At 35.3% G+C, this 63,359-nt stretch overlaps 5 protein-coding genes across 5 annotated transcripts; 1 reads left to right on the top strand and 4 right to left on the bottom strand.

Moving 5' to 3' along the window:
• Positions 1 to 4,228: 4,228 nt before the first annotated feature.
• On the bottom strand, positions 4,229 to 5,900 carry LOC130726820 (nifU-like protein 3, chloroplastic). The gene is made up of 4 exons (XM_057578125.1): positions 5,713 to 5,900; positions 5,462 to 5,582; positions 4,776 to 5,074; positions 4,229 to 4,557 (listed from the first exon to the last, which is right to left on the bottom strand). The coding sequence occupies exons 1-4, from the start codon at positions 5,794 to 5,796 to the stop codon at positions 4,366 to 4,368; spliced, it is 696 nt and encodes a 231-aa protein (XP_057434108.1). The 5' UTR covers positions 5,797 to 5,900; the 3' UTR covers positions 4,229 to 4,365.
• Positions 5,901 to 26,504: 20,604 nt separating this feature from the next.
• Positions 26,505 to 29,918, top strand: LOC130723407 (uncharacterized). Its single transcript, XM_057574448.1, has 3 exons — positions 26,505 to 26,916; positions 28,084 to 28,328; positions 29,102 to 29,918. The coding sequence occupies exons 2-3, from the start codon at positions 28,086 to 28,088 to the stop codon at positions 29,732 to 29,734; spliced, it is 876 nt and encodes a 291-aa protein (XP_057430431.1). The 5' UTR covers positions 26,505 to 26,916; positions 28,084 to 28,085; the 3' UTR covers positions 29,735 to 29,918.
• Positions 29,919 to 30,060: 142 nt separating this feature from the next.
• On the bottom strand, positions 30,061 to 33,811 carry LOC130725596 (protein SICKLE-like). The gene is given in 4 exon segments (XM_057576813.1): positions 30,061 to 30,603; positions 31,649 to 31,871; positions 33,280 to 33,428; positions 33,430 to 33,811. Coding segments are annotated over 4 exon segments (663 nt in total). The 5' UTR covers positions 33,498 to 33,811; the 3' UTR covers positions 30,061 to 30,380.
• A 126-nt stretch (positions 33,812 to 33,937) lies between these two features.
• Positions 33,938 to 41,217, bottom strand: LOC130723406 (putative glucose-6-phosphate 1-epimerase). The gene is made up of 9 exons (XM_057574446.1): positions 40,849 to 41,217; positions 40,616 to 40,690; positions 39,910 to 39,966; positions 38,815 to 38,975; positions 38,530 to 38,670; positions 36,888 to 36,990; positions 36,399 to 36,498; positions 35,611 to 35,860; positions 33,938 to 34,338 (listed from the first exon to the last, which is right to left on the bottom strand). The coding sequence occupies exons 1-8, from the start codon at positions 40,960 to 40,962 to the stop codon at positions 35,643 to 35,645; spliced, it is 969 nt and encodes a 322-aa protein (XP_057430429.1). The 5' UTR covers positions 40,963 to 41,217; the 3' UTR covers positions 33,938 to 34,338; positions 35,611 to 35,642.
• Positions 41,218 to 42,392: 1,175 nt separating this feature from the next.
• LOC130723404 (villin-4-like) lies at positions 42,393 to 60,131 on the bottom strand. The gene is made up of 24 exons (XM_057574443.1): positions 59,760 to 60,131; positions 58,015 to 58,125; positions 57,746 to 57,845; positions 51,679 to 51,747; positions 51,296 to 51,532; positions 50,986 to 51,163; positions 50,769 to 50,901; positions 49,815 to 49,977; positions 49,566 to 49,713; positions 49,317 to 49,417; positions 48,601 to 48,756; positions 47,938 to 48,006; positions 47,770 to 47,838; positions 47,525 to 47,662; positions 47,268 to 47,396; positions 46,467 to 46,614; positions 46,340 to 46,350; positions 45,162 to 45,302; positions 44,833 to 44,958; positions 44,682 to 44,747; positions 43,543 to 43,876; positions 43,227 to 43,429; positions 42,926 to 43,090; positions 42,393 to 42,816 (listed from the first exon to the last, which is right to left on the bottom strand). Exons 2-23 carry the CDS (start codon positions 58,068 to 58,070, stop codon positions 42,977 to 42,979), a joined length of 2,889 nt encoding a protein of 962 aa, XP_057430426.1. The 5' UTR covers positions 58,071 to 58,125; positions 59,760 to 60,131; the 3' UTR covers positions 42,393 to 42,816; positions 42,926 to 42,976.
• Between the last annotated feature and the right edge of the window lie 3,228 nt (positions 60,132 to 63,359).

Below are 63,359 nucleotides of genomic sequence, written 5' to 3'. Positions count from 1 at the left end.
TAAACCACCGGGTAGGAGGGTACACAACCCCTTAAGATTAGATGTGCAGCCATGCTTATATTGCCCATATTAAGGCTTGATCGGATTTTGAATACCCAAGCTAATTAAGGAGTAGATTTCTTCGCCAGAGGGAGATTGCCTTCAACCCGATCACACTGAAGAATACAAATCAGCTCAAGGTCATCTAAGAGATCAAGTATATAGATGCTAAATTGTCACTTTTTATTATTTAATGAACTAAGCATAAACAAAGTTTACTAATAACTTTTTACTATATAAAATATTATATACTTCTTCTTTTTTTTTGGTCGAAGATTGGAGTTTCATTGATAACAAAGGGCCAGGCCCTGATACAATAGATTGGGGTACTAATGACCCACTGGAGCCACAAATCCATCCATTCCGGGCTAGACTAACAAAAGAAACAATAAATCAAAGCTAGCTGGAGGTGGTTGTGCTACTAAAAAGGATACAGAATGCAAAGGCTAAGGCAGAATTAAAGATTGCATTAAATCCTCCTATCTACCCAGTTTGTTTATCTACCACTAACAAACACGGAGGGGTAGAGCTCAAACTGGATAAAGGCTTAACCAATTCCTGTTCTGTGGGCATTGCTCCGGTCTTCCTGAAGGCATCTTTGAACACTAGGAGGAGGGAGGTAGCACCAGTTTGGGAAAAGATTGTAAGAGCGCTGGAGAGCTGCAACTTCATGGGCTGTTTTGTTGCATGATCTGGGAGTCCAATTGAAGGAGCAAACTTGGAAGTTACTTTGAATCATTTTAATGTCTTCTAAGATGGATGAGATCTCTCCTTTGTTGATAAGTCCTTTGCAGGCTTTGATTAATTCCTGGGAGTCTGATTCAAAGATGACAAATTTCCAACCAAGGTTTGAGACTAAGATCATGGCCTCTCTAAGTGCATGCGCCTCGGCAATAATGGGGGAGGGTGCTCTAATAAGTCTTGCATGTCCAGCAAGGAGAGTGGCTTGGTTATCTCTGACTATGACTGTTGTTGAGGCAAAGCTTGCTCCCCTTACCCAGCTGGCATCCGTGTTTGCCTTGACAAACTCTCCCCTCAGTGGTCTCCAGTTGGTAGGAGTCTCTGCTCTGTTGTTGCTTTGGGGTTATTGTGTGATCCTGTCCGTGAGTAGGGTGGTGGAGTCCTGGGTCAATGACTTGAGTCTAATTAGAGCTAGGGTTGGGTTTGGGGGGATCCTTGGAAAACTACCTCATTTCTTCCTTTCCAAATTGCCCAAAGAGTATTTGCGAGAAGACATAGACTCTCATCTGGGTTGGGTGCGTTTTGTTTCAGGGAGGTCAAGCTTTGGTAGAACCACAAGTCAAAACGGGAGACATTGGTAGGATGAAAAGCCCATTGGAGTGGTGACCCAAACCAGATTGGACGGGTCCAGGGGCAAAGGAGGAAGGTGTGCTCCACTGTTTCATCATCGAGGTTACAAACTGGGCAAGTAGCTGATCTTGTTATTCTTTTCTTGAGGAGGTTTGCTTGGAGGGGGAGAGCATTGTGGACAGCTTTCCAAAGGAACATGCGAATTTTTGAGGGTATAGCCAGCTTCCAAATAAATTGCCATATATCAGGTGGGGTGGTGATGGATGGGCCTGCTAGTGAGGGGCTTTCTCGCGCTTCAAGCTTTGCAATGTGGTACCCGGATTTGATGGAGTAGAGACCATCATTTGTGTGTGGCCAAGTGAACTTATCTCCACCTCGAGTGAGTCTGATAGGTGTTTGGAAAACCTTGATTGCCTCGGCTGGGGGGAGAACTTGTCTGATTTTCATGGGGACCCAACCTGTTCCTTCCTGAATAAGGTAACTTACCTTTAGGGTGGTTCCATTGTTAAAGGCTTGGAGAGTTTCCCCTGTCCACAACCAAGAATCCTCCCACAGATTGATGTTGTTGCCATCTCCAACAGCCCATCTACCATTCCTCTTTATGAAGTCTCTACCTTTCAAGATGCTAGTCCAGACCCACGAACAACCCCTCTTCCCTTGGGCATCAAAGAGAGAGCTATTGGGAAAGTAGAGTGCCTTGAAGATCCTGGCCCAGAGGCTGTTGGGGTGGGCCTGCATTCGCCACGCCTGGAAACATGGGCCAGGTTTTGCAAGTAGAAGTCCCGGAATCCCAATCCTCCTTTCTTCTTGCTTTCAGAGATTTTTGACCAACTACGCCAATGAATGCCCCTGTTTTTCTCTCTTCCCCTCCACCAAAAGTGAGCCGTGGCAGAATTGAGCGAATTGCAGAAGCTTTTGGGGAAGAGGACAATTGCCATAGTGTAGGTAGGGATTAATTGGATAACTGCTTTGATGAGTACTTCCTTCCCAGCTTGATTCAGGAGACACTCCTTCCATCCCTCCATTTTTGCAAGAACCTTTTCCTTTATCCAGTTGAGAGAGTGGATTTTTGATCTGCCCCAAGTTGCTGGAATACCTAAATATTTACCTGCATCTTCCCACACCTGCATATTAAAAATGTTAGAAAGTTGGGCTCGGGTATGGGTAGGCATTGTTTTGCTGCATATAAGCCCGAATTTAGAGGTATTAATTCTTTGTCCGGAGGCAGAGGAGAAGAGGTTGAGGATGTGGATGAGGGTATAGGCCTCCTGCGGGTTGGAATTGGAGAAGAGGAGGGCGTCATCAGCAAAGAAGAGGTGGGTTAAGGGAGGGCCAGTGGGTGCAATTTTTAGGCCAGTAAGTTGTCCATCTTCCATTGCTTTGCAGATCATGTTGGAGAGAACATCCATGGCAAGTACAAACAGATAGGGTGAGAGGGGATCTCCTTGGCGGAGCCCTCTTTCCGGGACAAGTTTGTGGCTAATAAAACCATTCACCTTATATCTGTAGGTGGTTAATTAAAAATAAAATCCCCTCTATTCCCATCCAAACCCCCTGTCCCCCATCCTCAAACAAACCCTAAAATATGGGCCAATTAGCCGAACAAAATGCCATAATACACCATGTGGGCCTTTCTATCATTTTTTTTTTGATAAGCCTTTCTATCATGGTGATAGACAGAGCCTTTTACCATGAAATCTATAGCCCATATTCATTTGAACTCTTCCATATTACAAAGGTTTTTTTTTTTTTTTCACTGAGCTGTAAATGAATGAGACCTACTACATTTTGGCTGCTAAGAGTTCATAAGTTATTTTTAGAAACTAATCTTGTTTGTATAATACTCGTATGGACCTTCTGTTCAGTAAAACTCATCACATTACTTGCATGACCATACGAATAGGTAATATTTCACTTGTATACCATTTTGGAAAATCTTTTTGTGTGAAACTTATACAAATTGGTGAAGAATAGATAGTGACTAGCACTACAAAAAGCTTGTAAACGCTTGAAGAGAAAGGTATTTTGAGGTAGTATTATGCTTCAAATGGCAGCAATTTGTGCTTTCTAATTTCTGGCTTACACAGATTTTAGGCACAACCAAGGAACAGAGTCAACAAGGTATCAGTAATGCAACAAAGAAAATAACATCATGCATGTTCATCCAGCACTGACTTCTCATTTTCATTAATTTGAGTTTAGTATCTGTTACACAAGTAACACAACTGTTACACAACAGAATGTAAATTCCTTTGCCTACGAAAACTTTGAAGGACAATGACATACGCATCTCAAACATGCAAATTTGAAAGAATAAAAGAAATCCTAAGACCTCATGCAATCAAATTAACACCTTTTCAAATTCTTAATGATTGTTCCAACCATCCTGACCTGATGTCAATTAAATCAAAGTAAGCTGTACCTACAGTCATCATTTGCCTTCTCGGCCTGCCTCTTATCTCTTGTTTTATCTCTTGTATCTTGAAGATTTGTTCAGGCATTTTTTTCTTGTTTTTCTGTGGATATACCAAACTTATCATACTCACAAGAAAGAAGCCTGAAAATCTAAGTTTCTGGCAATAGACCCTATAACAGGTAGATGGGCATCCCATAATTTATACCGCAGCCATAAGGCCAATGCAGAAAACACTTCCCCATGACACAGTTAAATGCATGTTTGGCTTAACTTAAGTTTCAGGAGTAACCTCTCTTTAAAATCTAAACATAGACTCCCATAAGGCCAATGCAGAAAACAAGCTATTTTACCACAAATAGGCAAATCCAAACATTGACTACTGAGATGATATAAGGAATTGTAAGTACATCATGGCATCTGATAGAGTGTAATCTTCTGAAGTAAAGGAAGCAGCCAAACATGAAATTCAATATTACTGTGTAATTGGCTCTTAATTTCATTTCTCGACAATACTTTACATGTTTTTTCTATTGAGTAGTTCCATTTCATCCTGTAACATATTAAAAGTCAAAATATAAAAGAGCTTTTATATTACATGATCAGTCTATTAGCTGCACAGCCGCAATAGAAGGTATCTTGTCTCTCAGCTTCTGTGTTAAGGCAACACGAACTGTCGTAACCCCAGCTGCTGGTCCACCTAACCGAACTTTGACAACATAATCATTGATCTGAACAAGCTCTAATATTCCTCCCCCAGTGCCAGCAAGGTAAGGTCTAATTTCAGAAAGAACCTGAAAAATAAACAATGTTATAAGATTTAGGGTCTATATGAAGCAACATCAAGCTATCTCTAGTAACATGAATTCTCAAGCTTATGGATTCATGTCTGTCTTTGTTTTGGAGATAATATCTACAAATATAAAATCCGAAAGGCCATGATGATACATAATAAATAATAATTAAACTATGGAAATGCTGGAAAATGGAAATGATGCATTAAGGTACATACATTTTCAACATTTTCTTCGGTTAGCTCAAGACCGGTCTCGGTGTCTAGTACCTGCTCCACTTCCATGATTTCTGGAATCTTATCCCGGAGGCGAAGTTCGATTCCCATCTTTAGTGTCATAGCTGAGCTAGGACATGACCCACATGCTCCTTGTAGCTTGAGGACAACAACAAGCCCATCTATCTCATGCAATGCGACATTCCCTCCATCAGCCATCAAACCAGGCCTTACCTCATCCAAAACCTTCTCCACATTCTCTTCTGTCAGAGGCAGGACACAGGTTGGAGAAACAACAAATCCTGCAACAATATTGAAATGTTACGAATGCGAGTGCTGCATTCAACTAATTTCTCACATCCTTTGCAAATTCCAAGCTATTTTGATATACAATTGGAAATATAGTGAAGACTGAAGAGTATATCATTATGAAATAGTATTGCTCAGTGCTCACACTCTCTAACTACACTTTCTTTTATCTTTTGCAAATTAAACATTCATTTCAATAATTCACACTAATCGACACACAAGATTTGCACAAAACATGCAATATTGCAAATTTCAGGAAAACATTGATGTGTTACTAGTACTTTTTTTCATCCAAGAAAGGATGAGACATGATGTTAGAGTGGTAATTAGCAATCAATAAAATTAAATTCAAATTGATGAATTTGACAATTCAGTAGCACCTGCTTTGCTTCGTGGAGCATGACTAGAGATAAGCCCAAAAATTTGCTTTATGTTGATGTGGTGACCTCTGAGAAAACAGCTCTCCTTTGATGAAAATCCTCTGGTACTTGATGCTAGGTTCTAGAAAAACAAGAGCAAAAACTTGAGAAATTCAACAAAATTTAATTTTACACTTGCCCATTACCAAATTAAAGGATCATAATATGAAGAGAAAAAAATTAAACAACAGAACATTAATGTAGAGAAGTACCTTATGAGATGGATAAAGCATTGCAATTCTTCTTGTTCCATTGAGGCTTTGAGTTGTTGGAGCTGAGATTGCACCACCCAACATCTGAGTGTAAGTGGGAAAACCAGTTCCAGAAACTTAAATTTTGGCTAAGTACAAAATATTTTCTCATTTTTTGTTTCTGGATGAAGTTCAGTTCTGATATATTGCAAGTGTTACTTGATTGGCTGACATTGATTATAGTATGATGATAAAGAATATAAAAATAGAGTTCCCAAGTTTGTGGCCAGTACTGAAACACACAAGCCACAAAGGAAACCATGTGAAAATTGGATTTGTTGTGGAAGAGATTTGGGCCCAGAGACAAAATAGAAATCAATATGAACCAGTTGTAAGCCCAACAAATGCACTTTTTGGGCCAAATGTATAAATTGCATGGTGTTGAGAAAAATGTGATGTGTTTGGGAAAGCAAAGATTTGCAAGGACTGTTTCAGGCCCATGCATATCTTTCATAGGAAGGACATGTGATTTAAGACAAAAATGGATAATTTAGAGTGAGTAACAGCCAAGCCAATATGATATGAGTATGTTATATTGGTTGCAAGTTTAGCTTATTTGCTTTATATTGCAGAAACAACCAAAACTGAAGTTGTTAGAAGTTAGTTTTAGTTGTTAGAAATTAGTTATTAGTTTGTTAAGCTAGGTAATTAGGCTTATGTAGGTTGTATATATAGAGATACAATTGTACATATCAGTTTAAGATGAATAAACAGAAAATTCCCAAAATCACTTTATTTATTGCCATGCTTAATTTGCATGACTTATATAACATGTAGTCACATATGTCATTCTTCCTTCATGTTGTGCGTGTTGTCGTGCTATTTGGACATACGGTCCAAACAACGCCTGGGCGACACGAGTATTGATATATACACACCTCATATGTTATACACTTCATTTTTACCTATTTTTATTTCTATCTCTCTCCTATTATCATCTATCATATCTTATACTTTCTCTCTCTTACTTTTTCTTTTCTTCCTATCTCTCTCATCCTCCACCTCTTTCCACCTCAAAGATGAGGTGTGGACAAATAATTATCCGGGCGACACAGACAGGTTGTGAAATTTTTTAACCGTAACTAATTTACTGAGTTAAAAAATGTAATTTTGATTTCAACAGTTTAAAATCCACCACTAGTCATGTGTGTCTTTCAAGTGTTGCATAGACTGTTATGTCTATCGATCATGATACATGGGTGGACAACCTGGGCTTTGGCGCACTTTGTCACAAGGTCATTTGCCAAGTAGCCACTAAGTACTCTTCATTTCCTCATGCACTTGGGTTTGCCACAAACCAACCAGCCAAGAGATGTGGAAGTGAGTGACATGCAACCAAATGATGCTTTGCCTTTGAATTGCAATCACAGGGCCCACCCTATACTATTGATTACAAGGATATATACAATGGATAATCTTAGTGTACGTTTGATTTAATATTGATGAAAAAATAAACATGATTTTACATATTTCAATACATTCGTGAATGACTTAGAATTTACACACTAAGTTTAATATGAATCATAAAAACAGGATTTTAATACATCAAATTTAATTTAAATTCAAATTAAGTTCAACGAAAATTAAAACACATTTATATTTTTTTGAAACAAGACTTGTTATTACATGCATATCTTTTTGACCAAATAAAAAGCAATCTTATCCTATCCGACCAAAAGGGAAGTTCCCCCACCCCTCCTTTTCATCTTATATAGTTTTCTAAATCAATCATGTAACGCATCACAATATTTTTTTGTATCCAAGGTCATTTTAGTCGTTGAAGTTGCATGATCAATCAATGGAATAAAAGAGGAGGCATGACTAGACAGCAATGTTGAGATTTTTCTTTTTCTTTAGATTGTCCCTCTAGTTGTCTTACTTGTCCTATCAGACTTCGTGTGAAATTTTAAAATTTCAAAATTCGGTGCGATCTTTTTTTGTGTACGTACACCTTCTTTATCGTGTTTGGAAAACAATATTGAGCTAAGCATTTTTTTTTGAACTCGCTAAGCACTTAATTTTGAGGAATATATGTTAAATGATCGATATGGAAAATAATTTAATTTATATCTTATGTGTGAAAGAATGATTGTGAATAAATCTATCTTTACTTTTTCACTCTTTTAATATTATAATTTTGATTTTTTGTCTATTACGATTGTGCAATTTAAGTTCATAATAATTAAAACGAGCAACTCTAATCTCATAATTTTATTTTATGATAATTAAGTTCTCATGTTTACACAAATTAAATGTAATATCAATAGTTTCTGACCTTCATTAATTGACGTGGATGCCGATATGTATGTACTATGTCATGTAATTTTTATTCACTTAACTAAATTACATGTCACTTTTTCAGTTATTTCATAGATACTATGTTACACCCCTTCAACCTTAGTGGCTCAGGAGTGGAGGTGCGGTCGAAGTGGTGTGACTGGGTTACGGTGGTTGTGGGTGAAGCAGTCAAGGTTGAAAAAGTCAGCTTCGAGTGGGTTTGCGATGGTAACTCGGAGGTCCATTGCATGGCGATGAAGATTCATGGTTTGAGTGGAGGTGACTCGGCCTTAGGGTGGTTATAAGTGTGGGTTTGGTCGAAATGAAATGGTTGTGTCTCAGTTGAGGTTTGTGGTGGAGGACATTTGGGTTAGTAGACCATAAACACATGTGGAGAGCATAATTAGGGGTATCTAGGACGAAGAAGAATGGAATGAAGATTAAAGGAGGCAACATAGTCTTTTTATAATGAGTGTAGAAGTGATATTTAATTTAATTAAGCGAATAAAGAATAAAAATTACATGACACACATAAGCTTCCATGTTAATGTTTAAGGTCATATCAATAATTTCTATTATATTTTAGACGTTCTTGTAACAGAATGACCTAATTTTCAGAACTTAAAAGTTATGAAGAAAAATCTCTCATTTTAAACATCAAGAACCCAAATCGCACAATCACAATAGAAAATGCATTAGGTGTAACTTTTATTTTTCTCTCTTCTCACACATATTTGAAAGAGATTCAATTCCATTCATATTTTTTTTTATCTTTATCTTATTTTTGTATCACATCACTTATCATCTATTCTGTCATTCTTATTTTCGCTTACTTGATGTAAGTGTAGGAAAAACGTGAATAAAAACTTGTTATCTAGCTTATAACATTCATAACAAAATCTTTTCTCACACACTTGAACAAAACCTCCCCCACCCGAGGGGCGTAGTCAAGATTTTAACATCGGGTTGGTCAAAGATCAAATAAAAAATTAATTTTGCTTTCTTTTATTTAAACAATATTCATTTTTTGAAATTAATTTACCTATAATTCCTATACAAATTCAATCTTTTATTCTTTATTTTATCAAATTTCATTATATCAAGCATAATCATATCGAAAAATAGTCCAACGACTCCAGATGTGTAAATCAATTAATATAATTAATATTCTTTTATAAGAAGAAGAAATATATAATTAGTTTGAGTATAAGAAATACTAACAAACTCATAAGTTTGTTAAAATTGAAAGTGAGAATAAATAAAAATCCAAAAATGTGTTTGTCTCTTTATGATATTATTTTAATATGTATAATAAACAAAAATCTCAGGATTGTGGAGAAATTATTCGTGTGAGTACCGTTGCGCCACAATGTGCTAACTAATATTAGTTGCCTGATAATATATATTAAGGTTACCATTGTGGTCATAAGAAAAATATACATAATATTAAAATGAAAATCGAAAAGAGGAGAGGGGCGGCGGCACCGGTGAGCCCCCACCCCTAATAAAAACCCATAAAAGAATACAATATAAGTACTTACGTATTTACATCAAGATAGCAGCCTTTATAAAGATTAGTTCTTTTCCCCCTCTAAACTCATTGGATCACAAGATCATTTAAGGTCTATTCACCAAACACATGGCATGGACAGAGACACAGAGTGTTTCGAAATTTATAATCTTCTTTCCTCTGTAAAAACAGATTCCTCCAAGAAACAGGAGAGCAATGTAATCAAGCTTTAAGATTCTTGTCTGTTGTTTCCTTATTTCTAAATCACAATCCAATCCTAGCTGAGTCCTTTCCTCCATGTGATGATAAAACAACACCAACTTTTGAGGATCTTTGGAGGTCCAGTAAGGGAATCATCAAGGAAAAAAAAAGTCATTTCTCCCCGTTCCCCTGTCCAGCCCAAATAAAACAATGCCAGCTACCTCTACATGGAAATAATAATAATAATAATAATAATAATAATAAGCAAGTAGCTCTAGGTTTAGTCTTGTTCTAGTAGAATGTATCTATTGTTTCCTTGATTGCGGAGAAAAAAAAAGAGAATTTTTTTTGGTGACAAATGGAAAAAAAAAAGAGAATATAGAAAATGAGTAGAATGAAAATGAAGAGAGAGAAAAAAAATGATACTATTTAATTATATAGACCAATTAAGAGAGATAAATGAAATAAGTGTTGAAAAATTATCATAAATAATGCTTAAAGAAAGTTGTTTTAGTTAGCAAGAACATTACGATTGTGCGATTTGGGTTATTGATGTTTAAAATGAGAAATTTTTGTTCATAGCTTTTAAGTTCTGAAAATCAGGTCATTTTCTTACAAGAACTCCAAAATATAATAGAAATTATTGATATGACCTTAAACATTAACATGGAAGCTTGTGTGTGTCATGTATGTACCCAAAAAAAGTTAGCAAGAACATTACAAAAAATGTTTTCAGCTTTAAAATTCAGCGTGGATCACCACACCGACTCTAACTAGGGTCGCCAATGCTAAATTCAACATAAGAGACTTCTTGAGAAAGTTAATGGTAAACTCAGCACCAGATAGGCCGACACTAAAAACTTAAAGTTAGTGTTTGTCTGTCTAACATTACTATTAAGTTAATATTCACTACATGGCAGACGCTAATTTTCTTTATTTCGAGCAAAACTATGTTGGCCAGGACTCCAACCCTAAGTTGAGTTTTGAGTTGGCTTTTGCCACATTAGCATTAGCATTAACTTTTGATGGGTTTTACAAACATTTTTTTATTGCAGTGAAGAGGCAGGAACTTTTTTATGTAAAGATATCGTTACTAGAGAGGGGAAACATGTTTAGAAGAAGCGTAAAATTATTACTTGAAAAATAAAAAGTGTCTCTCAAATTTTCTCTACTCAATATATAAGTGGTTATTTAAATCGAGATGTGGTAACTTTACCATTAACTAGAAATTATAACCGTGCGTTGCACGGGTTTATTTATAATTTTTTAAAAATTATATATGATTATTATAGTTTTAATAAATATATAAATATATTTTTTTAACTCATAAATATATAAATATTAAAATATATGTAATCATAAAATATAATAAATTAAATAATAATGGAGGTGAGACATTTCATTGAATAGAATTCGAGTTTACTCAAATTTAATAATTGATATTTTTTTTAAAAGAAAACTGTATTGAAACACAATAAAAATGAGAACAACCTTCTCATTTAGATAATTGTATTTGATCACAACATACCCATATCTGTTGTTCCGTACCACACCCTTGATTTGCCAAAAAGTTTGTCAGAGTGACGCAATACATGCACCACACCAACACACTGAATTATAGACATCTAATGATCTATATGATTAAATATATGTTCCAATTTCCTTGACCTCCTATCTCCCCTAGACACTCATCCAACCCTAAGGAGAGGAATCACTCTCAACCACCACATTTGAAAATTTAAATTGCTGGAAAAATAACAAAGCATGTAACACTACTTGAACCTTTGTCAAAAGCCCACAACATTTTAGTTCCTTTTGCAAAGTAACCTGAAATCTCCCCTTCTTGATCCCTCAAAACCATGCCAATACCACTCACCATTGGGTTCCCTTTCGACGCCCCATCCACATTAAACTTCAAAATAGTGGCTGACGGTGACTCCCAATACATTGTTCGTGGCATTTTTTGTTTTCATGGCCATTCAATACGCTCAAAGCCTCTAGCAAACTGTTCCAAATCATATCGACAATCATTCCACCTCCCCTTGACCCACCAAAACACACAAATCAAGCAATAGTCTCATATATGTTGAAGAGAAATAACTTTGTTATTAAACACGCGTGCATTTCTCTCTAGACTCTAGTAATTGATATTAAATAATTAGTATTGAAGTAGTCTTAATATTTTATTCATTTGAAAATATAGAAATTCATTATGTGAATTTGAAATATATTCAAGTACTAAGTTTTTAATATCATAAATAATTTATAATGACATATTTTTTACACTTTATATCCACAATAAAATAATTTTAACTTTTTATAATAAGAAATGATTTTTTAGTGTAAAGAATTATTTATTAGACTTAAATTTATTCAACTTTGGTCATAGTTATTTTACTATGTTATTCTTTCTCAAGACATTTCTACTAATATATAATAAATCAAAAATTATATTTTAAGAATTTTTTCAACGAATCACACACATATTATAGTTAACGGTAAATACCGATAGAGTTCCAATTTTTATTTAAAGACTACTTTTTCTTAATTATTTTTAATAAATATTATTTTATTATAATTAATTTTAACTCTCAATATTTTTTGTATATCAAAATATTACTTAGTTTTATATTAATTTTCTCCCCTTCAATTTATGATTGATAATTAATATTCTAATTTTTTAAAATTAATATTGGATAAACTATTTTCTTATAAGTAACTGAAATTTATAATTAATCGATAATACAATTAACACAAACATGATTTTTTTATTATTTAATGTATTTTCTATTTTTACTATTTAATATATAGTACTGCCATATGATTTAATGTATTTTTTTTATACTTGATGATTTTTTTTCCTGAAATAAAGAAATATTTGTATTATTTAGTATAGGTAGCTAAATAGTCTTTAGTTAATTTCTTTCCGTTTTCAATCTTTATATTTAATGTATTTAATAAAAAAATTATAATTTAATTCAAAGGTTACATCATATTGGCATTTGTAAAGTCAAAAAACAAAAAGATTGAGATGTTTCAAAAGTTACATTATATTGAAAGTTGAATAGAAATTTAATTTTTAAACTTTATTGTTTAATGCATTTAATACTTATAGCTCAAGTGAGCTTTACATATATATATATATAGATAGATATAGATGTGGATCCAATAATTTTTTTCTCCTTTTTTTATCCCTTCTAAATGGTGAAAAGTTCTTAAGTATTTCTTCTTCTTTTTTCATCTCCTTTCTCTAAGTTTTTTCTTAACCAAAAACACTAGTGTAGATCGATCAAATGATCATTGACCAAGGTGCTAATAATTTTTCACAAAACATTATTATAGAGTGTCAGAGCCAGTCTGTGAAAGAAAAGAGTGTTCTTGTACCTTAAGTCCTTAACATAACCACTTTGTACCAGCTTTGATATTAAATGACGCAATGAAGAATGAAAAGGAAAGATATACTATTATATAGAATGCTTTTCAGAACAATAATTGAGGAGAGCTTAAAAATAATTAAGGAAGAAAGAAGAATAATATCAGTGTAAGCACCAATTAAGAGCATGGCGATGAGGATATTGTTAATATAAATGAAGAGAGGGTATTGGATCCAGAGAAGATAAGCCTTCACCCCAAAATGTAGAGATTCCTTTTGTCCTTTAAATATAGTACTAAATTTTTATGTTGTTATTAAAATATCGTTGTTGGTGGGGAAGTCATACTCCGAATCTGATGCATTGAATGTGGAAGCTGAATTGGATGCAAACTTTTCTTTAATTTAATTTCCCGCTTCTTCTATAATTTTAAGAATCCTGCTTACTATTTCTACTTGTGTTCCTTCAATTCATGAACCAACCTGTGGGATTCCCTTCCCTCTCTCTTACACTATCTTTGGTAGGATAGAAAGAGATGGAGAAGAGAGAGTAGAGAAGAGAGAGATTGAGTAGAGAGAAATATGTGAGAAATAGAGTGGATTTAAGAGTTTGTTTGGTATGATAGAGATAGAGGAGATAGAGATGAGAAATAATGAGGTGGAAGAGAGAGAAAAGATTAACTTTAGATTAAAATAATATTTTTTTAAAAAAAAATAACAAAGTGGGGTTAAAAACCGCCACTAAGTTGGCTAAAAGTAGAAAAAAAAAAAAAAAAAAATGCAGCCCACGGTTACTGTTCAATTTCTCTCCAAATTGGAGAGACTCCAAAAAGGGGTGGGCCCCACCTCTACAACCCCCTCCTCCCTCCCTCCTCTCTCCCACCAAATAAGGTTACTTCCCTCATCTCTCTCCTATCTCTCTCTTGCATCTCTCTCTCTTCTATCTCTCTCCTAACAAACAAAGCATTAGTCTCTTTATATTAATTAATTGTTTCAAATACAACTTTTTAGGTGGCCATTTGTTGTCATGAAACTATGTGTCATATTAGATTATTTACAGCAAAGAAAAATGAAAATATATAATTGCTTTTCTTGGTCATGGACATTTTATAGACACCAAAATTCAAATATTTTAACTTTTGAGATGTTTTTAAAAGTTGCATGATCTTATCAGACTCATATCAAACTTTTTAAAGCAGGATTTTGTATATCAAGGTTATTTTATATAGGGTCTTTGAAGATGAGACATCACTATTGCATACTACTATTTCAAGTGTGAATTAATTTATGAGGTGTCATATCTCCATCCGTTCCGTAAAGAATAAAGATTTTTGTTCAAGGTTCTGATATAAAGAGTAATGTATTAATAGCATAATGTTATTAAAGTACCCTTATTTAATTTTACTAGTATCATGTGCAACTATTAAATTCTACTTAGATAGAGAAAAATGTAGTTAATAAAAAAAAGTTGTAGTTGGTTAATATGAAAAGTGATAAGTGAGAGATATTTTATTAAATGAGGATATAAGTGGAAAAAATTAGCAAAACTTAATTGGCTTTCTAAAACAACAAGCACTTTGAAATATTTAAAAAGTGTCTAAAACAACAATTTTTCTGGAACAGAGGAAGTAATTAGATGATCGAAGAGAAGAAATTCATATATTTAATGTCTTGAGTTTCTTTTTTGTGAAAATGTGATAATCTCCAACTATAATTTGTTTTGTTATAGATTTTTATTTTTATTAAAGTTTGTTTATTTGATCATTTAGCAGTATAGGTGCACTAATTACTAGCAATGTGTTGGTTTAGTGGTTGGCAAATTAAATCATTGTAAGGGTGATGACACAAATTTGAATTTCAAGAAAGATATCAATTTGGAGAGACTGACATAATTTCTCAAACGAGTGTATACATATTACAACAATTGATATTTTATCGCCACTGATCACCACATGTCAATCGCATACTAAGCCTGACCAAACCTAATTATTTGGGTGCATGGTCAGCAGCTGACCATCCAATCACCATACGTTGACCATGTCCAAACATACATAATTATTTGGGTGCATTGTCAACGATTGATCATCCAACCACCACATGTCTGACTAAACATAGTTATCCTAGTGTGTATGGTAAAAAAACCGATCATCTGACCACCATATGTCGGCTGTTGACCATGTTAGACCAAATAATCATTCTGGTGCATTGTCAACCACTAACCATTCGACAACCACATGTCGATCGCCAACCATACCCGACCAAACATGATTATTCGAGTGCATTGTCAACATTCGACTACCACATGTTGATTATTGATCATGCCTGACCAAACATAGTTATTCGGGTACATGGTCATCCACCAACCATCTGATCATATTGACCATCTTCCGAGCATGCTACTCTACTGACCATGAAGATGTCGAATGACTGCAGTTCCTTCATGTGTCAAACACTTGCAAACCACCAGCCATGTGACTTCATAGTCCCCTATCTCACCCCAACTAGTACTCATTGCCATAACTTACAATTTTCGACATTGAAACGCTTCTTTCTCCCAATGTGAATGACTCTCTAACATAACAGGCAAAGCCTTACACATCGCTCAATCAGCAAAGCCAAGTTCCATGTGTCAAACAATCCAAGGTGCCCTCTGATTTCCTGCTAACCCATACCTTGTACCTAACAAGCTGAACCCTATTAAAAGTGAAGAGCAAACATATCAAGTACGCACACACTTCATACTATTTCTCTCACTTCTCCCTCATGTTTTAACTTGAGCATTATAGTACTTTTGTAGGTTCCACCTTAGGTGTCGACACACTCAGATGACGTAGGAGCGATCCCAAAGCACCGACGCAGCCACCATCATTCCCTACTCATCAAAACACTCCTGGGTGTTTGATCAGACATATCCAATCAATATCGTCAGAGACAAACAAAAATAGTTGTACTATTCATTTATTTGTCCAAAGGTTGAGGGTTTTTAAAAAGTTAGCGTGGAATTATTAATTATTTTTTTTACAGGATCAAGGAAGGTAACATACTAAAAAAACTATGCATACGCGTCTAAGTATAAAAACTCATAGATAGAAGATGGCGGTTGCCCCCATATATCTGGTGCAATGACCCCTCCCAAGAATGCCTTCCTCTCAAGAAAGTCCGCTGCGTTATTTTTCCCACATGAGATATGAGTAATAGAAACCCTCAAATCCTTCTGTAACCATGCTCTTGATTTAAAATAATGGTTGAATTTTCAATGCCAAAGTTTCTTTCATTTAATTTTTGCATTATGATAAAAAAAACTAATGATAAATGATATTCTAATATTATTACAAATAAGAAGGAGGGCTAATTTTTTTTTTCTAAATGTATCCCACAACCAATAATTATGAGATTAATTTTCTCGATATTCGGAGATCATATTTAGTGAGCAGGTCTTTTCTAACAAATCATTCTTCATACGCTCTGTCCAATGATCAAACTTTAAACTAAATGTTTTAGAAGCTTAACTATCTACCGGTTGTACTAGACCTGGTCGGTGGGGATTAAGTTTCATCAAACATGTATGTGAAGGATGATGGACTAAATGTGATAGTTTTGCATCATAGATGTGGTTAGAGTCCTTAATTATTTCAAGTGTCGGCACCACAGCAATTAAAGAGAATAAACAAAACAAAATACCGTTTGGATACTGGTATAATACTATTATCATGTGCCTAGGATACTGGTAAACTGTAATTTACGAAATGTGTGGATACTAATTTCAAAGATGATAACGATCAGAGTTTAGTTTAATATATGTTTTTGTTTGCAGTACAGGTTGGAGTAGTATAAAGTAATTAAGCATATATGATCTCATTGGCGCATCTAATTTGGTGATCAATCAATGAAAGAAAAGTAAACTTTAATTTAGCAAGCTTAAGCTTATAAAAGCTCAATATCTAGAGTCAATTGCTTCTTTAATCAACCAAACTAAAGGCCTATTAATGAAGGCACATGAAAAAAATCTTAACTAATCAATAACTGATCCCTAAACATGTCAAATCAGAAAGTGAACATTAGATCCTCTGCACTATGGTTCGAACTTGGGAAAATCATGATAAATAAGAGTAGGAGTAGTACTATGAAGTATGCACATTTTTCTTTGGTTAGGTGAGTGACAAGTGTTGCCACCATAATTTTTGACCCCACATTACACACATTACATTTTGTGGCCATACCTTATCAACAAGGCATCCATGTGAGTTAGTGTGGGCTGCTTATGAATTTGTGGATCATAACGTTTCATGTGGAAAATGGACCAATCCTATATAAAGTTATTTTTATATACTATGGGGCCCACGAAGTGTCCCTTGATGATCAAAATATGGTTGACATCACAATCCAATTTTCATAGGCACCCAACACAAAAAAATATATAAAAATATGTAAGTAATAAATATGATATATATGATGTCGTGCGAAAAGAGAAAGAAATAGAGAAAAATATGATGTGTTATTTATAGAGTAGATGAGTTTACAATATTTCAATAAATAAAGTACTAGTTACTACTTTATCATCATACAATTAACTTTATTTTAGTGTTCAATGGGTTATTTAAATATAAGTAAATGATTGTGTACCTATGAATATCTAAATTGTATGAAAATTTACATGAACGATTATTAATCTAATATAACACATGATTCAACGTTGCATTGATTAGTATAACAATGATTTATAGATCACTAAATAGTGCAGATACTTAAGGACACATTTTTTTTTTTTATTTATTTATTTCAGTCACATCAAATCATATATCACACTCATCATTTATCTCGCTTCTTTTTCAATGTCTCTCTAATGGTTTACACCCTTTGGGTACACTAATCTATATTCATTTTGTATTGTATGAAAAGTTATAAAATGGTTAAGCGTACAAGTTTGACACCAATAATTATTTGTCTACACCTCTAAATTGAGGTGGAAAGAGGTTGAGGAGGAGAGAGATAGGAAGAAAAGAAAAAGTAAGAGAGAGAAAGTATAAGATGTGATAGATGATAAGATGAGAGGGATAGAAATAAAAATAGGTGGAAATGAAGTGTATAAATAAGGAGGTGTGTATATATCATTACTCGTTTGACACCTGATATAAACTGATCTCTTCCTAATAAATAAATATTATATATGTTCTTATATATGTCTTCTTATTTGATATTTTTTATTCATGTTTATCTGTCACTTTTATAATTTTAAGAGAATATTAATTTGTTTTACTATTTGTACCATTAACTTAATAGTAATATTTTTTATAGCAATAAAAACATTAATTTATTTCTTAATACATGTGTTAAACTTTTAAAATTCATATCAAGGAAGAGAGAGTATCTATATATATATGTAAAGCTCACTTGAGCTATAAGTATTAAATGCATTAAAAAATAAAGTTAAACAAATTAAATTTCTATTCAACTTTCAATATAATGTAACTTTTGAAACATGTCAATCTTTTTGTTTTTTGACTTTACACATGCCAATATGATGTAACCTTTGAATTAAATTATGTAATAATTTTTTTATTAAATACATTAAATATAAAGATTGAAAACTGAAAGAAATTAACTAGAGACTATTTTGCTACCTATATTAAATAATAAAATTATTTCTTTATTTCAGGAAAAAAATCATCAATTATAAAAAAAAATACATTAAATCAAATGGCAGTACTATATATTAAATAGTAAAAATAGAAAATTCCTTAAATAATAAAAAACTCATGTTTGTGTTAATTGTATTAACTATTAATTATAAATTTTAGTTACTTATAAGAAAATATTTTATTCAATAGTAATTAAAAATGTTAGAATATTAATTATCAATCATAAATTGAAGGGGAAAAAATTAATATAAAACTAAGTAATATTTTGATATACAAAAAATATTGAGAGTCAAAATTAATTAGAATAAAATAATATTTATTAAAAATAATTAAGAAAGAGTAGTCTTTAAATAAAAAGTGGCATTCTATAGGTATTTACCATTAACTATAATGTGTGTGTATTCGTCGAAAAAAAATTTCAAATATAATTTTTAATCTATTATATATTAGTAAAAATGATTGAGAAAGAATAACAAAGTAAAATAACTATGACCAAAGTCCAATAAATTTTAATTTAATAAATAATTATTTACACTAAAAAATCATTTCTTATTATAATTATTAAAGTTAAAATTACTTCATTGTGGATATAAAGTGTAAGAAAATATGTCACTATAACTTATTTATGATATTAAAAACTTATTACTTGAATATATTTCAAATTCACATAATGAATTTCTATATTTTAAAATGAATAAAATATTAAGACTACTTCAGGGCTAATTATTTAATATCAATTACTAGAGAGAAATGCATGAGTGTTTAATAACAAAGTTATTTCTCTTGAACATATATAAGACTATTGCTTGGTTTGTGTGTTTTGGTGGGTTAAGGGGAAGTAGAATGATTGTCCATATGATTTGGAACAGTTTGCTAGAGGCTTTGAGCGTAAAGAATGGTCACGAAAACAAAAGATGCCACGTACAATGTATTGGGAGTCACCGCCAACCACTGTTTTTGAAGTGTAATGTGGATGGGGCGTCGAAAGGGAACCAATGGTGAGTGGTATTGACAAGGTTTTGAGGGATCAAGAAGGGGATGTTTCAAGATACTTTGTAAAAAGAACTGAATAGTTGTGGGCTTTTGACGAAGGTTCAAATAGTGTTACATGCTTTGTTATTTTTCTAGCAATTTAAATTTTCAAATGTGGTGGTTGAGAGTGATTCCTCCTTAGTGGTTGGGTGAATGTCTAGGGGAGATAAGAGGTCATGAAAATGGAACATGTATTTAATCATATAGATCATCAGATGTCTATAATTCAGTGTATTGGTGTGGTGCATGTATTGCGTGAGGGAAACACTGTGACAAACTTTTTGGCAAATCAAGGGTGTGGTAGGGAACAACAGATATGGGTATGTTGTGACCCAATGCAATTATCTAAATGAGAAGGTTGTTCTCATCTATATATATATGTAAAGCACACTTGTATTTTTGCATGCAATTAATGTATTAAACCATAAAAGCTCACATACCTTTATATTAAATACATTAAAAAATAAAAATTTAATAAAGTAAAAACTGAAAAAATTGTATTATAAAAACCTATTCAACTACTTATATTAAATAACAAAATTCATAGACTTAAAATTGACTTGAGCTTTGCATTTGACAAATTTAAAAAATCAAAATAAAAAAAATAATATTCATTAATAAATAATTTAGATAAAATACTTTTAAAATAAAAAAATTTCTATCAATATATATCTATCTATATTGTACTTGGGGCTATTATTTTTCAAAGTAATTATATATATATATATATATATATATATATTGTTTTTCCAAAAAGAAAATATCTATCTATCTATATATATTAGTAAAGCTCACTTGAGCTAAGTATTAAGTACAAATACACATATGTATTAAACCATAAAAGCTCACATACCTTTATATTAAATACATTAAAAAATAAAAAATTTAATAAACTAAAAACTGAAAAAAATTGTATTATAAAATCCTATTTAACTACTTATATTAAATAACAACATTCATAGACTTAAAATTGACTTGAGTTTTGCATTTGACAAATTTAAAAAATCAAAATAAAAAACAAAATAACATTTATTAATGAATAATTTAGATAAAATACTTTTAAAATAAAAAAAAAATCAATCAATATATATCTATCTATATTGTACTTGGGGCTCTTATTTCCCAAAGTAATTATATATATATATATATATTTGGTTTTTCCAAAAAAAAAATATCTATCTATCTATATATATTAGTAAAGCTCACTTGAGCTAAGTATTAAGTACAAATACACGTGAGAACCTACATACATTAGTAAAAAAATTGGTGTTTTAATGAGATAGCTTAGTGAGTGAATGAACAGGTAGTGGAAACTTGTGCACTAATGATTTCAGTTTTAAACTTAATAAATATCAAATGTATAAGCAAAAGAGTAACATCCATGCCAAAAGTGTAACAGACCACAAAGTTATATCTGCAAATGGTTTTAGCATAGTACCTTAAATTAAAATCAAATTTAATGTTAATTTTTAACTAATATCAATTTAGTCCAAAAAAAAAACTATTAACAATAAAGCATACTTCCGCCAAAATTAATCTTGATATGCAATGGTCTTAGTTTGCTGTCCAATTTTCTACATTAATATATGTCTATTTTTCTTAAATTCACAAACTCTTAGAATTCCTTAACATAGTAACTCCGAATAAAAACTAACATTAAATTAAAAATAGTAGCATGATGGCAATACCAGTGTTAAAAACTGAATAAAATTGTTAATGTCAGGAGGCTATTCAACTATCTACATTAAATAAATAAAAAATGAAATGTATTATATTGAACCATGCATCTATTATATCTCTATATAAACAAACCAGTGAAATCACTCACAAACTCAAATTATTCATATTTCTTGGACTTCAGCTGCTGGTGAGAAAAAATGACAATTGTCTCTAACTACTTCAACAAGTATGTCATTTTTAATTATTTTAGTTAATTTCAAAATTGTTTTTTTTAAATTACTCATTCTTATTTCTTTATTGCAGGAGAAAGATCATCAACAACAAGAAACACACATTACTTAGTGATATATCCCCGTTGCAGATGATTGGAAAATAAAACTGTGAGTTTCACATATATGGTAATTTACTAAACAATTCTTCTCATTCAATTGAAATCATACAAATATATCATCATTTATATATTTATATGACACAAATCAGTAACAAAGTGTGAGCCACATAAATTTATATACTGCACTAGAAAGATAAGTGTAAAATGTAGTACTCACTATATTCTTGATAAGAAATAGGAATCTTTCACTCCTCAATATTGTCATATTATGGAAAAAAATAGCAACTTAATCATTCAAAGGGAACAAATGACGTCCATCTTGCAGTTAGATAGAATCTATTTTTATGTTCGTGAAAGTGATTTTAAAAGAACTTTTATGTCATCAGCAATGGTAAACAACCACATCAATCTTGATAAAAAAAATTAGCACAACTGATAACATCATTGCAACGACTAAATCAATATTAGAAAAAAAATAGTAGACTACCACGTTCATTTCAATACTAATCTAATTAAGTAATTAAATTTCTTTTATATCAAAAAAAACTACTCTCATTTCAATCTCAATAGAAATCTACCTATTTTTTCTTCCGATGAAGCAAAAAAAAAATCTACCTGTTTGATCCTTTTTTCCCTTATTAGAGAAAGAAAGTGTGAGAATATCATAACTCAATTATATTTAATTATACACATATTCTAAATATTCTTCTAAATAATAGATTTCTTACCTTTCTACAAATTTAAATATTACAATTAAAAAATACAAATTAAAAACGAACCCGTGCAACGCACGGGTTTAATTTCTAGTATAACTGTATAAGAGAACCAAACATTAAGTTGTAGTGTGGGTCTACTTTCTAACTGCCTGTTCTAAAGAAGCTGCAGCAAGTTGAAGTTTACTATACTAGTCTTCATGCACTTGAATGTCTTCTTTATATTCATATCCAACAACAAATTAAATGATTATTGTACTTAATACTTATCTTGTGAGGTGTCTTCACAAAATGCGCCATTAATAGAAACTAATCGTATTGAACTTGCCCTTTCTTCATCTAATAAGAGTGAGTGAGAGAGGGAAGAAAGAAAAATATATGGAATCACAATTTTTATGTGGTTTCATCAATTTGAAGAAAAAGTTGAAGTGTGTAATGTTTTACTTATTTTTTGATTTCATCCCTCCGCCATTAGCATATTTATTTGTTAAATATTTATATATTTCAGGTAAAATGTCATTGTATACAAAAATAATTTTTTCTGTGTCCATTCTCTACCCAACCAATCAAAAGAGGAGAAAAGACACATTATTCATTATTTTATCTTTATTATATTTTTCTAGTATGTTGTTGAGAATTCAAGTGTGGAGTTGGAGTCTCACATTGGTTAAGTTTGGGTGAGGAGAAGACTTTTTATAAGAGATGTGACCCATAAACCTAATGTCTTAAGGTTTTGGGTTAAGATGTGGCGTCGAGATCTCTTCGTGTCTTGCTCCTCGGCCCATGGGCTCCTCTGTCTCCCCCAACAAGTGGTATCAGAGCCGATGGTTGGTGTAGCCATGATTACGGCTCCTTGTGTCGAAAGTCTTCCTAGCGGTGTGGCTAGGCGGCGGGTTCCGTTGACATGGTGAAGCGAACGACGGTGCAAGGGTGGATATGCTTCCGCGGAGGGGAGCCATGATAAAGTGGTGGTTACTCGCACTTGAGGGGGAGATTGTTGAGAATTCAAGTGCGGAGTTGGAGTCCCACATTGGTTAAGTTTGGGTGAGGAGAAGACTTTACAAGAGATGTGACCCATAAACCCAATGCCTTAAGGTTTTGGGTTAAGATGTAGCGTCGAGATCTCATGGTGTCTTGCTCCTCGGCCCATAAGCTCCTCTGTCTCCCCCAATACGTGGTATCAGAACCGATGGCTGGTGTAGCCATAGTTACGGCTCCTTGTGTCGAAAGTCTTCGTAGCGGTGTGGCTAGGCGGCGGGTTCCGTTGACGTGGTGAAGCGAACGACGGTGCAAGAGTGGATATGCTTCCGCGGAGGGGAGCCATGATAATGTGGAGGTGACTCGCACTTGAGGGGGAGATTGTTGAGAATTCAAGTGCGGAGTTAGAGCCCCACATTGGTTAAGTTTGGGTGAGGAGAAGACTTTATAAGAGATGTGACCATAAACCTAATGCCTTAAGGTTTTGGGTTAAGATGTAGCGTCGAGATCTCTTGGTGTCTTACTCCTCGGCTCATGGGCTCCTCTATCTCCCCCAACTTATATCAAACAACTTATAAAATATTTTCTAACATGTTTAATTTCTCTTTACTCATATTTACGTTTCTCACCTTCTTTCTAAACCAAACAAATTATTAGTGTGGTTGTATGGGGTACTCATATATTTATAGGGGCAATATAAGACTAAATATTCTAAATATACTATTAATGTAATATTTGAAAATTTAGAAGGGGCAATTGCCTCATCACCTTGTTAGTGCATCCGTCTCTGCTTGCCCCCTACCCATTACATATACATTTGTCACCGCTTATATGACTCATTTTTCATCTCATTAATGCGTAGGTAAAGTCAGTTGAAAGGTGCCCACATGAACTAATCATAATTCCATAAACAATAAAATGTCTAATCAAAATTATTGAAATAAAACTAATAAGGTAGCACAACTAGTAGATATTTGGAATCCTTAAACATTTAGTATAGAGTTCAATCATTAGACGGTGCGTATGAAGAAACATTTGTTGGAAGAGACCTACTTACTTAAAATGATCTTGGGATCTCAGGAAATTAATTTTATAGCTGCTGGCGGTAGAAATACATTGGAAAAGATTAAAAAAAAAATTAGAGATAAATAAAAATAATTGGTTGCATTTGTATATAAGGTCTAGGATTTATTACCATCATGCTGAGAGTAACTCTTGACGGCATAAAAAATGTGTTTTTAGGTCAAGCTGGATAAATCATAGCTTTGATTTTGACAAGTAGATATATTATATCTCTCCCTCTCTCGTATTATAATACCCATTTTTTTCTAAGGAAACGGCAATATAAAAATCTCATAGACATAGGTAATAACATAGCATATATAACATCATCTTCCAAGAAAATGGATGGTGATATCTTTGTGATCAGATATTTCTAGTTTATGTGCAACAAGGCTTCCATCCATGCATGACTGGATCTCATCTGTTATGTTCTGTTTAGGTGTTGTTGACTGCTTGTTAGGTTCACTAATAGCCATGTGGATTGTGGATGTATCACGTGGCCAACCTAGATACATCAACATCTTACTCCATCGTGCCAATCCAATCTAATCTATTCAATAATCTGATCCAAGAAAGGCGAATAAAGGTTTGGCATAATTTCTTTGTATACCACTTCGTGCGAATACTTGAAGTGCGAACACCAGCGATAAAGAAATTAGTCATTAGAATCCACATTGAATACTAAGAGGATGTATTTTAAATGGTTTTGTTCAAAGAATAATGTGTTAATTTATATTTGTGAAAGTGAAATGTACTAATAGCACGCGTGAGCATTGTTTTGTGTGCATTTTGCTGAAGCAATTGTGGTCAATAAGGCTCCTTTAAGGGGATTTGGATAGGAACTAAATAACAAGTGTAGACAGAAAGAGTGGCATTTACTTACACATGTATATATGATGAAAGAAAAATGTTAAAATAGCAAAGTCTATAATCATCATAGGGATTGTGTGGTCCTTATTATTTTTCCGGGTATCAAAATTTTGGAATCTTGAAGCCTTCTGGTCCTAGATTTGTTTTTTAACTTCAGCTGTTGGAACTGGGAAGTTTCTCTTCTTTCATGTTCAATTAGATTTTATGTTTTCTTCAAATTATTGTTGACAACTCATAATTATTTATATATAGCATACATATTTAGATCATAAACAAGTCTTCTTTTTATTCATTTATGGGACATTGAGATGGATATCCTTTCATCTCAAGAAAGAAAAGTTTAGTATTGAAAATTATTGTCAACTCTTTTTCCACAGTTTGAGATGAAGCATATGCTTCATGATCCTTGATTGAAGCATGTCATTATCAATTTCAAATCCCAAGCCAATGGAGTTTACTGCTGCCAAGTGAAATTCACTGTACAGAATCCCAATCAAACACCTGAAATTTGTGAAATCTCAAACAAGATGGGTTACTAGATCTAGATACTGTTTTGCATGTACGGAGAGAATAATGAAATCTCAATGGTTGAATATCCAAAAAACAAAAAAATTAGAGAGAGAGAGAGAGAGAGAAAGAAATGATATTAGGTAGGTCCTATTGGAGAAAGAAGCACTAGAGATAACTTTGATTTGTTGATGCATATCTCGATTTATGTCCTGCAAGACTTTGTCTGGAATATCTTGTTCACTGGCCTACAATGGCTCATGTTTTAGGAGTGTCAATTGTTTCTATTATGCAACTTTGTGGTCCCCTCTCTCCCATCCTTTCCCACATTACAGTGAAGCACTACTATACAATATAAAAAAATCATTCGTCCTCAAAATTCACCTCCACCTTAGTAAGCACACAGAGATAAGAATAAAAGAAAGAGATATACGATAAGTGATATGGTAAGAAAAGAAAAGGAAGAAAAGGAAAGAAAATGAGTAAAAATGAGATGGAAATATGGAATAGATACACTGAGTTTGAAAATTAAAGTATATGTTAGTGATATAAAATATTGATATTATAAGATATCTCTCTCTTTCTCTGAATATCACATAGGCACTCACACATATACAGACACATTGCTACTCCAGCTTTTTCTCTTGCCTCCTTCTCTCACAGCCTGTCAAGCCTGAATAATTAACTCCATCATTCCATTTTTAAAAATTGAGGTGGTTGCTTTGTTGTGTCCAAGTTAAAGCTATTCATATTGCTGCTGTCTGTCTATGAGCTAGCTTTCTCCAAATCCCCTCAGGTGTTGAAATTCTTAGTTTGATCCGTCCAACCATGATTCAAGGAGTACCATGATAGAAGAATTCGCCACTTGTTATATATTTAGTATTGGTTTTATTACTTGGACTCACCTATGGGAAGTATAAATGGTGGCATGAGGGAGGAAAATGTTCAATGAGCTTCATCACAGAAAGCTGCAATTTTGCTACATCTTACAACAGGTGAACTTTTGCATTAACTTTAACTAAAACAGGCATCATCTTCCCATGATAAGAGTTTTTTTCATTTTTTTCTTTTGATATGGAATCTCCAAACAAATAAGGTATTGCAGTTCACAGATTGAATGCTTATTAAGTATTCATCAACTGAGAAAGTTGAAGGCCCTTTCCTATAGTCTTGATTTCTCTGGAAATGATGTTCATGTCCAAGAGTCCATCCACACACAGTGATGCATCAAAAAGTTGCAAGATTAACTTGAAAATAAAATTCTGTTGGCTTGCACATGTCATTGAAATTTAAACTCCCATGTGGCCATGTCTTAGTGAAGGGTTATATTTTGATTTTCTTGGATCTGTACTTGAGCTTCATTAGTATATAGTTTACTATTTTTCTTTAGAATAGCCAAAAAAAGTCCTTTTCATTGAGCCTTGCTTTATTATGAACAAGGAGAAATAAGAACTTTTGTGTGCCTTAGTTTCTAGTAGCAGTAGATGAAGACCACTCTTACTTATGGGCCTGATCTTATTGTTGGCTTAGTCAGTGATACTTTCATTCCAAATAGAAAGACCACATAAATGCTTGCATCAAGTGTTCATTAACTCATGCTTCTTCAATGTGCCGGCAATATTTGATCATATTTTTGAACCTTTCAACACAAATTTTCTTTGACCTTTCCTTCTCCTACTTTTGGTTACTAAAATTTCCCCTGTTTTGACAAAATTACTCAAACAATTAACTAGTAGAGTTCTATATATGACCTGAGCATATGCAACAAAAAAGGTGCCTACAAAATCTTGCAAGATAATTTTAGCATTTGGTATGAAGCTTGTTATGACTGCTACTTTGGGATTTCATTCTATATGTGATTTCTTTAGTTTCTTCATTTTCAATGAAATTGATGGCAACCGAAATTGATTATGGAATTAGTTATCACCCTCTCGATCATAAGTTAGTATTTCACCCTTTCTTGTTTCTGGTTGTGCAAAGTAAATCAATAAAGAAGTAAAACAGACCAATATTAGCCACACCTTCACATGAACTCTATTAATTAACATTAGAAGCCTTTTTTTTCTTAATAGCTGATGCATTATTCAACTATGATGTGCTTTGAAGTTAAAGTCTTATGATAGTGAGGAAAAACTTAAACAAAGTATTAATTTCTTTTCCAGGCATGGGAACCAAAATTGAATATTCCATAAATCCTCTAGCATACTCAGTAGACTGCAAAAACTTCACTGTTGATGGTGTGGATGTTTGGGAGCATAATCTGAAGAAAGAACTTGCTTATAACAACAACCAGTGCAGTATTGGGATGGATAAATTGCAAGTTTCCATGGATAAGATGCTTGACAGAAACAATATAGAGTCCATCAAAAAGACCATGCAGATGCATGAGGAAATCTTCAAACACCAGGTATGAATATGATGTCAATGTTGGATGCTTTATCACAATACCTTCTCATCATAAGACTCCAAAATTTAGGTTGCCATATTCAATTTGTACCAGAAATGTTAAACCTCATAGGGTAGATCAAATGTCTTATTAGTCTTCTTTGGTTGTAAACTCATATTACCATTCCATATTGAATGTGTTGGAATAACAAATGTTAGAGTAACACATTGGTTGAATTCAAGGAGTTGGGTTAAATGGTTTCAATCCAAGAAAGGAACTTCTCCTTTATGCCAAATACTCTTCCTAGGCCCCAACAGAATGAGAGGCTTTCTCGATAATTGGAGCCACTGTGCAAAAAATTGCTAGTAATGTGCAATCATTATACTTTGATGCTGATGTCAAAGTCAATATAAAAGATCCTTTATTCTGTGACATCTGCATCTATGACCATATATTTATCATTCTATACGCTTCATTGACTATCTTTTTACAATTCCTAGCAGGCAAGATATTTAAAATTGGATCCGGCTTCCCTACCGTTAAATTTTCCTAAATTCACTTCAGTAACAGCTTCATAGATGCCTGGTCTCTTTAAATTTAAGTCGTCTGATCTTTTATCAAACAGTTACGGAGCAATGATTGCAGTGAATTTAGGAAAATCTAAATTTCATAGAATTATTATAGCCAATCTTTTTAGTACCTCTTATTATGTACCAATTATATTTTGATTTGTAGGTATGCAATAAGTTAACTGTTAAAAGTAGTTGGTAATTATGAGTATTTGGGATTTGTAGGTAAGGGAACTACACCGGGTATACAGTGTACAAAAGATGCTGATGGGTGAGCTCAAACAACATAAATTTTGGACCTCCATGAACAACATAGGTACAAACAATCCATATGTGGTTAAACAACAACAACAGCAAACAACACAAATTTCATATGGTACTGATTTCCATGTTGGAAGTTTGAGAGAGGATCTACATGTAAAGGAAGGGAGTGGAAGTTGTTCTGGAGAGAGGAACATAAAAAGGCAAAGAGATTTTGATCTTGAAAGGCCTGCTGCTGAGAGAGACATTTTTGCAAGAGGCTGTGATGAAGGTGAGGCAGGACCAAGCTCCTACACTGCATTTCAGAGTTGCAAAATAAGCAATGATGATGAAGACATGGAAGTGGATTTGAGTTTAAGTATAGGAGGAAGGAGCAGCCATGTTAAGAAGAAAAAACCTTATCTGCTTCCATTGGGATTCTCAGGCTCATCACCCATAGGGAAAACTAGGGAGTTCAATTCTTCTATCTCTTTTCAATCAGATAATAAAGTGGGAGATTGCAGTGACCCCACCACCCCCATGAGCAGCTCCAGTGTTACATTTGATCAAGAAAAAAGGGGGCCACATTGGCTTTCTCAAGGCTTAAAGCTTAAATAGTAGTTTGACTTGTTTCATAGTATCTTAATATCTTTCCTCTCAAATCTACATGGACCACTGAGTTTATATGGTTCATGTGTTTGAGTTTTTTACTTTATTCCAATAAATGGATAACTTATACACCCATTTCTGAGTGACCCTTTCTGTAAATAGGCAGACCTAGTTTGAATTGCTTCTTAAATTACTTTAATGTCCAACAGATTATTTTCAAACCTAAATCTATTGTAAAGGAAGAACCTGGTACTGCTTGGTGCTTTATGTGAATTTAAGTATAAAAGGAAAGTCCATTCTCAAAAGAAGCTAGTATCTGCACTAACAAATTTTCAGTACAATTCAGAAAATATAGTTTACAATTGGTCAACTAATTGTTGCATGTGAGTAACCCAAGTACATTCCTAATGTCAAGGTGTTTGGTATACACTAACACATCACAGCTGAGCCCCTGGCATTCATACATGAAATGAATTCTTTGCCCTAGGCAACATCATGATGGAGGAACTCCCAGCTGCCATCATTCTTTGTCTGCAATTGCGGCTGCAGCTTTATTGAACGCAGCAGCCAAGTACTCCGCAAGGCTTGGTTCGGAACTGAACATGACATGAGCAGCAGATGAACCCTCCTTTTTTGTGCTTACTGACTTTGAAGTTCAGGATTTTGAATTCTCAGGTGTAGGTGCAATGTAAAAAGAAGCAGTCACTGCATTCCATACTACAGGCTTCAAAAACTTCCATGGATCTTCAATCATGGAACTCTTGTAAAATTGTTCTGGGCCACTAGACCTGTCCTCGTTGGACCAGTGACCACGAGAACTCCGTCCTTGTCCACTACCCCTTCCTGAAACATGACTTCTGGTGTTCTGCCAGAAGCCCCTACCTCACCCTCGACTAGGACTTGGATAAGTACCACCACCTGATGGACGGAATGGTAAGTTATAGGGAGCAGGGCCTCTAGGTCCATTCCAAACCGGGTTTCTGTAGGCTGCTGGCAATACTTGACTTGGAGAAGGGGTCATCTACGGATTTGTTGATCCTGTTATTTCAAATCAATGAATGCAACTGTAAGAGGAAAAAGGAAAAGATAAATCTGGATGGCGATAAGACAACATGAGCGAAATTCCAGATAGTTAATATTAAAGATCATAACATTAAAATAACTTACAAAAGCAATGCTGCATGCATCAATCCACCCATTGTTAATACTACCTCCAGTCCTATTTATAAGCATGAAAGAGAAGAAATTTTTTTGTCCTTTTTATAAGAACCAAATGAAAGTTTGAGCTATATTAATTATTTTTTTCTCATGATGCCCTTATTAATTCTAACTTGTTAAATGTGTCTCATTAATTATTCTCTCTCTTTCCCACTTTCTAACACTAATAACAAAGGGTAATTTTGGAAGTTTATTTTGATTCAAGACATATTTAATGCATTTTATCTAGTTTAACTACATTTCTTAAACTACGTGAATTTTTTGTTGTTGCTTATAAATAGGGCCGGAGGTAGTATAAGATTGGGAATACATCAATTAAATTCTCCAAAAACCACTTAAATTAATATTCATACTTGACTCAATCAAGACCTTCTTTTAGAGACTAGACTTCATTATGGATTGGGTAAAACTTTTAAAATAATGCAGATAGTAGTCTATTGATGTAAATAATCTTGGGAGAACTACATTGATGTAAACTCAACATTTGAGGGGTTACTAAAAAAATAACCAAACACATGGCATATGAAAGGCAAGAAAGGAAGTTTGATGTTCAGATCAGTAAAAAAATAACCATAGACATAAAAAAAGTCAGGCGACTCATCTGGTGCGCCTTTTCGTAAAAGGACACAATCATCCTCGCCACAAGAGAGAACGTTTAGATGCAAATCATCATTGCATGAAGTGACGGGATTCACTTTCGTGAACCCTTGAGCTGATATTCGATGGGAGTTGATACTCCCAATACTACCCCAGATAGAACGCCATAAACACTTATCCTCAACCAAATGCACATTTGTCCGCCATTCTGACGAGGATAAACCTTCATTGGAAGAGAGAACAGAGTCAACAGAGCCGGCGGGGCCAGGCTCATCAAGAATCGAGGGAGAATCATGAATTACGATGACAGATGGTGAAGAAATTTCCCCGCCTGATGAAGGGGAGGAAAGTTCTAACGAAGACACGCTAACACTATTCAAAGACATACTGGGTAGTCTCATGAGAGGGTAAAACAGGTTTAAAGAAAGAAGATGAACAGATTCAAGAACGATGGAAAGAAAACAACAAAACAAGAAAGAAATGTGTGAAGAACTCACCGGAGGAGGGGACATGAGATTGGGTGATGAGAGCGTCGGCTAAAGAGAAACACCGCGCAATGACGACGGCCGGAGCAAGCAGATCGAATCAAAAATCGGGAGAAAATGGTTTTTTCAGAAAAAGAGTAAGAGCAGTAACTTTGTAGAAAGTGAAAGTGAAGAAGAAAAAGGGGAGAGGTTTTATAGTTGAGGAAAGAAGAGAGAGAACGAGTGGGAAAGAGTACGAACCGACGGGAATTTTGAAAAAATTTGAAAAATTTGAAAAAAAAATTGAAAGGTGAAAATGCATCCCACGATCCAAGGTCTTCCCCAAACAAGGCAACTCCTCGAGACGCACGCACACACAGATTACATTCATTGCTAATGATGACAAAATCCGGGAAAAGGGGAATGCGTGTGTCAATGAAAAAGATCCGATTGACGTTTGATTGACATCAGATTGAAAATCGCCAGGCATGCAACAACACGTCGATATAAGAGAATGATTCACGCCACCAAAAGGGGGCGGTGCATACATAATGGCGATAATATCATCAAGGAAGAAGAACGGCCAAATTTCTTACTAGGGCGGTGCTAACAGTGGCCAGTGGGCGTTGGAACCATCGGAGGACACGATAAAGACATTTCGATTCAAGAGTCTTGAACCTCATATCTTGGGGGCTTGTGGACTGGGCGGGCCATGAGCCACCTCATGCCCGCCCATGACACTCATGGATTAGGGCGATACATCGGTCTGGCAAAGGTCATAGGCGACAATGGGTGATCTAAGGGTCTATTGTCTTACCGGTGGTCCCATCTGCGAGCTGGAAGATTCTTTTGGATTTGTCATATCTGCATAGGGATTTGGGCCTTGTTTGTAAAGACCCAAATATAGGAATAATCTAGATGATGACCACACCCTCTATAAAAGGGAGGTTTTTACCTTGTATCTAACAACTTTACTATCATTAATGAGAATATTTCATTTTTATTACATCATGTCTATATTTGTGCTCTGCTAGGGTTTCCTTATTGTACCTTTCTTACCTAAGATAATCCTAGTACAGAACACTACTAAAAAGTGTCAGAATTGAAGGCAGTTGAAGTCCTTATTCCAGTATGCATTGATGTATATGAGTTACATCAGCTTAAATTAGGTAGTTATGTGAATCTATAGACTCTAATGATCAGCCATGCATGATTAGGTAGTTATTGAAATTCATCTCATACCAGTGACAAGTAAACAGTAATGGAAAGCAGTACCTGAATGTGGTGATGAAAATTGTGCCATAGGAGAACCACCAATATTTAGAGGAGGGAAACAACCCTGTGAAGACTGGATATTAACATTGCTCCGTTTGTTAGATGAGAATGCACTCATTGGATCTGTATAAAAGTCAAATCTAGGAGAAGCATGTGATTTATCTGGCTAGCACAGTTGAAGGAGCTTCAATCAGAGGATTTAAGAGAAAACCAGGCATCCCAGAACCTTGGACACCACAATCCCAATACTTTCAACCTTGGATTTAAGAGAATGCACTCATTGGTTTGTTTTCCTTTGGACCTATTACAATCTGATCCGTCCATCTAATTTTAATTAAAATCGATGACTGCAAATAAAAGTTCACCGTTTCTGTTAAGTGGCAATTTGAGGAGGATGCGTGATTCTAGTTGTATTGAGTTTCCATTTATGTTTAACCAGATGAAATGAAAGTGGTCTAATTTAGCCATTGTTGTTCTATTTTCAGTTCTAAAGAAAACGAAACAAAAACAAAAACAAAAACAATTGGCTTACATATAGAATCAACTTTGACCTACGAGAACGAGAATGCGGGAGACATTTGGGCATTTAGCCTTCACCGCACCAAGATCGAAATTGTGATAGCAATTTAATAAACCAAAAGAAATAACCCAGATAATATGACCTGTCAACCATTCTGTTACATTCCTTTAGATTGTAAAATATTCTTCAAGAATGTATTCATTTGCCAATAACATTTAGTAACAAACAATTTATAGGGATTTAACAACCCAAAAATCTACGTGGATTCCAAAGGAATCCCTGAGTCTGGACCATTCAACTCAACGTGAAAATCTGTTGAATTGTAGGCTGTAATTTCGATCTTCCATGGCAACAACTATGGACAACACTCTTTGGAGCATATAGCAGTGAGAACACTAGTCTTCTATTACAGGGGGGGAAGTTCAATAAAATTCTATCTAACACGAGTTCATCCTTACAACAGACTTAAATGGAACATGAAGAGGCAAAATTACAGAGACACTTTCCTTTCATAATCCACAAATCTTGCAACAGGCTACCTGCAGATAAGTCACTCCTACAATGTTAGTCAGACATTTAATGAATCAATACATGTATGAAGGACAAAGCAGAAATCAGATTAAGAGCAGAACTAAATAATGATTCTTCAATTGCTGAATAATCATATATCAAGAATCAGGAATCAAACTTGAAGAGCGCATAATGGTCAAACAAGATATAACCAAAATTTCGGAGTGATGAACTATAGGTAGATATATCTCATCTTAAGCAATAATATGCAGTAATCTGGTGAGAGTAACAACTCAATTTAAAACTTGCATTAAAAGTTACAAGTGTTATTTAATTCTATCTCTTAAACCTGATCTCAATTTTCACAGTACAAATAAAAGAAACATGTCCGACTAAAAAAGTTAAGAGAATAATTTCAAGTTTTTGTATCCAACGCATAGTAGTCAATCCCGGATAGCGGCGCGTAGCGGCCGACCCCAAAAGTGGGATAGCGGGATAGCGCATAGCGGGATGGCCGCTATTCTGATTTTTCATATATAATTTTATATAATTAATAGTATAATAGTATATACATATAATAACTAAAAAATGATAAATATAACTTAAAATTCATAACCTGATGAAATGATAGAGAGGATAGGAGGATCTTCCAGCACCAAAGGTAACAAAATGAATTGATTGAGAATGGAAAAATAAAGAGGAAAAGAAAGGAAAGAAAAATAGAGGAATATAAAGATAACAAAAAACAGAGCATAACAGAGGCCCAAGGGAAACAGGGGCAGTGGTCGCCGGAGATTGGTTGAAAGTCACCGCACAGTGGTCGCCGGAAGTGGGCGGTGCTTGTCGGAGGTCGGGTGGTGGCCATGGGTGCTGATCGACGGTGGCTGAAGGAGGTCGCATCGCACAATGACCAGATTCGCAGAAGAAAGTGAAACGTGCGTTTCATTTATTCAGAATGAAATACCAAAAGTACCCTCAAAGTTTAACCTAATTGTAAAAATTCAAGGGCAATTTAGTCTTTTACGTGAGTTCCTCTTCTCTTCTCCCTGTCGCGCCGCGATCTGGTGCGATTGACCGCGATTTCGGCCGCGAATCGCGCCGCGACAGCAATCCGCGACGCGATTGTTTCAGAATCGCGGGGAGGGGCCGCGACGCGACGCGACGGCGCTATAGCGGCGCGATTTGCCGCGATTGACTACTATGATCCAACGTTGGTAGAATAATGAAATTTAAGGCTTATGTCATTCTTTTATGTAGTTATGTTAAAAGACAGTTGAAATATATCAATTTGTGGTTATTACCTGTACAGGACCCAGAACACAACAATGATTTTTCACCTGCTGCCCTGAAGAACTTTCCGGGGATCAAGCTGCCCACTACAATAACTAGAGGGAACGGCAGAAAGCTCTAGTCTTCCTTTCCATTCTTCTCCAGGTTTCAAAGTGATAGGTTTTTCAATAGCAGCAGCCTCTACACAAAGCATATGCTTATACTCATCATCACCAAAATCGGCCAGAGCCTTTGCTTTCTTGTCCCAAGGGTTCCACACCACTGGATAACAAATATGAAAAAAAAAATGATTAGACAGACAGCCACTTAAATATGAAGTTACAACATATGTAATAATATAGTTGGTTCAGAGTTGTTTAGTTGTTGTCAGATGAAGCTATAGTTTCATGCTTCAATTCTCCCATTACTACTGGCTGTAAAAAACCTACATGAATAGATTTCAACCCGAGATAAAACATCCCCAACTAAGATATTCGAAGGTATTCAAGTTGGATTGGACAATGTCATTGCTTGCTTAAACCATGTTGCTGGCAAGACTCACCTTCACCGTATAGTTACTCGGTATATCGTTCTTACAAACATGATGGAAGACTTTAGACATGAAAGTTAGAACAGATATGTATTTAATGCTCTGCCAAGAAACCTGGCTTTTCACTTTACCTCATCCACTCATCTATTTCCACATACATAAGTACAAATTTATTTTCTTAAAATCATAAACTTGAATAATAGAAGCACGAATCAGTATACTTTTGAGAAGCACAAACTTGGAATATAAAATGATCCTGATAATACTTACCAGCATCAGGAAGGCCATCTTTAAGCAAAACAAATGTTCTCTTCTTTTCATGATCAATAATTGCAATCTTTGTGGGAGTGCTAACATATATCTTGTCAACCTATCATATCAAGAAAAAGAGAAGCATCAGATTATACTCCACAAAGCCTGTGAAACATCATCAGTACATCGAATTGGCAGCACACGTGGTTAGAATGACTCAGGTATTTGGACAAAAATAATTTAAATTTTGTAAATAAGTAAAAAAGTTAAAACCATATTTAGAAACTATACATTGTTCTAACGCTCTAAATAATGAGTAGTCCTCACTCTCGTTTTTTGTAAAATAAAACTTATAATCTAGATTTAAATCATTTATTTGGATGAGAAACAAAGATAAATAATTGATTTCTTTCAATATTTTCAATTTACCTAAGTAATTCCATATCCTACATTTAATACCAGGATCTGAGCTTCCTAAAACAAAATAGAAGGGAAAAACAAACTTACTTCTGATTCAAATGTTAAAGCATCCCCCTGTTCAGTAAAGCGCTCCTTGTTCTGCAAGAAGTCAAGATAATCCAGGGTTTCTAATCCCTCTACCCGAACTTCACTGAACACATTGAAATAAATTAGTTAGATACTCTATCCATAATGATGATGATGATAAATTCAAGGTACACATAGTAAACAAAAAGAAGCCAATTAGAAAAAGTAGGTCAAATTAGCATATAAAATAAAGGAAAACAAAACATCTATGTGGAACTGTATCTCAACCCAAAGATACAACAGCAACAACAAAAACTAAGCCTTGTCCCACAATGTCGAGTCGACTAAATCCGGACTGTTTGATGCCCATGATCTCAATCAAAAAGTGAATTTTTGGTAAAAACAATTTCGGTGATGCCTTTTTTTAACGGATTTTCCAATAGTTTTCCTCTGCCTTTCTGTTTAAACCCAAAACCCTTATAAAGGCATCCAAAGCTATCCACTCTCTCCCACGTACGCCATCAAATTAAAAGCCCCTATAATAATGCTTTGAGATCCCTTTCTAGCGTAAATTCACCTTTGGTTCTAATGAGATGAAAAACTTATGGATCTGCACTCTGGACTACTGAAATAACCGGTCATTACAAGCTTGGTTACAATATCCCCCCATTGATAGCATATTAATTTGAATTTTCTTTACAAAATTCATGAAATGTTATCAGTCATCCCTGAAAGTAAGACCAAGTGTCATGATCTACAAAGGGAATAGAGAAAAGGAAAGAACGAGTTGTTGAACAACTGAAAAATGAACAGAAGAGAGAGAAGTACTCTTCCAAGGATTTACCCTTCTACTGTATACCACTACTTATTTGAGTCTCAACTAACTAACTAACCAAACTAATCGCAACTACTTTATCTCCATTTTATTCTACCCTTCTATCCTATCAATACCACTCCCTTCAAGGGAAACTTCATCCACAAGGTCGAAAGTAGCCAGCCAACAATGATCACATTACTAGGTTTCTGAAATCTTCCAGCACAACACCCCTCTTCATCCCCTTGCTGTCAATACCTTATAAATACATCCACCAACCAAGCATACGTGTAAGCTCACCCATCCTTTAAATACTCTTCTTGGTTGTAACTGGTGGTGCTTCCATCTTTTTGTCCTCGCCATTGAGCCCTTGCCTCTTCATCAACCACTGTAGCATCTTTTTTAACTTAGAAATGCTGGATTCCAATCAGTGCGCAGGTTTCCTCTTTCAAGAACACCCCTACTTTCTCCATTTCTTTCCAACAAGAGATCTGGCAGGTCTGATCAATTTGTCAGGAATCCACAATGGGAATAGAGAAAAGGACAGAACAAGGAGAGAAATCTGTCCTCCAAGATGACCTTGTACAGCTGAGCCACTGCTGTTTTTCCCAAACAAACAAATCTGATTCCCCCTATTTATTTAATAGGGTCTCTCCTCAACTAACTAACCTAACTTATCCTAACAACTTTAACTCTCTTCTATTCTACCATGCTATCCTAAGCAAGGTCGCAAGGAAAAAGACAGCAAGTTGATAGAAGTGACTACTGTTAAACCATAAATAAAAAACCAAAACGGTAATATTAAACTGAGATATTGAAGAGTGTGACAAACAGGTTTCAAGCACTAACCTTATGTCTGATACAGAGAAATATGTATGATGAGCAACAGTGAATGAAAATGGCTTCCCATCACTGCTTGTGTTCCGAACCCGAGATGTCAACATCAGATCTCCTCCAGGTCCCAAAGCTACCCGAAGACGGTATTCAAAACTATATACAAATTGAAAGGGCATGTGATTAGAAACATAATATAAACAATTCAGATTATGAAATAAAGAGATTGAAGTTAAATAAGGTAGTAAAATAATACCGGTATACATAGGTAACAAAATGCTGAATGTCTTCTATAAATACCTGTGAGGCCAAATCTTCATGTCTTCTTCAGAGGGCTTGAGAATCAAATCAACAAAGGCTTTGTTCAAAGTATTGGTTGAAAAAGGTGAAGGGTCATTGTCAATGGTCCAGAACCGATTTCTAGCAAATCCATGTGAGTCAAGGGTGCCAAGGCTTCCAAACTGCAAACACAAAGCAAAATTCTTTGAGCAGGTCATCTAGAATGATGAAAATTACAAATGCAATGTTTGGAAGCCCAATTAAAGTTTGGAATATTATTGACAAAATGATCGTAGAATGTTCAATTTCATGACTTCAATTCAATTGATTTAATTGATATCTAGGATCTCCGTACAATTGCTGATTTAGTTTAATCAAGACAGCAGTCAAGTTGGGATTTGGGAATGGGGATTAAGTTGTGTCTGTCTATTTATGGGATTTTCTTTAATTTGTTTTAGTGATTTGGAATTTTAATTATTCTTATTTGTGGATGGATTCAGTTGTTGACTATTACCCCAACTTTCTGACTAGTCGAAGTCATGTAATGTGCTGAGCTATCAAAAGATAAGAACCATTATTATTGCAGCAAGTTGTTCTTTTCTTGGTTGTCTGTCTTCTCATTTTCTAGTCAATTATGGTCCACATTCCCTAATTTATTCTCCTCAGTCAAACATAAAAAATTAATCCCCATTGGAAATTCAACTGTTCCTTTTTCAAACTTGTCCTAAATTCATCAAAAGTAAAAAAATAAAGCCCAATTGTACTACTGTTTGTAGAACCCAAGCAGCCACCTGAACCCCATCCTACTGCCTTTAAATCACCCTCTATAACATATCCAAAATGAGCTTTTACCCTGTAAAATGCTAATATGATTACTTGAAAGTCGAGACACGGTTGTTTTAATTTTCTGGCAGGAATGTGATAAATAATCTTGGATTCATGTACAGCAGTAAAATACTAAGAACATTGGAGCTTAAGTCTCAATTGCATGAACCATTAACACTTTCACCTCACATCTCTATTCTCTCCTCTTCCCCACTTTTTAAACTCTTCCCAAAACAGCATTAAGTCGAAATTAATCATGGAAAACCGAAATAGTTAAGAAGTAGCACATACTTGTGGGAAGCATATCGGAATCCCTCCACGAATTGCCTTTGGAGGCTTAAACATAGCCTGCACAAGGAACAAGATAATAAATTAAACCAAGATGGATCATAATTTGTCCAACCAACACGCAAGTCGGAGTCGAAAATTTTCCAAAAAACCATAGTCACAAAGAAGTCACCGTTTTACCGCTATCAAAGCAAAGATTAACACAAGGAACTCATAAAACATTTCACACATAAAAATTAAACGCGAGATAGAAAGAAACTCATGCATTTCCAATCCGATTCGCGATTCGGCGACATTAAACCCCCTAGTTCAGGTAGTAAAATTCGGTATCAATGTTTGTAAATTGTAAAAGCAAACAAAGATCCCAAACTACCTACAGCAAGATAGAAAGAAACTCATGCATTCTCAAGCCGATTCGGACATTAAACCCCGTAGTTCAGGTAGTAAAATTCGGTATCAATGTTTGCGAATTGTAAAAGCAAACCATAAGATCCCAAACTATCTACAGATCCTATAGATATTAGAAACCAAAAGTCACTTCTTCTAATCACTCAATACATTGATAGCAATTAGCAAACCAAGCCTTTGCAGAGTGCAAAATAACTGAGATCTAAATATGCAACTAGTGTTTCTTGTTTCACCTTCTATCTTCACAGCATATAATTGAAATTGAAACCAAATTAACGCACAGAGAGATGAAACCACACACCTTGCTACTGAGAAAAAGCAATTCCTCGCCATGGTCGTTCTTCCAAGAAGTCACCTGACCGCCGTACAGGTACACCTGCAGATCACAAGAAAACGAACGAAATTCCACGAGAATCAGAATCAAAAGCTAGATCGCGCTAGATCCAGATCGAACAAGATCACAAAACCAGAAAATCAAAGCAATCAAAAATAACGATAACCGTAATGAGAATCGAATCGGTGATGAAATCGAACCTCGGCGGAGGAACCACGAGACTCGCGGAGGAGAACCTTATCGAGACCATTGACACCTTTGGTTAACACAAAGGAAGGAGAAGGTGCAGGAGCTTTTTCGTTTTCGTTGCTCATGTTCTTCTTCTTCTTCTTCTTCTTCTTCTTCTTCTTCTTCTTCAGTCCACTGAGTTTCTTTCTCTTCTTTCTCTCTCTAGTAACTAACTAACTACTGGTTGTTATGGTTGTGATATTTATAGGATAAGTAACAACACTCATCTTCTTGTTCTACTTCAACGCCGAATCTTCCACGCTACGCTTTTTCTTTCCTTTTTCTTTCTCAGACACTCTCCCCCAGATATACGCATTCTTTCTTGACTCTTGTTGCAATGCTGTGCTGCACTTGCAGCTTTTCTTTTTCTATTTTTTTTTTCTCCATAATTAATTGAGATTAATTCATTTTTTAAAATTTAACTGTCTTTTCTCTACTTACTAAAAACAAGACTGTCTTTTCAGTATTAATTAATTAATACTGAAAATACATATGTTAATAATGCCGAAGCAACTGAAGGAGGAAAATTATCTCACCAACTAGCATTGGAAAACTCCACTGTCGTTGAGGCCAGCATATGAGCAATCTTATTCTCACCCCTCTTTACATGCACTAATTGGAAAGAAACAAAAAGAAAAGCCAAGTGTCTGCAATCACTTATGAAAGACTCTGACAAGCAACTCTTCTTTTTCGAGAAGCACTCGTACATCACCATGGAATCCATCTCCATAATGATAGTATTCATGTCCAATTGTTTGGCCATCGAGCATGCCCAATGCACAAACAATCGCTTTAGCCACAGGCGATTCAGTCCTATCTAATTTGAAATTGGATGTCGCGAAGAGACACTCCCCATCATGATCCTGACCACTATCCCCCAATCTTGCCCCTCCCTACCGGTCCAACCCGCATCCACATTTATTTTAAGCTCCTCCACTTTTGGTTTCTTCCATCCCTCCAATGTATCATATGAAAATGATAAAAATAAATAACAATTGTTGAATCTAATTATGAAATCATTAACTCATGATTTTTTAAGTGATTACATGACATTAAATAACTTATGATCTTCACTATTCACAATTGATTCCTCTCTCATGTAGATATTTAATCTATAGGAGTATTTATTTCATTATATTAAAATGCACTGTCATATTTAAATTCTTAAAATCGCATCCAAGACCCAATTGGAACACTCAGGGTTCATTCTGGAATATTTTTCTGCACATTCCATGATACTCACACAAAACCAAATTTCTCCATTTGAAAGAACTTATTTGAGATACAAGTATTTTGTACTCATTTTCATAAGATGTACAAATTAACTTACAAATAAACATTTATATATACTTATAACTTATTTTATTAGCACATGTGCTTAATTACAATTACTAATTAGTTAGTTTGTTAGAAGTTAGTTATCTATTGTTTGTTAGTCTGTAGCTCAATTTGTTACTGAAGAAGTGCTGACCCTTTGCACCTTTCAATGGCAAGCTTGTGAAATGGAAATTGCGGATAACAACAAAGAATCACTCACACTTTATTTCCAAACAAATTAACGAGTTGACTGGTTTTTCCAGTCTGCTATACACACTTAATCCTCAATATCAATACAACCTATGTAGAGCGCATTTGCAACCCCAGTTGCTTAACCAAAACAATTTTAAATTAAAAAATTGAAAGAAAACTAACACGAAACCCCAATTTTTTTTTTGTTTAAAAAATAATAGCAAGCTCATAATCAACCTTTGCTCTATAAAATTAATGGCACGCAGCTAACTCGACAAAGAAATGACTCTAAACATTCAAACGACTCGAAAGAGAAGGAGAAAGATGGAAAATTTCTTGTTTCTCTTCAAAAAAAGTTCCTGGGAGCAGATGCAGCTATGCTAAAAAAAACACTGACGCTGTCCCTTTTACTTCCATGTGTTCGGTTCCTCCTGCAAAACATAGAAGCCCTCTGAGCTCTAAGACGAGAAGCGACAAAAAGTAAACATAAAAATGTCAAGAAAAAAATAATGTAAACTTTCATAGTAAATGTTTTTTTACCTGCAACCTAAACTGCAGGACCTGACAGAAGGCTAAGTAAACTTTCAAGAATCAGAATAACTGAATAGCCATTTTGAGTTTGTTCTGTTTCCATTTGGGCAACTTGTAAAATGCATCCTTGGACATCCCAAATTTCTCTTTGAACTCCGCAGATGATAGATAAGTCTGTATACATCAAAAGCTCAAACAAATCAAAACTAAATGAAATAAAATAAAGCCTAATTATAAGTAGCAATCTTCAAAGAGTTTGTTTTTTGGTAAGGGGGAAGACAAAATAGAGTACATAGATAATTCATTATACCTCCCGTTTAGTCACATCAATGCCTGGTACAGGATCTGGAGAAGATACTTTAAGACGTTCATACGGGTGAAAGGAGAGACCTTCCTCGTCTTCTGCTTCACCCTCCTTCACATCTTCCTCTATGGTAAGAGACTCCACACGGCTGCTCGCAGAATTCTCCTTGTCATTTTTATCAGGGTTTGATTTGGGGGTGACTGGACTCACTTCACATTATAATGACCCAGGAACAGAAAAATATGAGATCGAAGTGAATTATGATACTCAAAACATAACTAAAAGATGGAGGGAGATGTGAATTATTTTGTCTATTATTTACCTTTAACTGACCGAGGTATCATAGTTTCTCGTGCTGAAGGTGGTTGTTCAAAAGAAGAAGTAAGTGCAGCTATGGCTGCAGATTTTGGTGCCAGTATTGCAGAATCAGGTGTCTTAGATTTTGGATACAGCTTTCTGACTACTGGAGGTGGAGTTGAAAGGTTCCTAGCACCGGGATTCTCAAAATTAGCTGCTAATGCATTGAAGGCTGGAGACCTACCCCTCACACGAACACGATCAGGACTAACAGACATGCTGCGGGAGGAACGCTGGGATTTATCTGGGACACTACTAGACCTTCCTCCATAAGCGCTAGATGTTCGCCGTTTGGGTTTCTGATGATGTATTAGGCATTTGACAACCAAACAGAATAAATACAAATATTAGAATGATGTGAGAAATACATCAGTTAAAGACTAAACAAGTAAGGGTTATATCTACATCATGCAAATAAATCCAACACCCATTCAGGCCCATAACCACCCCTCTCTCAAGGATCAGCAAGTTAGAACACATCCTTGAATTCAATAGTAATATAAAATTGTCTTTGCCAAAACTTAAAAGAGCTTGTAACTCAATTGGCACAGGTCTTCAAAATTTTGGTTTAATATTGTTGTCAAATGCTTGGTGGGGCATGAATTTATAATATGTAGCATTCGGAAAGCATGTGTATAAGTTTCTTGAAGCTATAGATAAGATTAGGTAATAATTAATTGAAGAAAAGGAGTTTGTTTCCATAGTATATTTTATTTTCTGTTTTTGTTTTCACCAGAGGCATTACAACATTAATGCCATGCTTCAGTAATTCATTTATTTATATAATAGGCACTAAATGCAAAATCCAATTTAGTTTGTTTTAACATTTACCAACACAGCCTAAATTAGTTGCAGTTGTTACAAATGGTTAAAAAAAATTATAGGCTAGCCTAGAATAATTTACATAAAAAAACCGATTTAAGAAAAATCCTTTTAAGGATAGAAGTAGCATTTCACAAACTAAAGTACTAAACTGCTAACAACAACAACAAAAACATTGAAAAATTGACTCCAAGATGAGTTAGTTTGAATGAATACTTATAGACAAGAGAGGAACATTTAATTAGTGATTCCCTAGGAAGCTAAGAAAAACAAATGTCTTACATCCATAAGTGGAGTACCCCCATTTTTCACGATTTTAAGCTTTCTCTGAAATGAGTCTCCCAGCATCTGCAAAGATAAAACATTGTCAATAGTCAGGATGTTAAAACAATCATAAGACCAATGAATATGCCATTTACATTGAAAAACTTACTGCAGATTTTGCAGAGTCCCATTTGAAGAAACGTGTGAAAAAAGGTGGTTCACTCCCTTCCATGGCAATATAGATCGGAGCCACGTGAGATAAATTCTCAAGAAGAAAATCATGCTCAATAAATTTCTGTTCAATTCAGAATAACAAGTCAATAAATTCACAACTGACTGTAGAAATTCTAATAGATGTTAAATCCATGATGTAAAGGTTTGGTAATAAGGAACGTAACAGAACTCATATGAACATTAAAATAACAAAAGACGTCACAAGTCATACTAGCCACCAAATTATATTAGTATGATTATGACTCCCAGCAAAATCAGTTATACCTCACCAATTGTTAGAGCCTGCATTCTACTCTTGGGGTCAACCTGCTGGCCAACCCAGACAAATATTTCTGTGTGACAATCCAAGATGAAAATGTCTTCTGTCATCAGATCGTCCTGGGAGAAGTTGTAAACCTCTGTCACCTGAAAATATAGCTCCAGATTATTAATTATCAATGCATTGCTATAGAAATAAATCCAAGTAATAGTCATAATAAGCATGGCACACAAGATAGGTTCACCCTTAAAATTTCATGTATGTGTTTTTAGTATAGACTGAGGTATCAATGAAGCGATCCATAGCACTTTTGTCCGACTTGTATGTCAGCATTCTTGACTGAAAGCCAGTCTTTAAAAGAAGCTATGGTGCCATAACCACCTTGCAGTTATTAATCATGCCCACGTATATTTATACATATCAGCTTAGCTGTATTTATTTTCTATTTTGCCTTTCATTAAACAACTACTGGAAATTTGATTTTGAATAACCTTTGTTGTCAGTGTCAGCAACCTTTTCAATGAATATATGTAACAACAACTAGTTGAGTAATCTTACTATGTAAAAACATACTGAATGTCATTATAAAGAACTTAATCAACCCAAAATATGAGGGGGATGAGGTTGGGGTGGAAAGGTAACGGGGAAGGAAGTTAGAGGTGGCTTAGGCCTTGGGGAAGAGATAGCTCACTGCCTCTATGATATTTGTCTATTTGTTATTCTTATACTTGTCTATCTTTTCTTCTCTTGTCTGTAAAATAGTAGCAGGAGCAATGCTCCTGGTTTTTCCAAACTGATTGATTGCTTAATACCAGTACGCAGCAGTACCTACATTCTCCTGCCTCAAACAGTACAGCAGATGTTGGATAATTTGTTTTCCAAAATTTGGCATCCCTGTTTTGTAGCTATTCATTGGTTATTATTTATTATTTATGCTTTCAAACAGTATCAGTTTGTCCAAACTAGTTCTAGTTCAATCTTATTAATCACCTACCGCTAGTGTTTAAAATAAATTGTCATTCATCTTTTCTTTATATGATAAGCAACTTCACACATCGAATGAAAATTTTCTGAAAGCAAGGAGCAAATGACTATTTTAATACACTTTCATAACATTGCAAATCCATAAATTTCTGAATCAAATATCATGACTAGAGCTAAACAGATCAGTGGTTGTACTCACCTTTAAATTTCCTGCTCATCGTTCAATTAGGCAGAGAAGAAAACCATCACAAGCAAGTCAGCTGTTTGCCTTCAAAAGGGGAAGGGGATCAGATAAATTTTCAGCAACCAAGAAAATTATCCCTTACCTTTTGAGAAGTTGCAAGAAAATAGGCGAGGATCACTTTCAGCCTCCCTGCTAATCTTTTGACTAGGATATTCAGATTTCCCTCCTAACAAATCCCAAAATTGTTCAGATTCTGTACCTTCCCTTTGTGGTTTGGTTTGTAAATTTGGCTGCAGAAAATTGGCAAGCGTATGACAACCAGATAAACAGGGACACCTGACTAAATAAATAGTACAAATATATTCAATAATCATCTCTTTGAACATTTTAAAGTTTATAAGTTTGAAATTGATGTGTCTTCTCACACGAAATTGAACTCCTTGCAGTCAGAGAAATCCTAAATTCACGCAATCAAATAATCTGAGTTGTTCGATCAAAATTGGACGGCTCAAATTTTGAGCTCATCTTTGCCGCTCAACCTTGGTGAAACATATGATTCCTTCCATCCGATCTGATCAAACGGCTCAGATTCCTTGACTGTGTGAATTTAGGATTGCCATGATAGCAGAGAACCCAAATTCCACAACTTCTCACACATATTAAGGCCATGAATTTAAATATGCATTAGTCAATATAATGAGTACATTTTTATACTAGTATAATTTCCTGGCTGAGAAATAGGGATTAGATACATTCCACTGGCTAGAATTGAACTCAAAACCTCCATGACAACAGAGGCAATCTAGTTCCACACATCCACTAGGCTATAGCCCAAATGGCAGTAGCCATATATTCAACCATTTCCAACATGAAATCATATAAAACTTCCAATGTATTGTTTTGGTATTAATTTCACCTAAAAACAAAAACCTAACTTCTTTACCTTTATCAAATCCATCATCCTCTCTACAAGTTCCTGGTCTTCCATACTTGTAGCACTTCCAGACCAAGTAAAGACAGCAGGCCCATTATGAAGTATGTAACAATAAGAGGAGTTCAAGGAAGACGCAACCTGGTAGACATAAGAATATGAGAAGAAAATTTGACAGAATAAATAGAATGAGTAAACTCAGAAGTATGTATGCCATACAAAATGAGTTGATAGACGAAGGACCACTACAAGGAGGAGATATGGCATACCGGTTCAACTTGAATAGCTTGCATATTGTCTGGTCCAGAGCCCTGGATGCGGAACAATGCAACACCATCCACATTGTATGTCTCATCTGGAATTTCCTTTTCCGCAGTGTATGTCTTGTATCCATCACTAAGGCCACCCTGATTTTTTTTGTGGGGGGGGGGGGGGGGGGGTTAAATGCCCAGTAATAGACAGATAGCAATAGGGTATCTTTTTAAAGTTCCAACAATATTAGAAACCCACAAACCTTAAAAACAATGAAGGTTTGGAGGATAGTATAAAAATGAATTGGTTCATTGCCTTCAAATATACGAGCCTACAGCAAATTAGACATGCATAACATCAGTAAGGAGATAGGAAACAAGCATAATTAATATTTCAACGAAGTGCAAAAGACAATCGCCAGAAAATTTACCTGGGAAGCCTGAAACTTCATTGACTCAACCATTTTGCTTGCCAGTGAATTAGCTGAAGCTCTATCTTCCTATTTTCAACTAAAAGAGCTTGTGAACAATTCAAGGAATAGATTTATAATACTCTGAATGAAAATTTATAGCAATACTGAAATAAACTCAGCTATGCATCTACTTGATTCCTTCTGGTTCTAAAACTTGGCAGTGCTGTGTATAGTGAAATACATAAGGCTACCATTGGCTAATATAAGCTAGATTAATTATTAGGTGCCTATTTGAAGATTTTTTAATAGGTCCCTGTCAAGCACAACTCTCACCAAAAAAAGCTTAAGCCGTTTACATCTCTAAGAATCTCTCCCTATAGTTCAAGAACTATAAATGAGCCCCTAAGGTTTCAAAAACTTCTTCAATAAGGTCCCTGAATCTAGTCTTCCTTTACGATCCAATTTGAAAAAAGAAAAAAAGAACTACAGGGAACCAATTATAGTTTTTAAACTACAGGAACTTCTTTACAAATTCCCAAAACATACAGTAACAAACAGATTAATATAAGGGCTAATATATTTTTCAGCTAAGATAAACATTTTGCTGCCGGATTATTTGTCTATTTTGATTTTAGAATCACATGTATGACTAGAAGTAGAATTTAATAATAAATCTTTCACCTCAACACTCTTCTTTCCAATCCACGTTCCAATAAGACAATCTTCCTTATCTTCTCCAGGATATGAATACTGAAAGATGTAGCAATCTCCACTATAAAACTTCGACTGATTAGAAGCAGGAAGAAGAATCTTTTCCTGACCGTTCACACGCCAAACCTGCACACTTAGAACTCGTTAACAACAGAAACCAAAAAACAATGTTTAGGATTGAACAACACCAAACCCCAACCACTCCGCCCAAATAGGGAGATAGAGCATGCCTTTTAAATTATCAAGGAATTCTAATTATCAAATACTTGCAAAGCAACACAAAACAGCAGCAATCATGCATAAAACTCTACAGTTGGAAACTTAATTACGTTGATATCCAAAGCCTCAACTATAACAATTAAATCACAAGAAGTATTCCATTGAATCTTGAAATCTTCTAATAAGTGTAAGGTGGGAAAAGTCTTGGTCAAAACAAATCAACAGGAAAATATCAAAAATATTTATTAAGCCTGACATAAGGTTATAATATATTACAATATATAGGCACAACTATGGTACAGATAGGAGGGAATCGCGTATTATTGCAGCATATTAAATGAAAAGGAAAAGGTTAACACAATGATAGAACCTCCTAAAGCGAATAGGAAAACTGATGAAAGTGAAACCAAGTAAAATTATCAAGAAATATTAGACTTGAAGGATTATTGGCATAAAAGCTGGAGTACCTGCAAATGTCCTGTGCAATCGATGTAAGCTTGAGGTTCTTCTTTGACTGGATCAGCTTTCAACAGACCCTTGACATTTACTCCTTGACGTTTTAGAAGTGCTATAAAGTACAAAATCATAAACAAGAGAAAACAAATTGGATGATGTAATGATTATAAGATCAACGATGCTGAAGACAAAAGTTTAATGTTAGGAAATCTATTCTGGCCATAATAACAACTTAACAATAATTCACAGTTAACAATTACCTGCCACCTTGCCACGGCCATCTTCAGATACTGTTACATCAGTGGTCTGAGGCCAAGAATCAAACTTGGACCTGAACGTCACTGTTTCAAATCCTTCAATTACGCGAATTATTTGGGGTTTCAGTTTATCAATTCCACTGACTAACTCCTGTTTGGTAGCCAACATCAATTTAACGCTAATTAAAACTTGAAGTGAAATTAAAACATAAAGCAAAGTGCTAAATGATACAAAAAGAAATGAGGTGTTACATCAGCAGCTCCACTTGCACTTTTCCTTTCCTCTAGAGAGGTGTTTCTTCCCATCCAGACAAACACTTCCAACCCACAATCCAGAATATAGCACTTATTCGTGTCTAGCAATTCCCTTTTCAAAGAATCAGTCTCAACATTTTCTGCTTGTCCCTTCTCAATACTGCAGAAAATGAGAATTTTCTTATAACTAGAGCATTGTAGAATCTAACATTCAGTACAACAAATTAATTCTCTTTATTACCAACTAATACATCTTTAAGCTAAAAGAATCATGAGATTATAACAGTCTTCACAATTATATAAACTGTACGTTGACAGCTACAAAACGAGGGTTAAGTACACATCATACATCCTTCAACTTGGACCATGTTCATAGCAAACCTTAAAATTAAAGATGCAAATGGCCTCCCAAACTTTGCACAGTGTAAATCCCCTTCCACCAAGCAAAGCATTAAAAACTATTGGAAATCAGGAAATGTGATGAGACATACATGTAACACCAAACATGTTTTAGCATCAAAAAATACTGTGCATACTGAAAACTAACCAGGCTTTTCCTTTTAACTAGGTCAATTCTTTATTTAATTTTTTCACTTAATATTGCATTGTTGGAGGTTGAAACGTATTTTTAATGGTATCCCCAGCAAGTGACATTTCTGCTATTTTTTAAACAGATAACTTGACACAAGGGAGATTTTGGTGTTTTACACTCAATAGAAGTTTGGTGGAGGGTCACATGCACCTTTTCAAACCATAAAATCTAGCCACACATGGGCTAAACTTAAAGGGTATAAGCAACAATTTACCCTAAAAACAATAGGTGAAAGAAGATTATAAAACCTGTAACTTCCATTAATTTCATACAAATATCAGCTCACTAAGAAATAATGGAATACATTGGAAGTGCAAACTGAAATAAAAATACCAGAAGGAAAACTGATTAAAACATACCAAAGCAGTTTTGGAGGGTGAGAATCAGCAGGCTTATCATCATCACTGGCTGTTTTTCGGGGAAGAGGAGCAAATCCCCCAAAGAAACCCCAAAATTCGCCAGTTTCAGAATCAGCCATCAACTTTCCATCCTCTGCATGGAAGTTCAAGGATAGACATTCAATTCATAATAATCAGTAATCAGCTTTCAAAATTTAAAATATATTTGTCCACTTACCAATAGCAGCTACCTCACATTTCCCTTCATGGTAAGTATCCTTAATGTATTGTACTACTTCCAAAGCTTTAGCCCTCTCTTGAATACATGAATTGGAACCATTAAATTGGAAGATTTTTGACTCAGTATCGAGAACAAAAATATCATCATGGTTGAGTGAAGATCGAGCAAATGGAACCTATCAATGAAACAAATGACTACTCAACAAGCAGAAACAATGTTTCTATGTGTGTATGTACCTGAGCCAGCGTGAAAAATAATGTCCTACCATACTCAAACCTCAATCGTAGAGGAATAATGTCAAACTTACCTCTTTAACATGTACAACATGTTTCCCTCTGCATACAAACAACCGTGTTTTATGCTTTTCAGCCTCAGCGTGTTTAAAACCAGAAGCAACTCCACCTTCTTGAGGTATAATACAGGGCTTGAAATAAGACAGGAACTTTTCAGTTTCATGGCCTTGTACTTCACGATACTGAACTGCACGTCCTCCAAGAGCTGCATCCAGCTCAACTGTCTTGATAGCTGCAACACCTGCTTCATCCTGTTTTAAAGTTTCAGCCATTAGGTCGCAAGTATAAAGCAAAAGTTACAACTAATGTTAAACCAGAATAGGTGAAATTAAATTATAAAAAAAAAACTAGAAATAAATAACCAAAATGATACAGGTAATGATAACTATGTCTTTACCTGACTGGTGTCTTTACCAAGCCAGTAATGGATGTCATGGCGCAGAGCGCCATTTTTTGATGCCGTTGTCTACGAAGAAAGGATCAGAAATAAATTAACAAGTTCATACTTAAGAAAAAATTTGCATGTGTGCAGTATGTACAAGCAGCATTATGAAAAGAAAAAACTACTGGATTAACTATTGTGGACAAAAACCAAAAGAAAACAACACAATAATGTAAATATAATGAAAATAGGTGCTGTTGAGGACTATATCAAGACTTAATCTTTCAAAGAACTCATAAACTACTTTTTCGACAAGGAGAAACCAAAGCTGATGAGAAAGAAGCCAAAAATGTCCTATAGCTGAAGTTATGCTCACATATGATTAGGAGAAAATAATATATCTTTTAAATAAAGATATCATTCTTTTAACCTGAGGACACATCCTGTACCAAAACTGAAATATATATATATTGAAGTTCAACAATATTAGAGTATACTACTCGTGATAAGTAAAGCTACTGATTGTAGCTGAGTTAGTGTGTTAGTTATGCTTGCTTAGCTGTCAAGCTTAGCTGGCATAACAGAATTAAGAGTTAGTTGTTAGAGTTTGTTAGAATTGTTAGCTTGTTCATCAAGCTTTATATTCTTCTATAAGTACTGAACTATGGTCTATTGTATCATTACCTTTGAAATGAATGAGAATTAGATTTACAGAGTTCTGAGTTTTCAACATGGTATCAAGAGCAGGTCACGATCCTTGAGATCTCTCTCGATTTTCTTTTCTTCTCCTTCTTCTTCGTCATGGCTGACGAAATTCCAGAGATTCCGATCCCGATTCCAGTTCCAGTGGCTCAACCGCAGTTGAGTTCATCCACGCTTGTTCACAAGCTTACGTTGAAGCTTGATGATACAAATTTTCTTTCATGGAAGCAGCATGTGGAAGGGATCGTTCGCACTCACAGGTTGCAGAGTTTCCTTTCTCCTCCTGAGATTCCACCACGATTTCTCACTGAAGAAGATCGTGTGAATGCAGTGGAGAATCCTGCATATCAAGTCTGGGAGCAGCAAGATTCTGCTCTGTTTACGTGGTTACTTTCTTCGCTTTCACCATCAGTGCTTCCTACTGTGGTGAATTGCTCTCAGTCCTGGCAAGTCTGGGAAGCAGTGCTCGAATTCTTCCACGCACACGCTCTCGCGCAGTCCACACAACTGAGATCTGAGATTCGATCCATCTCCAAGGGATCGAAGTCGTGTTCTGAGTATCTCAAGCGTATTAAGTCGATTGTTAATGCGCTAATCACGATTGGAGATCCAATCTCCTATCGTGAACACTTGGAAGCAGTGTTTGATGGCTTGCCTGAGGAATACAGTCATCTTCAAACGATTGTGTACAATCGTGAATCACCGAGTTCGATTTCGCAGGTTGAAGCGATGATTATCGCACATGAAGCGCGTCTTGATCGCGCTCGTACTCGCCAGATCTCGACAAATCCTCCGTCGGCGCTCCTTACTCAGGCTTCACCGCCACCAGCGACTCAACCTCCGCTGTCGACACCGTCGCCGGTGGCCTCTGAAGCAAATTATGCTTCTGGATCTGTCGATTCTTCCTATAAGGATCGTTCTTATGATGATCGCAGTGATGATCGCACTGGATCCTATGAATCGCGTGGACGTGGTGGCTACACTAGCAACAATGGTGGAAACAACTCTCGTGGTGGCTACAATGGCCGTGGAGGAGGTAGAGGTAATAATCGCAGCGTTCAGTGTCAGATTTGTAAGAAGTATGGACATGATGCTACTGTTTGTTACTATCGTGGTTCTTCATCTTCATCCACTCCTTCTTCTGGCATTTCTGGAATGAACTCATGCTATGGAATGCAATTTTCTAATTTTCCTATGATGCCTATGCCTCAGTTTGGCTTCTCACCTTACTGTGGATCTCCTCAGTTTGGTTTTCCCACTCAGTTTGGTCAGCAACAACAGTTTGGTCATGGACATTCATTCTCTGGTTTTCCTTTTGGTCCTCAACAGTTTGGATTTAGTTCCTTTGCTGGTACTCCATGGAGTAATTTTCCTTCTCAGTTCAACAATGGAGGACAGAGGCCTGGAAATTCCATTGCAAGGCCTCCACAAGCTATGCTTACTGGCACATCACAGGCTGGAGGATCTGCTTCAGCAAACCTGAGCACTTGGTTCCCTGATTCTGGTGCTACTCACCATGTGACAAATGACTCCTCAGTCATCTCAGATAGTGTCTCCCTCACTGGTAATGATCACATCTTCATGGGGAATGGACAAGGTTTGCCAATCCTCTCTATAGGATCTGCTTCTTTTCCTTCTCCTTATCATAATACAACCACACTCACTCTTAAAAATCTGCTTCTAGTTCCCAATATCACCAAGAATTTGGTTAGTGTAAGTAAGTTTGCAAGGGACAATCATGTTTATTTTGAATTTCACCCTTCTTTCTGTGTTGTTAAATGTCAGGTCACATCTAGAGTTCTTCTTCAAGGTCATGTTGGACCAGATGGCTTGTATGTCTTTGAAGGCATGCATACTCCTTCCCTTTCCAAGACATCTCCTATTCCAGCTTCTGCTTCTTTGTCTCCAGTGGCTGTTTCAGACTCGGTTTCTGCTTTGTCAGCTGCATTATCTAGCTCTACTACACCTAGTCTTAGTCCTAAGTCTATAGTTTCATCTTCTGCTCTTGTAAGCCCAACCTCTTATGGTTTGTGGCATTCTAGATTAGGTCATCCTCATCATGAGGCTTTGCATTTAGCTTTAACCTCTTGTAATATTCAAGTTCCTAATAAAACAAAGTTCAATGTTTGTTCAGCTTGTTGTCTTTCTAAGTCTCATCGCTTGCCATCTCATTCTTCTACTACTGTTTACTCCTCTCCTCTAGAGCTAATTTTTGCTGATTTATGGGGGCCCTCCCCTATTGAGTCTTCTTGTGGTTTTTCTTATTTTCTTACTTGTGTGGATGCCTTTTCTCGTTTCACATGGATCTTTCCTATGAGAAAGAAATCTGATACTTGTTCCACATTTCTACAGTTTCAAGCTATGGTAGAATTGAAATTTAGCAAGAAACTTAAGTCTATTCAAACTGACAATGGCACAGAGTTTAAACCCCTTACTTCCTATTTTACAAAGTCAGGGATTGTTCATAGGTTGACATGTCCCTATACACATCACCAAAATGGTAGTGTGGAGAGGAAACATCGCCATATTGTTGAAACTGGCCTTTCCTTGCTAGCACATGCTCATTTGCCATATCAATTTTGGGATCAAGCTTTTCTTGCAGCTGTGTTTCTCATTAACAGATTGCCTACCTCTGTTTTAGGCAATGCAAGTCCTTACCTTAAGCTTTTTAATACACAACCTGATTACAAGCTACTTAGAGTTTTTGGCTGTGCTTGTTACCCACATTTGAGGCCTTACACACAATCCAAGTTGTCTCTGAGGTCTAAGCTTTGTGTGTTCATGGGCTATTCATCACAACATCAAGGTTATAAGTGTATGGACAATGAAGGCAAAATTTATATCTCAAGGGATGTGGTTTTTGATGAATTCAACTTTCCCTATCCACACATGTTCACTTCCTCAGAGGTTCCTCACCCAGATCAAGGGCTTTCTTCTATTATTTCTCTGGTACCAGCTGCTGTTCATGGTCCACCTCAAGCTGTTAATGCTCCTCCACTTTCACCTCCCTCTTCAGGGGACACTCATCCCAGTGGTTTTTCAGTTCAGCAGCAGCCTAGTCACTCACCTAGTCATGGATCATCTTCTGGATCAGCACAGCCAGGTCATAATAATTCTGCAACTTCTTCTTCTACTGGTGCAATTGCTCAGCCCATTGGGAATGTTCATCCCATGCAAACAAGGGCAAAATCTGGTATTGTCATGCCCAGATTATTTCCCACACTTCTCCTAACCCAAGCAGAACCTACAAACTCTACTCAAGCATTAAAGGATCCTAAGTGGAAGGCTGCTATGCAAGCTGAATATGATGCCTTGATGGCCAATGGAACCTGGACTTTGGTTCCACTCCCTAAGGATCGAAAGCCTATTGGCTGCAAATGGGTATTTAGGGTTAAAGAGAATGCTGATGGGACAATTAATAGATACAAAGCAAGGTTGGTGGCCAAAGGATATCACCAAGTGAAAGGGTTTGACTACTCAGAAACTTTTTCTCCAGTGGTAAAGCCAATTACTATTCGCATAATCCTCAGCTTGGCTATCACTAAGAAGTGGCACATTCATCAACTTGATGTGAATAATGCTTTTCTTAATGGGGCACTTCAAGAGGAGGTCTACATGACACAACCCTCTGGTTTTCTTTGTAAAGACAAGTCTTTTGTGTGCAGACTGCACAAGGCTCTCTATGGCCTCAAACAAGCCCCAAGAGCTTGGTTTGAAAGGTTAAGGGCAGCTCTAGTTAAGTATGGTTTCACTCCTAGCAAATGTGATCCTTCCTTGTTCACTTTCTCCACCAAAGGTTGTGTTATCTACATTCTTGTTTATGTAGATGACATTATTATTACTGGGAATTCACTGCCATTAGTTCAACAAGTGGTGAAGAATCTTGATTCAGAATTTTCCTTGAAGCAGTTGGGGCAGCTAGACTATTTCCTAGGTGTTCAAGTTCATCATTTGAAGGACAGATCCTTACTTCTTACACAAACAAAATACATCAATGATTTGCTTGAGAGAGCAGAAATGGGGGAGGCCAAAGGCATATCTACTCCCATGATTGGAGGTGCTAAGTTGAGCAAATATGGCTCAGATTATTTTGCAGATCCAACATTGTACAGGTCTATTGTTGGTGCTCTGCAGTATGCTACTTTGACAAGACCAGAGATTAGCTTTGCAGTGAATAAGGTTTGCCAATTCCTCAGCCAGCCCTTGGAGGATCATTGGAAGGCTGTCAAAAGAATACTTAGGTATCTTAAAGGCACCATACATCATGGTCTTCACCTTAGGCCTTGTTCCTTACACACTTCTGTCCCTCTTGTGGCCTTTTGTGATGCTGACTGGGGATCTGACCCTGATGACAGACGATCAACCTCGGGCACTTGTGTCTTTTTTGGTCCAAATTTAGTCTCTTGGAGCTCCAAGAAACAGACCTTGGTTGCTAGATCTAGCACAGAGGCAGAATATCGCAGCCTGGCCAATACATCAGCAGAATTACTTTGGGTTCAGTCATTATTGCAAGAGCTTCAGGTTCCCTTTTCTCCACCTCGAGTATTTTGTGATAATATGGGTGCAGTTGCTCTCACTCATAATCCTGTTCTTCATACTCGCACCAAACATATGGAGCTTGATATCTTCTTTGTGAGGGAAAAGGTTCTTGACAAGACTCTTTTTGTTCATCACATTCCTTCTGAAGACCAGATTGCTGACATATTCACCAAAGCTCTTTCCCCTACTAGGTTTGAGTATCTTCGTTCCAAACTCAAGGTGCTTGAGCGGGTTCCTTCTCCCCCACCTTGAGTTTGCAGGGGTGTATTAGAGTATACTACTCGTGATAAGTAAAGCTACTGATTGTAGCTGAGTTAGTGTGTTAGTTATGCTTGCTTAGCTGTCAAGCTTAGCTGGCATAACAGAATTAAGAGTTAGTTGTTAGAGTTTGTTAGAATTGTTAGCTTGTTCATCAAGCTTTATATTCTTCTATAAGTACTGAACTATGGTCTATTGTATCATTACCTTTGAAATGAATGAGAATTAGATTTACAGAGTTCTGAGTTTTCAACAAACAATAAATGTTTGGCATAGAAAAACGAACAAAAGCTAAGAAAGAAGCCAAACAATGTCATTTAGATAAACTTGTGTTCACATATGAGTAAGAGAGGATAATATATTTTGTAAATACAAACATCATTAAATGAACCTAACAGACTATTGCAGACCAATATTGTATTTTTGTCATGCTGGAAACAACAATTCTTTCTAAATTACAATGTCCATGCAATACAGTTATATACAGAAATTAAAGATTCCGGAAACAGCAGATACCAACATCAACATGAGGCTAGCAAGTATGAAACTAAGAATGAATAATCACTTGGAAAATATGGTTTACCTTTAAGATCACATAGGAGTCCCCAGTGAAGAACTTGCCGTAAGAGGACTTTGGGACAGGAATTGGATTAAAATTCTCAATACGCCATATTTCAAGTCCACTACATATGGTTAAGGATAATAATAAAAAAGCACGGGAACAAATCAAAGCATGAAAGGAAATTCAGCACTGAACAAAACCAAATGAAGCAGAAACCTGGAACAAATCTTGTAAAAATGAAAATATGATAAATGGCATACAGAACAACATGTAAACTAGATGCAGGATACGCCTTTTGCCCAGCTCCCTGGAAAGCTGGATCCAAATCTTTCATGGAAACCGCCATAATATTCTACTATTTGGCCTTTCACAACCTAGCTTAAATAGAGACAAAAAATACCCTGAAAGGAAACCATAAATGATAAATGAGCGACTAGAAAAGAAGATCGAAATGTTAATTAGCTTAAGCTTCCATAATAATGGGTGAAAAAGGAAATGCAAAGTCTTCCACTAACTATTTCAACTAACAATCTCAGGCTCAGAAATAACTTTATATGAACAGTAGAGAAATATATCAGAGACTGCATAGACCATACATAAAGATAGCATCATTAATTGATCCTTTAGTAAAATTTTCAGGAAAAGGCAACATAAAATAAAGCAGCAAGTCAGGCAAAGCATGTCTGTTATCAAGCAACAAGTTAATGAACTCATGATCCCTGAGCTACAATAAAGTCAACTACTGGCTGAAAACCCCCCTAGTTATGCTCAGCTCTTCGATATAGTCAGAATCTTCTGGATATATCTCCAGCTGAGGTCAATAGTTATGTTAACTGAACTAGGGTCGAATATCCTTCACCAAAGTCCAACACTCATATAACCCCTTCACCTTAAGAGACATGTTTCTCATATAGCATTAGGAATTCCGATTACATTAACAACTTACTTACCTATATTCATGTTTCTTAAGCTAAGACAGATGTGCACTACTAGCTGCAACAAAGAATAGGTGTGCATTCTTAAGCACGTCATTGTCAGCACTCAGCAACTAAAAACTCACTCATCACTATTGAACAGCGTTGAATCCACACAAAAAAATTACATTTTCAGTAAGCTTACAAGCCTTGCCATTGAAGTTGGCTAAAGACATGTCAACAACCCAAATGAGGATTGCATCTTTTGTCAACTTGTCTGTTCTGCATACATACACTGATACACTAGAGGTAAATACTAGTGCATGAAGAAAACACAAACACACACGCACAAACAGATCCTAAAATTTGAATTGAACAAAGGCATTGCACTTCCCTGTTAATAGCAATTCAACCGTTCCAGAAATATTATATATGTAGAGACACACATATCAAGTGACAAGTGAGAGGAGTCACCATTTAATCATACACAGATGGTCAAGATTGAATAAAACCAATCTTGACCAACATCCTTGTTAGACTGAATGGTCAAATATTAGCATTTAGCTCCTCCCACCAACCACGGATGGTGTTCAAGACGGGGTTTACTTAAATTTAATCTTAACCATTCACGCGGATTAAACGGCCCATAACATTAAATCCTCTCATTTCTCAATTGATTCACTAACGCCAAATCTGCTCCAGAAAAACAAATGCACCCAACCCAGTATACACTCTATGAAATCTGTGTTGACAAGTAAAATTAGACCAAAGTCGCTGTAATTCTCCACCTAGATAACATGCCCCAACACATCCCCATGCCATGAAACGCAAAAACTAGAGATACCCATTTGCAAATACCACATATACCAAGGCAGGTGACACGTATGATACACGTACAATAGAAATATACACCCACAACCAAAAACTAAACCCATTTTTCATAGTCCCCAACTTCAACATCCTCTAGTTAAGTAGAAAATAAAAATAGTACTAAAAATTTCAACATCCGAAAAACAAGGAAAATTGCAGAGTTTGATTGAGGTCAACAAAATTCAATCACATGTCAAATCAGATCAAAATTGGAGCAAAAAAATCTCATGCAACTGGAATATTCGAGGTACCTGGAGAATGAGGCAATCGATTTTGTCTTTATCGGAAACTGAGCACACTGAATAAAATAGAATACTCGAGAAACGAAGAGGAACCAACAACCTCGAGCTGAGAGAATCGGAATCGAGAATCGAAGTGAATGAGTAGCAGCAGATCCAATCAGATGAAGAAAATCGGGGGGAAAATCGGAGGGTTTTTGTGGGGTGCGGAAAATGGGAAGAAAACGATGATGAAGAAGACGGAAAGTGAGAGGAAGAAGAAAGTGGGGGCTGTGAAGAAGAAGAAGAATTGAAATTGGAAGTACAGAGAGAAAAGGAAAGGAAAGAAAATGAAGAGAATAGAAAAAGTGAAGAAGTAGTAGGAGAGAGAGAAAGCGAGGGAAGAATGATGAAATGCCAGGCGTGCTTATCACTAACGGCAACAAAAAATACCTCAACCCAGCCCCACACTACACCTCACACATGAACTGTAAAACTGCATTTTTAATATTTTAATAATTTTTAATTTTTTTCTTTTTTTTTTCTTGTGACTCATCATTATAGATGCATTGCATGTTGAAATTCCTATCTGGAGTGGTGAAAACTGAAAAATCAGTAACAGATGGTAATTGAGAAATGAGAATAAGCATCTATTGTTTGCACTTTGCTCCTGGGAGTTTGTTGATTTTAGGGATGACAATGGGTAGGGTTTGGGTACTATAGTACCCATTCCAATACCTGCGTTTTCAAAAATTACACATACCCGTCCCTATACCCGCGTGGGTAGCAATTTGAATACCCGTACTCGTACCATCTAGGTACTTATATGCCCGTACCCATACCCACTACCCAGAATTTAGCTAACCAAAATATAATTTTTCACTATTTTTGTTAATCGAAAACAAAAATACAACTAACTTTTTAAATAAAAAACACTAATTAAAAATACAAAAGATTATCTAAAAACGTAACAAGTAAAATCATTCAACTAAGCATATTTTTTTAGAAGAAATAAGCGAGAAAGGTATAACTTTAAATTTATAATTTATAATATAGTCTTAAAATTGTAAGTTATTAACTTACTAATTTTAAAAATAAGTGGGAGTAAATTAGCAATAGTTATAAATACCTTAAATACTCAGCTATTTTTTTTTAAAAAAAAAGAGTAAGTTTGAAAGTTATAGCTTAAGTTAATTTGTTAATAACTTAATATATTACCAAATAATAATAATAATAATATATGTGTGCGGGTATGGGGCGGGTTGGGTACTATAATCCCCATACCCGCACCCATACCCACTATTTTTTGTGGGTAATTACCCATACCCAACTTCATACCCATCTAGCGGGTTTTTACCCTACCCATAGTGGGTATTTTTTGCGGGTACCCTATGGGTCCGAGACCCATTGCCATCCCTAGTTGATTTGTTGTATTTTTTTTGTCTTGAAATTATTATAAGTAGTCAATGGCCCAAAAAACAGGGTACTATTGTAGGTGGGGATTAAATTAAGTGCAATTAATTGTGTTTATAATTTAGATGCCAGACTTGAGAGAGTTTCACTGAATATTTAAAAAACCAGACAGAAATTATTATATGAGAAATTATTAAAAGTGAATTTTAGAAGAGATAAGGGCTGTGCTAACTCTTAATTTTATAACCAAACCCAATATTAGATGGATTGAAATGAAAGATTGCACTATTACCCTAAAAAAGACAAAAAGAAATGAAAGATTTTGCACTTCGTGAAAAAAGGAATATGAAAAAAGTATAAGTGAAACACTTTTTTTATTCCATATATTCACACTCAACTTATTGTTTTATCTCATTTTTATGCATTTTTAATTCATTTTTCTCTTTTCCTATCATATTATCTTTTGTTCTGCTTTGAGCCTTTATGATTTGGTTCATGGTCAGCTGGCCACTATAGGACGCGAACCATAACATATAATAACCCAAGCGAACGAAGGTAACCCAATTGATAACTATAGACAATTTGACTCGAGTCGATAACCTGAATCACACTCTGTAATAGAGGACTCCATATGAACATTTCATCCCGCTCATTGGATATGTTTACATGAGATTGGTCTAGAACTTTGTATGTGGCGGAGAAAATAGATAAACACCAACCAAGGGGTCCATTAGGTGGTCTAGCGAGGTAGGAGAAAGGGCGTCCTCTACTACGATCTAACAATCCTCCGCGTCCAATGTTGAGATCGTCAGGGAATTGCTACACAACGATGGGAGTGTCATTATATAAACATATGGTGCATGACATTATTATTAGGTACGGACAATTTATCTATGGTTACCCTCTACCAAAATTATAACTTATTTGAATGTCGGTGTGCATTTGCAAGTACCTCACGCGGGAAACTTAACGACAGAGGGAGGTAAACAAATCCTGATAAAATTGAGTCGTGAGATGACGTTAACACGTCATTTCATCTCTGAACCTATATCTCTAATATTGATCTAAACTTCTTTCATATCTCTTATTTATCTTTTCTTAAATTTTTTAAATCCTGAAGGTGAATTTTAGTGGTGAAAGAATTGTTTTTGTTTTTTGGCAATTACCAACAAGTCCAGAGGGAGAAAGTCCAATTTTCTTTTCTTCCAATGTTTGTTTTACTGGTAGGTGAACACTGTACCCTAAAGGGTATTCATGTGAACAAGCTTTATTTATACTTTACCCCTTTATTATTATCCATAATTATTATTTTGGTCAATTCATACTTATAAATTTTGGTCAATTCTTCATTATAATTTTGGTTTCATAGTCTACATGGATGTTTGATTGTGAAATGAAATGCTACTTTTTGTTTGTGGGATTTTGATTTGAAGAGAAATGACGGAAAGGGAAAGGGATGGTCAGAGAAAGAGTTGAGAGTTGGCAATGAAGGTGGCAAAGGATTGGATTGGATGCCAAAAAAGAGTGGAACTGGGAAAGGTCGGTCACCGGCTTAACAGTATTATTGTTTGTGTAAATTGCCATAAAGCCTAATGTGTGTGGGCCTATTTGCTTGCTAGTAACTTTAATTGAAGAAAAAAGTATCATGTCCTCCATTTCCCTTTTTCCCCTTCTTTTCTATCTTCTGAAAAACAACAAATTACATAAATATATTTATCATCTGCATTTTTTTTGTTCATTTCTCAACATATGTGTGGCTTCTTGTTTAATGTTGGAACGTGGTTGTACACAATCTAGAAAAGCTTAAGCATGGTCATGAACGAAATTGCTTCATCTAATAACCCTAAAAGATGTCAGGGTCAAATTTGTCACTAAAAATGTAAGCGTCAGATAAATTTGTTCCTGGATATGGAAATTTTCTCTCATGGTCTTTCATGTTGTAAAACATCGGTCATGTTAGTATTTGACTATTTGTGTCCAAAAAATATTAACAAATGTTAATGGTGATGCTTATGTGTCACATTAAATGCCAAGGTGACATTTCGACGTTGGAAAAAATAAGTTTGACCCAAACATTGAACCTTTAATTTTGTCTTGCAAAGAATTTAAAAGATGAAGAACCCTATAACAATGGCAAAATCCTCAAATCTCAAAATCTTCAATCTCTCAGCTTTACCTCTTCGAATCTTCAAATTTCAGTTCGCGCATTCCCGTCACATT

The sequence above is a fragment of the Lotus japonicus genome, chromosome 6 (assembly GCF_012489685.1).
Source record: "Lotus japonicus ecotype B-129 chromosome 6, LjGifu_v1.2".
NCBI lineage: Eukaryota > Viridiplantae > Streptophyta > Magnoliopsida > Fabales > Fabaceae > Lotus > Lotus japonicus.
Note: the sequence above shows the minus strand (reverse complement) of the source record. Positions and strands in the feature narration are given on the sequence as shown.

Coding starts and splice junctions, on each gene's coding strand:
- LOC130726820 (XM_057578125.1), bottom strand. CDS start 5,796: ATGTTGGGTGGTGCAATCTCAGCTCCAACAACTCAAAGCCTCAATGGA. Junction 5,583..5,712: donor TGCTTTATCCATCTCATAAG/GTACTTCTCTAC, acceptor TTGTTTTTCTAG/AACCTAGCATCAAGTACCAG. Junction 4,558..4,775: donor CCGAAGAAAATGTTGAAAAT/GTATGTACCTTA, acceptor TTTATTTTTCAG/GTTCTTTCTGAAATTAGACC.
- LOC130723407 (XM_057574448.1), top strand. CDS start 28,086: ATGGGAACCAAAATTGAATATTCCATAAATCCTCTAGCATACTCAGTA. Junction 28,329..29,101: donor AGGAAATCTTCAAACACCAG/GTATGAATATGA, acceptor TGGGATTTGTAG/GTAAGGGAACTACACCGGGT.
- LOC130723406 (XM_057574446.1), bottom strand. CDS start 40,962: ATGAGCAACGAAAACGAAAAAGCTCCTGCACCTTCTCCTTCCTTTGTG. Junction 38,976..39,909: donor TTCCGATATGCTTCCCACAA/GTATGTGCTACT, acceptor TTGTGTTTGCAG/TTTGGAAGCCTTGGCACCCT. Junction 35,861..36,398: donor AGATGGCCTTCCTGATGCTG/GTAAGTATTATC, acceptor TTTGTTATCCAG/TGGTGTGGAACCCTTGGGAC.
- LOC130723404 (XM_057574443.1), bottom strand. CDS start 58,070: ATGGCGGTTTCCATGAAAGATTTGGATCCAGCTTTCCAGGGAGCTGGG. Junction 51,533..51,678: donor TTGGTAAAGACACCAGTCAG/GTAAAGACATAG, acceptor ACTTTAAAACAG/GATGAAGCAGGTGTTGCAGC. Junction 47,397..47,524: donor AAGCTATTCAAGTTGAACCG/GTATGCCATATC, acceptor TATGTCTACCAG/GTTGCGTCTTCCTTGAACTC.